Genomic DNA, 72,089 nt, shown 5'->3' on the forward strand with positions numbered 1-72,089 from the left:
ACATGAAACTAGCTTAAAAGACTAATTTAACTAAGAAAACACAATGTAAATGCACAAGAACAAGCTCACTAAGTCGCATAAATATGCTCCTATCAAATTCCCCCACACTTAGCTTTTGCTAGTCCTCGAGCAAAACAAAGAAACAAAAGAAAAACAAAACGAAACAAAACAAACAAACAAAACCTAACCCTTCCAACGTTTGCCTCAGGGATTTTCAATACACATGACATATTAAAAATCATCATTCCCACAGATTTTAGTCATTTTCACAATTAAGCACATACTTAACCATAGTCACCACCTACTAGTTCACATTTAACCAATTAAAACGATGTTTTGAATGTAGTAACATGCCTTAGAGAATTTGCTCAATTCCTTACAAGATATGCACTCAATTTTCACTCAGATTTTCTAACTACACACCCTATACTAGTTATATGTGAGATGATTGATGTAGACATGAAAACAAACGCTCACATATATGTATAACAAAGAAAGCAATTTCTGGAGTTAGTAAGCATTTAGATATGATCTCATAAATGGAATGCTACTACTTAAATGCGAGAACCAGTGACACCATATGCTCATACCAACTTCAAACTCCACAAATTGAACCATATAACACTCAAGATAGAAGTCAAGGGTTGTAACGGGGCTACAGGTAATGGCTAACAAAGAAAGGATAGGGATAACAAACGTTCTTAAAGCAATAGCAAGCAAAGTAATGAAATTGCAACTTAGAATTCACTTTAGAATGCAGAAATCAACTTTTAAACACAAAGGGAAGATTCATGCAACACTTAGGACCAAATTCAAGTGTTTTGGACCCTTTCTTCAACAATCAACACTTTAGAACTTTTTTCACATCTTTTTCAACTCTTTTCCATTCTTTTCACAACTTTTCTTTTCTTCTTTCTTCACAAATTTTTCTCTCCCTTTTTTTTTTCCTTTTCTTTTCTTTTCTACCCGTGGCCTATTGAAGACTTTGGCACACACACACAACAAATCCTTTCCCCCACACTTGTTTTCTGCACTGCATTGATCAAAAGGAATTCATCTTGAGTCATGCTTTACTATGCTTCAAGAACAAGGGTATGGATGGTCCTAATCTAGGCTAGGTGAGGATAGTGTGGGTTAACAAAGAACATAGGCTACACAAGGCTCAACGGGGTTAAACTTAAACATATAATGAATTAGGGCATACGGCAATTTGGCTTTGGTGGTGGTCACTACACAACTTCATCTTGAATATGTGTTATGCAATTCAATAGCATGCTTTGAATGAAATGGGCATGAGTTCTAGCATTTGGAACTAAATGATGAAACGCCTTCTAAGTAGTAACCAAGCAAAGAATAATGAGATCATGCAACAACTTTAGAAAACAATAATGCACAGATTATTAACTCTCCAAATAAACGTTTAGGCTCAAGTCTCACAAGGTTGTAGCGTTAGTTTGAGTTCCTTCCATCAAGCATGTTACAAAAACTAATTTTTTCCTTTATGATTGCATGTGAATTCATAAGTTATAACCACAACCAAGCATAAACCAAAGAGTAAATCAAACTTTCATCCATGTTTATAACTCTCTTTAACAGTCATGCAATTAAAAACCAAATCCTCATCATCGTGTTGGAAGGTACCCTAAGACACAAACAACTACACAAAAACAAATCAAAACAACTCTTTTTGGTTTTTTCAAAACAATTTTTTCAATTTTTTCTGGGATTTTCGGATTTTTATGTAAAACACACTAAAATGCATCAAAACAGCTTAAAAACCACTTAAAAACAGCAAGGAACAACATTGGAAGTTATGGGTGATAAAATCCTACGAATTTGCATCAAAAACACTTATTTACCCCCCCCCACACTTAAATCAAACATTGTCCTCAATGTTTCAAGCATAAACTCACACAAAAAACACATAAACAACAAACAGCAACGAAACACACTAAACATGGCAGAAACGAAATAACAACAAAGAGAAGGGTTTGAGGAACACAAATCTGGAATTGGAGTGCTTCCTTGGTCTTCCTTTGTTGAATGCATGGGTTGCCTCCCAAGAAGCGCTTGCTTTAACGTCGTGCAACCGGACGAAGAACACATTCACTCCCCATTGGAGCCCACGACATGCAGAGGAATGTCATCCACGACATGCTCCACAAAGTTGTCATAGTATGGCTTCAATCGGTGCCCATTCACCTTGAATTCTTGTCCAGTTTTCATGCTTTGGATTTGGACTGCACCATGAACAAAAACATTATTAATAACAAATGGTCCAATCCACTTAGAACGTACGATATGCCCATAGTGCGTCATCTAAGCGTAAGCTCCAATCCTTCCGTGTTGGCCCAACGGTCTTCTCTAGGATTTGCTTGATCTCTCAGTTAGACACCTCGACTTGGCCATTTGTTTGAGGATGGTAAGGTGTAGAAACCTTATGGTTGACATTGTATTTCCTCAATAACGCCTCAATGGTCCGGTTGCAAAAATGAGACCCTCCATCACTTATGATTACACGTGGCAAGCCAAACCGTGCAAATATGTTAGTTCTAATAAAATCTGCCACCACTTTAGAATCATTAGTCCGGGTGGCTTTTGCTTCCACCCACTTCGACACATAATCCACCTCAAGCAAAAAATACATGAAACCAGATGAGGAAGGGAAGGGACCCATAAAATCAATACCCCATACATAAAAAATTTCAACATTAAGGATAGAAACTTGCGGCATTTGATCCCTAGCACCTATGCTATCCATTCTTTGGCATTTATCACATGTTAAGCAAAAAGTTCTAGCATCCTTAAAAATACTAGGCCAATAGAATCCACATTGTAACACCTTAAGTGCTGTTCTTTGTGTGCCAAAGTGCCCACCATATGCATATGTATGACAAAAGCTTAAAATTGAATGAAATTCAGAATCATGCACACATCGACGTACAATTTGATCAGGGCAAAATTTCCATAAATAGGGATCATCCCATACATAAAACTGTGCATCATGCCTTAACTTATCACGTTGGTGCCTAGTGAAAGTGCTAGGAATTCGTTTTGACACCAAAAAATTTACCAAATCGGCATACCAAGGCTCACTTACCTTTATGGACAACAATTGTTCATCGGGGAATGTCTTAGCAATGGGTAAGGATTCCTCATTATGCACCATTCGGCTTAGGTGGTCAGCCACCACGTTTTCACTTCCCTTCTTGTCCTGAATCTCAATGTCGAACTCTTGAAGTAGCAACATCCAACGAATTAGCCGTGGCTTGGCGTCCTTTTTAGTGAGCAAGTACTTCAAAGCTGCATGATCAGTGAAAACAATTACTTTAGTACCAATTAGATATGATCTAAATTTATCTAAAGCAAAAACAACGGCAAGAAGTTATTTTTCCGTAGTGGAATAGTTCAATTGATCATCATTCAACGTCCGTGAGGCATAGTAGATGACATGCGGCCTCTTGTCTTTCCTTTGTCCTAAAACAGCCCCTAACGCGTAATCGGACGCATCACACATAAGCTCGAAAGGTAGGCTCCAATCAGGTGGGACAATGATTGGTGCCGTGGTCAACAACTCTTTGAGTTGGTTGAATGATGCCGTGCATTCCTCATTAAAATCAAACGCCGCATCTTTTTGTAGGAGTCGGGAAAGAGGTTGGGCAACCTTTAAGAAGTCTTTGATGAACCTACGATAGAAACCTGCATGGCCAAGAAAAGAACGAACCTCTCTAACCGAAGTAGGAGAGGGTAAGTGACGTACAAGATCTATCTTTGACTTATCAACCTCAATGCCGTTTTCAGAGATGATATGACCTAAAACTATGCCTTGTTTAACCATGAAATGACATTTTCCCAATTAAGCACAAGGTTAGTTTCAACGCATTGTTTTAATATAAATATGAGATTATGCAAACAACCATCAAATGAATCACCAAAAATGCTGAAATCATCCATAAAAACTTCAATAATTTTCTCAACATAATCAGAAAATATGCTCATCATGCATCTTTGAAATGTGGCAGGTGCATTACATAAACCAAAAGGCCTACGATGATAAGCAAATGTACCAAAAGGGCATGTGAATGTGGTTTTTTCTTGGTCCTCGGGTACTATGACAATTTGATTATAACCAGAATAACCATCAAGAAAACAATAGAAAGCATAACCTGCTAACCTCTCAAGCATTTGATCGATGAATGGCAAGGGGAAGTGATCCTTCCTTGTGGTGGCGTTTAGCTTCCTATAATTGATACACACCCTCTAACCGGTTTGAATGCGAGTAGGCACAAGTTCATTTTCGGCATTTGCTACCACTGTCACTCCAGATTTCTTTGGAATGCATTGAACTGGCGAAACCCACCTATTATCCGAGATTGGATAGATTACTCCATAATCTAAAAGCTTGATGATTTCCTTCTTCACAACTTCCATCATAGGAGGGTTGAGTTGGCGTTGAGCCTCTCGAGATGTTTTAGACCCCTCCTCCAAAAGTATGCAATGCATGCATGTAGTAGGGCTAATTCCTTTTATGTCGGCCAATGTCCATCCAATTGTCGTTTTGTACTTCTTTAGCACCCTCACCAACTTACCCTCTTCTTGCTTCGTAAGTGAGCATGAGATAATGACGAGCAACGTCTCATCTTCTCCCAAGAAAACGTACTTCAAATGACTAGGCAATGGCTTAAGTTCAAGTGTAGGTGGCTGCACAACTGAAGAAAGCATCTTATTAGCCGAAACTGAACTTAAAATTGGGTCCAACAACTTACCAGATTGTGGTGGCAATGATTCAAGGGCAGCCACCATCTCAATGACACCATCACTAGAGGGCACGACAAGGGAGATTTCATGCATGCCGTAGGTGTGCATGGTTGCTGCTTCCATGTTTTGCATGTCCATTCCTCGTGCAATGACCAATTCAAGTGCATTGTCCTTCAATTTGTCAAAATGGTCCTGTGCCAAAGAGTCAATTACATCAATAGAAAAACATGAATGATTCTCACTAAGATACTTCATAGAATCAGAAAGATTGAAATTAATAACTTCCCTATCAAATTCCATCGTCAATGTTCCATTAAACACATCAATCTTTGTCCGGGCCGTTTTCATGAATGGCCTTCCAAGGAGGATGGGCAATGACGGGGCATGGTCCGACTCATCCATCTCAAGCACGTAGAAATCCGCCGGGAAGATTAAATGATTAACCTACACTAAATCATCTTCCAAAACTCCCTTTGGATAGGCATTAGATCTATCGGCCAATTGTATAATCACACTATCATTTTTCAACTCTCTTAAGTTCATAGATGCATAAATTGAATATGGCATGACATTATAGATGCACCTAAATCTAACATGGCAGATTCAAAACGAGTATTACCAATGACATAAGGAATTGTAAAACTACCCGGATCTTTGCATTTAGGGGGCAGTTTACGTTGCAAGATGGCTGAGACGTTTTCACCTACTTTTACAACCTCCTTGGTCGAAATCCTCTTCCTAGTGGTGCAAAGTTCTTTCAAAAACTTGGCATACCTCGGGACTTGCTTAATTGCATCCAAAAGGGGGATATTGACTTGAACTTTTCTAAATGTCTCCAAAATGTCCTTTTCAGCCTCCTCTTTCTTTGATTACATAAACCTACGAGGAAAAGGTACATTTCGAGGAACAACGTTAGAATTAATCACAATTGGAACTTCCTTACCTAATTTGGACGGATTTGATGGATTATGGGATGTAGGAGGTTGCGGCATGGGTGCTTCCTTCCTTGCCGTGGCTTTGGCTTGATCCTCCTCTTCGAATTTCAACTTCTTGTCCTATTTTTGGGCTGATTTAGATAGTTGTGGATCAGTTCCAACTTCTTTTCCACTCCTTAGAATGATTGCCTTGGCAGATTCAAATCCTCATTTTGGATTCACAACGGTTGGACTAGGAAGTTTTCCTTGTTCTCGGAATTGCCCCATGAACTCCGCAATCTGCCCTACTTGTTTCTCCAACTCGTCCACCCTTTTGTCCCTAGTTTGCATACCCTGCGCCATAGAAGTTAGTAATTGAAAAATCTGATCATTATCAATAGACGAACCTGATTTGTTTTGGGCAAGTTATGCTTGAGGTTGTGTGGGTGCAAACGGTTTTTGATAGAAACCCGGGGGTTGTTGCCTAAATGCACTTTGTTGTTGGCCTTGTTGGGGTTCTCTCCATTTGAAATTTGGATAATCTCTCCATCCCGGATTGTATGTATTAGAAAAGGGATCATTCCTTAGTTGATATTGATTCCCAAAACCCACGGCATTGAGTGTCTCCCACCCTCCGTTCTCAATCAATTGTGGGCATTTGTCCGTGAGATGTCCTTGCATGGAGCATACGCCACAAGCAGCCACATTTTGTACTTTTGGTCCTTCCACAACCTGAGAAAGAAGAGTAGTAAGGTTAGCCATTTGATTTTGAAGTTCGGAAATAGCACTTACCTCATTCACTTGGTGTTGCCGTGGGGTGCTTCTTTGTCCAACACCTTCGTATTGTTGAGCATTCAACGCTTGATTAGCAATCAAAATCTTTGCAGCTGTGGGGGTCTTATCCACCAAGGCTCCTCCCGCTGAGGCATCTAGCATTTGACGTTCAATTGGTAGAAGCCCCTCATAGAAGTATTGTAGAAGAAGCTCCTCTTTCATTTGATAGTGTGGACAAGAAGCAACAAGAAATTTAAAACGTTCATAATAAGTAGGAAAATACTCACCCTCATCTTACTGAATTCCACTTATCCTTTTCCGTAGAAGAATGACTCGAGAAGTTGGGAAAAACTTCTCCAAGAAGGCCCGTTCATGCTCTCCCAAGATGTGACAGTTCCGGGAGTTAATTCATACAACTAATCTTTCGCCTTTTCCAAGAGAGAAAAGGGAAAGGCCTTCATCTTCAATATGCTCCCGTCGACGTTGATAGGAGTCATGCTTGAACACACCACCTCGAACTCTTTCAAGTGCTTGTTTGGATCCTCCATGGACAACCTATGGTACTTCGGAATATGGTGCAGCAAGCTCGACTTTAACTTGAACTCTTCGGTCTTACCTTGAGCAGCCGTGGGGTATTGGATGCATAGGGGTGCGGCATTGTCTAATCCCGAAGTGGAAAGCTCCTTAATTGTTCGGTTGTTCGCTGCCATGTCTTGCACTACTTCACCCACCCTTGCCGTGGGTTCTTCCTCCTCAAACTCAGATTTAGCCTCTGAATGGGGCTTGATTCACTAGGTTCTGGATTCTTCCTCTTTAGTCTCAACTCTCGCTCGAAATCGTCGTCAAAGTCCATGATATGTTCACGAACTGGATGAGAACTCCGAGTCATAAACTAGTACCTAAAAACAAGAAAACAAAACAAGGTCAGAATCTGGAATTAATTAAAACAAAACAAAACAAACTAACAGATCCAAAGGATTAACAACTTTGCTAATCCCTGGCAACGGCACCAAAAAATTTGATGCAAAATATATAAGCACACAAATTAAACCCTCTTTTTATCAATTGTAGCAAAGTATGTAAGTAGGGATCATTCTAAGCCGGGGATTATGAGGGATTGCTAAAACACTTAAAACTGACTCAAAAACATAAAACAAAGTTTAAAACACTAAACTATACTCAAAGAATGCAAAACTAAACTCTAAAACACTAAAACAACTCAAAAGACTCAAAACAGCACAAAAACACTCAAATCTGCCTAAAAACACAAACTGGGCAGATTTGAACTCTAACACTCCTTTGGACGAATTTTTGGCTTTTCTTGACTCAAAACACTTAAAAACACACTATAAAACATATTCTAACTAGTTAGACACTTTAAAGAGAAAGGGGATTTGGTTTTGAATGAAAATTAAGTAAAATAAAACAAGAAAAACTTAAAATAGATTTTAACGAAATTTGGTGAATTAGATGGATGATTGGCTAGCTAGGAGGTTCTTCTCCACACATGTCATACTTGCATACAAAACGATTTCCGATTGCTTTTCAATAAACTATGAATCCTCAACGCCCCAGATTAACCGTGAATTGCACTAATTAACCCTCAGATTTTCCTAAAATTATTGAATTGGATGATTGCATATAACAACCCAAAGCATTCCCCACAAGTTCCCTACATGAATTGCATAATAGAAATACAAGCAAGAATCATTAAGTTCTATGAAAATCATAAACGTTGACGAGGCACTTGTTACTATGAATTGCACGAAACTTATGCCAAGAATTTACTTAACGCGATTATGATTAGCAACCTTTACTACTTGCGAATATAAGTTCATAACAATTAGGTGAAACTCCCTTATATCCTAGCATCAGATTTATGCATGAAAATTAAGCGTGCACTCTCAACCAACACACACAAATCAGTTTTAATTCAAATAGATAAGCAAATTGAATTCACAATTTATGAAACGCAACTGAAAGTAATCAAATTATATAGCAAGCATGAACATGGTTTCGAATCCCCCCTAGCCAAGGGGGTTTAGTTCCTTATACGCACAAAGCAAAGATAAATAAGTTTAGACATTGAAATCCAAAGAAAGAGAACACCTAGACACTCCAATTTGGACAGCAGGTGCATCCACGATTTCCTCATTCCTCTTTGCTGCGGCACAAAGCTTGGGGACAAGTTTTGGGGTTATGAATGGTGTAAAATGGATAGGAGATGGTATGGTAGTGTTTAGGATGGATGGATGGTGCGGCAAGGGGTGGTTTTGGTTAGGAATTATGGAGAATTGGTGGTGATTGCTGCGGCAGAGAAGGGTGATGAATTTCTGGCGTGAATTGATGCATATGAGAGGTGGTGGTTCGGCCAAGGCATAAATAACAATATATATAGGCACATAAAACCTTAGGGAAATCAGATATGGACTTGTAAAATCCAAATGCACAAGGAAAAAGGCTTAAACAATCAGAATCCCCAAGGGAAAAGGCTTACAAAGTGCGGCTGATTAGATAGGGTTTCTAGAAAGCCTTGCAAGGCAAGGAAAATGGGTGCGGCAGATTAGATAGGGTTTCTAGAAAGCCTTGCAAGGCAAGGAAAAGGGGTTTCCTTGCTGAAATTGGTGCGGCAGGTATGGGGGAAAAAGATAGGACTTCTAGAAGCCCAAAACCAAGGGGAAATAGGATATAACTCACGGCAAGGATAGGGAAGTGTTCTAAAACCTTTCTTTGTGTCCAAAAATGCTTAGGAAACCTTCAATGTTGCTGAAACTTAAGGCCATCTAGGTTTAGGAAAGGTCGACCCAAAATAAGAAACTTTAGGCTTAACTTTCCTACTTCAAGTAGGAAACCTTGTTTGAGTAGAAATCCTCATTCTTCTCGGAGTCTATCTTTGACTAGGACTCTTCCGTTGATTAGGAATCCTTCTTCAATTATGACTCCTTCGTTGATTAGGAATACTTCTTTAATTAGGACTCCTTCAACCTCATCCATTCCTTTCGTTCCAAGCATGTGATATCCATTCCAAGCTCAATTTTGCTCCAAAAGGCCCCAAAATGCACTACTTTGCATACTTTGCCCTTAAAACCTGAAAACACATGAAACTAGCTTAAAAGACTAATTTAACTAAGAAAACACAACGTAAATGCACAAGAACAAGCTCACTAAGTCGCATAAATATGCTCCTATCACGGTTGAAGATCCGTTAGCTTTCTGGAAGGCCTTGAGAAACAAATACAATTACCAAACAACGGTGATTCTTCCAAGAGCTCGCTATGACTGGACTCACCTAAGGATCCAGAATTTCAAGTCAATGGCTGAGTACAATTCGGCTTTATTCAGAATTACCTCTCAGATGAAGCTTTGTGGGGATACTATTACTGAGGAGATGTTATTGGAAAAGACTTTCAGCACATTTCATGCCTCTAACATGCTCCTGCAACAACAGTATAGAGCGCGAGGCTTCACTGAATACAACCAGCTGATATCTGTGCTCCTGGTAGCTGAACAGAACAATGAGCTCCTGATGAAAAACCATAATTCCCGACCTACTGGATCAGCATCGTTCCCAGAAGTGAATGTTGTTTCCCTTGAAAGGAATACCATATCCTCCGGTGGCAATAATTACAAACGAGAACGTGGCCACAAGCGAGGCCGGTGGAATGGGAAAGGCAAGAACCATGGTGTCCAGTTTCACAACCAGGTTCCAAGGCATAATTTAGGCCCGAGCTTTAAAAATGCAAATCGTCAGAAAGGAAAAGCTTATACGAACACTCCTAGAAATGATGAAGGAGTTTGCCATAGGTGTGGTGGCAACGAACATTGGGCGCGTACTTGTCGCACCCCAAAACATCTAGTGGAGCTGTATCAAGCCTCTTTCAAGGAGAAGGGTGTCAAGATCAATTTCTTCGACCAGGCTCAACCAATGGAAACACCTGATCCAGTGATCAATTTATCAGGACAGTTAAACACAATCCACCTGGATACTACAGACTTTATTAATGAAATAGGGAATGAAGTTTATGGGTCCGATTGAATTATTTATGTTTAATGTACTCTTGTTATTTGTACTTGTGGTTTAATGCTCGCATTTTCAATTCAATAAAAGTTGTATTCCAATATGAATAAACTGCTTTTTCTTTACTCAGAGATCATGGATAAAAATTATGGTTATTCTCAAAACAAGATCAATGGCGGAGACTTTTGTCTTGTAGACAGTGCAACCACGCATTCAATACTTCGAGATCGAAAGTATTTCTCGAATTTGGTACTTGCAAAAGTAAAGGTAACAACAATATCAGGGCAATCAGATGTAATTGAAGGCTCAAGAAAAGCCCAAATTATGTTACCAAATGGAACAATATTATCCATACAGAATGCATTATACGCTACTCGATCCATTCGAAATTTGTTGAGTTTTAAAGCCATACGTCTAAATGGATACCACATTGAAATGAAAAGTGTAGAACATGTGGAATATTTATGCATTACCTCCAATGATACCCAGAAGCGTATATTGGAGAAGTTGCATGGTTTATCGAGTGGATTGTATTATACATACATAAAGACAGTTGAGGCACATACTGTCATGAACCAGAAGTTCATTGATTCAAAGGTTTACATGCTTTGGCATGACTATCTAGGTCATCCAGGATCTACCATGATGCGTAGAATCATTACCAACTCTAATGGACATCCATTATTGAGTAGACATATTGATGTCTCAATGATAACCCTTGTAAGGCTTGTTCCCAAGGGAAGTTGGTAATTAGACCATCACAACTAAAGGTTGATAATTAATCCCCATTATTTTTGCAAAGAATTCAAGGTGATATTTGTGGACCTATTCAACCACCTTGTGAACCATTTCGATATTTTATGGTTTTGGTTGATGCATTTACCCGATGGTCACATGTTTGCCTATTGTCTACTTGAAATGTAGCTTTTGCGAGACTTCAAGCTCAGATAATTAAGTTGCGAGCACAGTTCCTAGATCATCTCATTAAGTCCATTCGACTTGATAACGCTGGTGAATTTACGTCTCAAACCTTTGATGATTACTACATGGCATTAGGCATTAATGTTGAACATCATGTTCCTCATGTCCATACTCAAAATGGTTTAGCAGAGGCATTTATCAAGGGCTTCAATTAATAACCCGCACTTTACTCATGAAAACGAAATTGCCAGTCTCTGTATGGGGACATGCCATATTACATGCTGCATCATTGGTTAGATTGAGACCCATAGCCAACCACCAATATTTATCAATACAACTCGTGTTTGGACATCAGCCAAACATTTCACATTTACGAGTTTTTGGTTGTGTTGTTTATATGCCTATTGCACCACCACAACAAACTAAAATGGGACCTCAGCGCAGACTGGGAATTTATGTGGGTTTTGATTCACCATCTATCATTAGATATTCGGAACCTTTGACTGGTGATATGTTTATAGCTCGTTTTGCTGATTGTCCTTTTGATGAGACAATTTTCCCGTCATTAGGGGGAGAAAAGACCATTCCAGAAGAATGGCAAGAACTGACATGGGTTGTTCCCACCTTATCTCATTTTGATCCACAAAGCACTCAATGTGAAAATGAAGTGCAAAGGATCGTTCATCTTCAAGGTATCGCTAATCAAATGCCAGATGCATTTAATGATGCTTCGAAAGTGACATAGTCACATATACCAGCTACAAACGCACCTACAAGAATTGATGTCCCTGTTGGACAAAATAAAGTGGCAGCGAATGATTCATCCAGTGCATGCCTGAAGCGTGGTAGACCCCCAGGTTCAAAAGATTCAACCCCTTAAAAGAGAAAGATGAGGGCACAGTTGAACCCAAATGAAATCATTCAAGAAAAGAAAATGAATGATAAATCCACAATTCATGATTCTGTACTTCCACAAAAAGAAAATGTCATTGATGAGACACCTATCCCTGAAGAGACAGAAGTACATGAAAGCAAAGAAATATCCATAAATTATGCATGTACTAATGAATTGTGGGATCGAAATGAAATAATCATCGACGACATATTTGCATTTACAATAGCCACTGAAATTATATTAAGTGATGATATTGAGCCCCGCTCTGTTGATGAATGCAGACAGAGACCAGATTGGCCTAAGTGGAAAAATGCAATCCAGGCAGAATTAAATTCTTTGGAAAGACGAAGTGTTTTTGGACCAGTAGTCCAAACCCTGCTTGGTGTGAACCCCGTAGGTTACAAATGGGTATTTATAAGGAAACGCAACGAGAAAAACGAGATTGCAAGATATAAAGCACGACTCGTTGCACAAGGTTTTTCACAAAGACCTGGAGTTGATTATAAAGAGACATACTCTCCTGTAATTGACGCAATTACGTTCCGTTACTTAATAAGTTTGGTGATTTCAAAAAAACTTGACATGCGACTTATGGATGTCATCACCACGTATCTATATGGAGAATTAGATACTGACATATATATGAAAGTCCCAGAATGACTTAAGTTGCCTTAAGCAACTAACAAACCACAAGGTATGTTCTCAATCAAATTAAGGTGATCATTATATGGGCTGAAACAATCTGGGCGAATGTGGTATAATCGTCTCAGTGAGTATTTGATTAAAGAAGGATATGCCAACAATGTCATCTGCCCTTGTGTGTTCATTAAGAAATCAAATATTGAATTTGCTATAGTAGCAGTATATGTCGATGATATGAACCTAATTGGAACCCCTGAAGAGTTCAACAAAACTGTTGACTATCTGAAAAGTGAATTTGAAATGAAATACCTTGGAAAAACCAAATATTGTCTCGGCCTGCAGATTGAGCATTGTGTTAATGGAATTTTGGTCCATCAATCAACCTACATTGAAAAAATACTAAAGCGATTTGGCATGGACAAGGCTTATCCACTTAGCACCCCAATGGTCGTTCGTTCTTTAGACATTAAGAAAGATCCATTTCGTCCAAAAGACGATGATGAACTGGTCCTTGGTCCAGAAGTACCATATTTGAGCGCAATAGGTGCTTTATTGTATTTAGCACAATGTACTAGACCAAATATAGCTTTTTCAGTTAACTTGTTAGCCAGGTACAGCTCTGCTCCAAAAATTCGTCATTGGAAGGGAGTCAAAGATGTTCTACGATACCTTCATGGGACAACAGATATGGGTCTCTTTTACTCAGACAAGCCCACAAATGAACAGATCCTTGTTAGATACGCAGATGCTGGTTTTCTCTCCGATCTGCATAAAACCCGCTCACAAAATGGATATGTGTTCACTTATGGAGATACTGCAATTTCATGGCGATCAACGAAGCAAACACTAGTTGTTACATCTTCCAATCACTCGGAAATAATTGCTTTACATGAAGCAAGTCGTGAATGTTCTTGGTTAAGATCAATGATCCATCACATCCGGAATTCATGTGGTCTACCTTCAAAGATAGACACTCCAACTGTCATCCATGAAGATAATGCAGCCTGTGTCGCCTAGATGAAGGAAGGATTCATCAAAGGTGATAAGACTAAACATATATCTCCAAGATTTTTCAGTGCACATGAGCTTCAGAAGGGTGAAGTTATTGAAGTCAGATAAATCCATTCCAATGAAAATTTAGCATACTTGTTCACCAAATCTCTACCAAAGTGCACATTTCAGAAGTTAGTGCAAGGAATCGGATTACGTCGGCTTACAAATTTGAAGAATGCGGAATCAGGGGAGATACAATTCAGGGGGAGCATCCATGATACATGCATGTTGTACTCTTTTTCCTTCGATTAAGATTTTTCCCACTGGGTTTTTCCTATCAAGGTTTTAACGAGGCAACATAAGCATGCTCAACACCATCCGGGTAAAGTTGTACTCTTTTTCCTTCGCTATGGTTTTTTCCCACTCGGTTTTTCCAAGCAAGGTTTTAATAAGGCAACTGATGTTGATATGTGGGCATCCAAGGGGAGTGTTGTAAACAGTGGGTATGTTTGCCCATATATGTATAGTAAAGTATCACATGTGAATAGTAAATTTTGTAAGTTTTTGTTGAGGTGGCTCTATAAATATAGCACTTCGGTTGTTCAATGTGAGGAGAACATCAAGAAGAGAAAATGAAGAAATATAATACTCTCAGTATCTTTCATTTTCTAATATCTGCAATTCTTTTTGTCAGTGTGATATTTTGCCCTACTTCTTCCTCACTCTTAGCAAATGTTATTTCTATACTTTTATCTATTTATAACATTTTTCTAGTTTTGGGCTATTAATTTGTAAATCGTATCTTTGTAGCTAGTAATAAATTTTCATTGAATTTGAAAAAATAAATAAAAAATCATTGAAAAACAAAAGCGCACGCATTTTTCAGATGTTGTAAAGAATATTGCAAGTGCTAATTAGGAAGGTGCTGTATGTCGGTATCAAAATACGCGTGAAATTTTATCAGAAAAATGAAAAAGCTCTGACCCTCCTCAACTCTCTCTCATATTGCATTGTCTCTAGACTTTCAGCAGTAAACCCCGCAAAAAATCACAATTCTCTCTCTCTCTCTCTCTCTCTGGGCATCGACTTCAAAGCCCAAATCTACAGTTTTTATTTGCTCGAAATTCAGAAAGTAGGTACGAGTTTTAGTCAGTCCTCCTAATCGAATTCATATAAATTCTCATCGGTTTCCTTACAAATTCTCAGTTTCTCACATAAATCCCCAATTACCCATTAACCAGCATCCTTCCTTCTTCCCACTTTTGCTCTCTATCTATCCAATTTTCTGCTTTTTCGGCTCCAATTTGTGTGGGTTCTGATTCAATTTCAGATTTCTTTTTGGTATTTAGGATCTAAGTTTTTTGGCCTTTGACGAGCAGCGGCAGGCAAAGTATGAGGTACCCTTTTCTTCTTTCTGTATTTCTTATGTTTAATTTCTAATTTTGATTCCATGCATGGTGTTAAATTTCGGTGATGATTTGATCGGATTGGGAGATTTTACGTTGATTTCTGGCACTAAAAGTTTACGAATTGCAACTGTTACTATCGCGCTTGGCTGAAAATAAGATTTTAGACGTCAATCGAGTACCATGATTACTTTTGGTCTTTGTTAAAAGAAGCGCAAACGAAAGTTTAGAGAGTTAGAGATAGAAACTAAGGAAGGGTAAGCAAAGCCGAGCGATTCATTGTTCGTTTTCATAAGATCGATAGACATGGCTCAGTTGTAATTGATGGCTAGGTTTCATTTAACCATCTTCTATTAATATTTTTTTCTTACCAACTTAAACGAAGATTTTAGTTTTAAGTCCGGTATTACCTAACTGTTAATCATTATATTCGACTAACAAGGAAGATTCATTAAACAAGAAACAACAGCAATATAAGAATAATGAGAAATGAACAATTTGATGTACATTCAGTCAAACTCTATTAAGTAGTTCAGTGGGGATAATGTACACTTCATTCGCTTTAATTGGTACGCTTTTGGTTTAATTTGCATTTTTACAAGAGAAAGACTAATGCTGCTTGTTTTGGGTTCCACTTTGGTAAACCAGTGTGGTTTATTTTGGAAGAGGCCTTCACCCTGTGATTATTCGCCTTTGAAATTATGCTTATTAAGACACTGGGGGCCGTAGTTGTCTGTATCTAATTCTGTCTAACTCCACTCGCAACTTTTCAGTAACTAGTAGAAAAGTTATGCTCAAGTATTAAAATTCTACACACTTTGGGATGCAGGTTTTGCTTTTGTTTAATCTTGTTGTTAATAATTCTTTTGAGGACCATTCTTATTCTGTTTTCTTCTATTTGCATAAGCAGGATTCTATGAGTTTTGAACTGCGATGGCTTTCCCATATACATCAACATCAATAGTGCCTTCAGAACTGTCAGAGCAAAGAGGAGCAAATATATCAGATTCAAACACAAACATGTTTCAAGCTCCAACAAACCAGCCCAGCCGAGGCTCCTTTGATGGTCCTGTGGCTATCTTTTGGGATATTGAGAACTGCCCTGTCCCTAGTGATGTCCGTCCAGAAGATGTAGCTGGTAATATCAGAATGGCTTTACAGGTGCATCCCATAATTAAAGGAGCAGTTATGACGTTTTCTGCTTATGGGGACTTTAATGGCTTCCCTAGACGACTCCGCGAGGGATGCCAGAGAACTGGTGTTAGACTAATTGATGTTCCAAATGGAAGAAAGGATGCTGCTGACAAAGCTATCCTGGTTGATATGTTCCTGTTTGCCCTTGACAATCCTCCACCTTCTTCCATCATGCTCATCTCCGGGGATGTTGATTTTGCTCCAGCACTTCATATACTTGGGCAACGTGGATATATTGTTATCCTGGTAATCCCATCTGGAGTTGGTGTTTCATCTGCTCTCAGCAATGCTGGTAAGTTCGTGTGGGACTGGCCTAGTGTGGCTCGTGGAGACGGCTTTGTGCCTTCTACTAAAGTTTTAATGCATCCTCGTGGGGGTCACACTGATATTTCTGGGTATCTTATGGGTTGCCATATCAATGATAATGTGGATATCCAAAATGAAGAAGAAGCTATCTTGTATAAGGGAATATCACAAAGCTATTACAACTCGAGAGATTTTTCAATAGTCTCACAATCACTATCTGAATTCAACAGTAGTTCCGTAATGGTGCCTTGCTGTCCTGCTGCTTCAAGGTCACACAGTCTCCCGTCTGGTCTCAATGAAGTTTCTGCTGGGCCTACAACATCTGGTGATCAAAATGAATCTACTTGGTGGGTCCAGCCAGGGGACCTAAATGGTCTGAAGGGACAGCTTGTAAGACTGCTTGAGCTATCGGGAGGTTGCATGCCTCTTATGAAAGTTCCAACCGAGTATCAGAAAGTTTTTGGAAGGCCTCTTTATGTATCAGAGTATGGTGCATTCAAGCTCGTAAATCTGTTCAGGAAGTTGGGTGACACAATGGCTGTAGAGGGAAAAGGGAACAAGAGATTTGTCTACCTCCGGAACTGTAAAACGGGCACTAGTGCACCACCTTTGGTTTTGTTAAAGAGGGATAACAAGAAAGGGAAGGGGACTCAAGAAGAGTGCATGGATATTACTACAGGCAATGGCTCATCAGATGAGTTCTCAGAGGAGGAAAGAGTTGTTGTAGAAGAATACGATGAGACGAGCCAAGGAAAGACCAATGTGAGAACAGTAGGTGAATGTGGAATTGATGATCCTAGTCTGGAGAATTTCAAATATGAGCTGCAAGAGATTCTTGTAAGCTACTCTTGTCGGATTTTCTTGGGTTGCTTTGAGGAGGTCTACCAGCAGAGGTATAAAAAGACACTGGACTATCGGAAGTTTGGAGTTAATCAGCTAGAGCAACTGTTTGAGAAGGTGACAGATGTGGTGGTGTTGCTTGAAGAACCAGTTGGCAAGAGGAAGTTCCTGGCTGCAAGTGGTGGCTATAAAAATTAAGGTGGTTTGGTTGCTGTTTCTAGTAATTTTCCGATGCTTTTTAGGTACGCACACCACAGCCCAGCGTCTCTCCCTCTCCTTTTTGAATATTTATGTTTTTTTAGTTACAAATTTCATAAAGGGGAAAAACCAAATGACTGATGAGGCTGGGAAGCACCTTTTATTTTTTGTGTGTTAAACGTGTCCTGCATGGATGGGAAGCTAATATCGAAATTTCCATGCACGATTCATGCCCAGTCATTTGCAACTGATGATAAACTGGTAATGTGAGATGTTGATGTAAATTTACTTGTATTTTGCTTTTGTGCTTGATTGTACTGAAACTGAAATTAGCTTGACTTACATAATGTGGAAGTATTCTCAACTCATCAATAAATGTTTTATGTTAAAGAATGCCGCTTATTTTTTTCGTTCCTTGGTTGATAAGTAATCATATTATGAGAATGGTACTGATTCCTTGTAAGTTAACATGTTGGTTCGAACTACTTATGGGTCCAAATCGGTTTAGTCTGGTTTCTCGGTTCACCAGCTTTGATGCACACCCCTAGTTTCGTCGTCTACCAAACCCTTGCATACCTCTTTCCATATGGCATGGCCAAGACTATAATTAAGGTTGGTTTACTTGACTAAATATAGTTGGCTTATTAGAAGAACGGGTGAACTTAGTGATTTCTACCGTAGAGAAATTCCAGTACCTTCAATTGTTGTCGCTGGGAGAATCATTTCCAGCAAACATGCGACTTTCAAAACTTGTGCATCTTCCCAAGCTTAGTTTTGCCGGGAAGTCAAGTTAGAGAATCTACCTGATCCACTGCACTCCCAGCCAAACCTCGTCAAGCTAAGTGTCCATCATTTCAGTCTCAATCGACAAACTCAGTATGTTGCCAAACTTGAAGCTTTTGTTGGGATCCGAATCGTACGCAGACAAGAAACCTGTTTGCCTCTCCTCATTAGGGTTTCCTGAACTGGTCCTATAATTCAAATGTATAAAGTTGGAGGAATTGATTGTTGTATGGAGGGGAATCAGAGAATGACTTTCCTGGGTTGCTTATTTTGCCGGAGTTATCGATTTTGCGGAGGATATTTCCGCGTTGTTTCTGGTTTGCTGTTCCTCTACTTTTGGTTTACATTTTTATTTGCCTGGATTGAAGATTTGAAATGTGATTGTGCTTTGTTGCTTGTATTGTTGTTTGTTTAAACTTGGCCCTCTTTTCCTGATAAAAAGTTGTTCTAGTGCTTTTTCCCTAATGGTAATGAGACTCCTCTTGATACTACTAGATTGATGAAGTTTTATTGTTCCGCACATGAAAGTTTAAAATTAATATCGAACTTCATTCTAGAGATTCGAGTCTAAGACTTCACATTTACAAGTAAAAATTGACAGAGTTGAGCTACTGCGACATGATGTGCTGCATAATCGATCAGTCTTCGCATCGCCGGAAAGTTTGAACGCGAATGAACATATGAACATACTATATCTGATTACTCTATTCGCTTTGCCATCACCAATTAACTTGAATCAATGTCGAACCATATATACACAGACGTGCCTTTTATGGAAGCGATTCTCATTTTTTTTCAAAAATGGAGATTAGTTGTGGGACTTACTCCATATCAAACTTCAACAATCCGAACCGTTCATTTTGCATGTCTCGAATCATAAATCATCCTTACAAAAATTTAATTCAATCCAAAATTGTTTGCGTATTTAATTATTACAATGAAATTTCTATGTTTCTTAGAGAACAAAATGTTAGTCAATTTCTTTGAACTCAATTAGATGCCTTAAATATTTTCGATTTGTTTAATATTTTGCAAGGATAATCTATGAGGTACAACTTAATAAGTAAACTGTTCGGATCGTTAAAATTCGATATGGTGTGAGCCTAACGACTAATCCCCATTTTTATAAATAAAAAATAAATAAATAAATAAATGGGATCCCTTCCCTTAAAGGTTTCGATATACACAAGAAAAAAAAAAAAAAAAAAAAAAGGTTTCATGTACGTAGGAAAATGGTCCATACCAAATTAATGTTGTTCCAAAATTGTCCAAGTCTTTAACAACAGTACAAGCAAAAGGATATATATTCATATGCTTCCCCAAAACTTCTAACAAGCAAAAGACATAAGCTTGCAACAATACTGCCCTCACAATTTGCTTTGGCCTTTTGGTCCATACTGGTAAACACCTTGAAGCCGTTTGATGAGTTTTTCAAAACGTTGAGCTGAAGAAATACTGAACGTACCTCAATCCGTGGAACACAGTCTCGAATCAATGAAGTCTTCAAACGGAGAGAATATTCGGAGGGGATTGTGGCGAGCCATTTTCAAGCATGAAGCTTCTACTACAATAAGACCTGGATGTACTCGAAGAAGAAGCGAGATACCTCCCATCCCCGCTATGAAAAATCATGTCAGTCCTATGCATCTTCCCCTTACTAGTCCTTCCTCTTCCTTCCGCCTCTTCGTACTCTTCATCTTCCACGGCTGCTAGGAACCCACTATGCATTGGGTCTGAACTCTCGTACAAAAGCCTAAGCACCTGTTTGATTGAAGGCCTATCACGGCCTTCTTTCTGGGTGCACCATCTCATGATAGACACAATCGTTTGGAGCTGATCCAAATCAAATGAATCTCGTATACTGGGATCCACCAGATCAGGTAAGCTTAATTCAGATTCCATGTACTTTTGTGACCATTCTACCAAATTCCTGTTGTCTTGTATTGCTCGCCTTGCAGTTACTAGCTCCAACAGTAACACACCATAGCTGTATACATCACTTTTCTCCGTCAGCTCTTGGGTAACCACGTACTCCGGATCCATATAACCTGAAGCCATCCATTCAACATAGGTTTTTAGCAAAAAGAAACTGTACCTTCATATGTCAGTCTATCTATATGATTCTCTAACCTGGAGTTCCCCGGATATCCGTATTTACTGGTTCAAAGCAAATAGAACCATCTTTTGAAGCCTGAGCAAGGCCAAAATCTGCAACCTGGAAAGAAAAGTAGAGAGATTTGTTTCAAGAGTTTAAAAGAGTTATTGGCATGCATTCCCTGCCACGGAAGGAATATCATAAAACTTATAAAAGTAATCTTCCTCCTTGAATGCATTCGATTTAAAGAGGAATAAAAAGTTTAGTCACATATGAGAGGGGTTAACGTCTTTCTTCGTTAAGTTGTTTTGAGAACGAAGAGATTCCGATTGAGTATTAAAAGCTACATCTGCATCCAGCCATATATTCTACCTTGGCAACAAAATTATCATCCAGTAAGATATTGCTGGACTTAATATCTCTATGGCAAAGAGGAGGATCACAATAGAAATGGAGATACTCCTGCACGGAAGAACAAATTAGAAGCAAATCAATTTCATGAACAACACAAGCCAGTAAAAAGATGACTATAAGCCTGCTGTTTACCAGAGCGTTAGCTACGTCAATGGCAATATGGATTCTAGTCCGCCAACTTAGAGGAGTCCTATTTGGAGCTGCATAAAGATTAGAATTAACATGATCAGAATACGTGGCCTTAAAAGAATATGGCTTTCGAAACAAAATAAGAGAATGACTTTATGCTGTCCTCCACGGCTCTTGAAATCCTGAATATACAAAAGGTAAAAATCACCACACTAAAGTGGGATTCCACCAAAATTCATAAACTTGTGTTGTTAGATAGAGTCATAACTCTGCCCGAGCGCAAGTGTGTGACAGTGCAACAGAGAGGGAGAGAGACAAAAGGATGAAAGAATTGATTTCAAACGTTATGAAAAACACCATAAAGTCATCCCCTTCCATAATCCAGTTTTAGAACACTATTCTCAGCAGAAGGGAATTCAAGAGATGGAGTAACATACAGTGAAGATGGTCCTTCAAGCTACCATTTTCCATGTATTCATACATGAGAAACCTGCCATGGAACACGTAACGCATTTGGGCAGGTATATAAGGGCCACAAACATACAGAAACATACATATATTAACTACCTCTCACGCTTCTCGCTGCAAAAGCCCCTCAGAGCAACAAGATGACGATGATGCAATCTGGCTAGAAGCACTATCTCTCGGCAGAACTCATGTTCTCCCTGCTCTGACACTTTGCTCATTCGCTTAACTGCTATTGCTAAACCATCACTAAAGTGAGCTTTGTACACAGTTCCAAATCCCCCTTGTCCAATAATTGTGTTGAAGTTTTCAGTCGCCTTCTTTATCTCCTTGTAGCTGAATTTCCGAAACATAGATGGAGGACCTGCACTTAAATACCATCTCAGATGGGACCCCCAACAAAATGTTTCATTCATGAATACAAGTCATCAAGAAAACAAATTACGAGAAAAATAAGAGAGATAATTATACCTTCCTGAAATTTCCTCATAGGACGAGGCGAGTGAAAGGATTTTGATGATTTTTGATCCATACTCTCAGAATCCAGTAACTCTCTGTTTTTCTTACGAATGAGAACCATCAAGACTAAAAGCATCATTACAGCGACAGCTGTTACTGCAATGCCAATACCTGGAACCAATGTAAGGTGGTAGGAATGATGTGTTTCATTTTGGGGTGGACCCAACAAGTGTTGGCCTGGGCTAGCAGCCACAAAAGGACTTGGAGAAGCCTTCGGGGTGGAGGATGGCGATGGCTCTGAAACTAGAAACACAATTTCAACATAGAGAAAAAAAATTTACCTGTTTGGATCAAGAAAATATATGGACCAAGAACCCCATTTATAAAGATTACACAAACATGAATAGTTGAACCCAGATCTTCTGCTTTTAAAATTACTTATTCGTAAGAAAAATAGTATATTGTACATTATACAGGTCTATGTGATTGATAAAAACAATAAACGATCACTTCTCACAATATGTTTCAGGAAAAATGACATAATGTTAACTATCCTCATACCAAGCTTGCCCTCAAGGCATTTCAAAATTCATTAAAGCTGTTCCCAACAACCAACCTTTCCAACAACAAAAAAGGTAAATAAAACATCAATGACAGTGGCAATATTTGAAGTACTCATATGATTTGAAGAGGCCTTCTATTACCTCACCAAACCTGGATCCAAAAACTAGTTCACTATTCTAGTTTACCAAATATACAATATACCCTTGTTTGTTCGTACTAATAGCATAAAATTATTTATTTAACACACGAAGCATGACATTGATCGCAACAAAAAATAAAAAATAAAAATAAAAATTAGAACTTGGTATTTGAAAAAAAAGAATAGTTTTTAAGAAAACACTAAAGACTAAACAAAACGGTAACACAGAGTTTTATAATACAGTTGAAATCTAGCACATGGTATTTGTCACATTCTGTTTCAGTATAAACCAAAATCTCCTCCACAGCCAGAATTGTCCGTACCTGGTAGGATGTTGTTGAGCCCCTGGATTTGAAAGAAACAGCTTGCCATGTCAATAGCTGAAGCATCATCAAGTTGGCTTGCCAATGCAGCAAAAGTTGCATCACGGCAGGTACTCAAAGTTATATTATCTTCTGTTCCTAATAGACGATGAAGATATACGATGCCAGAATTTAAACACTTCTTGCATTTAGTTTCCTCTGAAAGTGGTACTTTGCAATTTGCCATGACATCAAAGAACTTTGGAGACTGCAGCATTTGTGTGACAGTTGTTCGACCCTTACACTCATAATTTACTGGAATTTTTGTCCCAAACCCACAGAAAGCTGTTGCATTTCTGGGAACTCCATACAGTACTAAGGTTTGTGATATGGAATGGAGGCATATGTCAGATAAATTTGAAGGAACGCCCAAGTTGCTTGTCACATTTGCATACTGAGCAATAGAAACTGCAATGAAAGCATTTATATAGCGGCAACACTTTCCTCTGTCTTCTTTATTAGAGCACAAAGAGGCTGCCTGAGTAACGTTTGATCCACTCAAATTTAAGGGGCATTCTGCAAAAGTATATACTATGGTCTTATTTCATTTAAAATTCATCACAACAAGGGACATCAGACTGTTTGACCAGAACTGATAAGTACTGATAATCTCTACACTGGATTGAAACTGTCTGTAATGGGCAAACATATAATAGCCTTGGAAAGGATATGTACGATTATAACAGAAACTCCAAGAATTAACAAACATTGCATCTGTTGGTGATGTCCAATGTATTAACAGAGTATTTTAGACCCTCCATGCAGGGTCCAGGACTTCTCAGTGTTGGATCTCAAAACGTATGTTGTTTTATGTATCTTAACCCTGTTATTATTCTTAAGACAACAAGTAGCTCCCAATTAAGATAAGAACTAAGCACATTAGTCACTGTCCGAAATGATTATCACTCAGCAGTACTCTCTCCCTGAATGAAGATGCATTTTCTTGGAGTAACCTAAAAAGTTCAATGAACTGCTAGTGTGATAAAGAACATAGGCCAAGACAGATTTCAAATCTATTATATTTGACTTCTACAAGTATCACATTTACCCGATGCTCTATTGTGCACACCATATTGGCAAAGGATGCAGCACCACTGCAAGCACATGTGACTCTTCACAACGTCAACAATTGTTTTCTATATAGCTTTTATGAAGGACAAGAGTATAAGATAAATGCAAGGCCTGCTCCAATCTATTCAAATTATACCAACAAATTTATTACATTACACCCAAAAAAGGCTATAATTTGCAACGAGAAGACAAAAAATTTACACTGAAAATGTTGGATTTCACCAGAACACACAGATTGTTAAAACTACAAAAACCCAGTAGCCAAATTGAGCTCAAAATTTTAAAACACATGCCAATAACATGTATTGATAACATATAGTAACCCCATTAAAAATCACAGCTTCTTTAAGAAGGGAAATAAAAGGTAAAAACTGAACTCGCGGGTGTCTTAAAATTAAAAATTCAACAAAAAAAAGTTAAAAACTTGAATTTTCAAAAGGACCCATCTCCAGAATTAATACATAATAACCTACAATAGGGTCGCTGAAAGTGAAAGTGCCCAAAACATGAATTACAATTACAACAAAAAAACATGAAGAAAATAATATTTAAATAAACAAACATAAATGCAGGCTCTTCGGTCACACAATACAGAACAAAACTAAGCAAAACCAGAGGTTCATAAAAAAAAAATTAAAAAAAAAACCCAGAAATTGTACTGACCTGCCATTATTTGAGGGAGAAGCTGCATTCCCAGAAATGCAAGAAAACCCAGAAGAAATCCAGGTCCGTACGCAGCCATGGTCGAAGCCAAGAGGGAAACTTCCTCTCACTCACCCACCAGAGAGAGAGGGAACTCAAAAGTGGGGTAGAAGAAGAAATAAGTGGGGTTTGTGTAGAGAACCAGCACCTATGTGCGCTGCTAAGTTCTTAACGCATTTGTCTTGAGAATGTGTGTTCGACATGTGAGAGAGAGGGTTTTGACTGTGGAGTTGACTAGAGCGGACCCACCACTCTCCCAAGAGATCAAGATTACTTATTTCAGGTAAATTTTTAGAGATTTCAGTGTGGATTAGACCATCTCCAATTGGTCAAATTAGGTCTGACAATTTCTGACACGACCAGATAATCTGACATAACACAATATGAAATTAACAGGTGTTTGAATTGACACGATAACGAATCGGGTCGTTATCGGGTAACCTGATAAACACTTGTTAAGATAACGGGTTGGTTCGGGTATACAGGTGGGTAACACGATACACGATAAGAAAAATATTAATTTTATAATTTTATAACCCTAAAAAATTACTATAATAATTATATATATTAATTTAACAATTTTATACCCCTAAAAACTATAATAATTATTGTTTGTACCCTACTTGACCAATCCCGAAACTACTAAGCATCGGTCAACATTATACCGACAAGGACTCACAAGAGTCTCTCTCCAACCAGGAGGCCAATCACAACGTGACACATGTCAACATCAGAGGCCAATCATAACGCGACACGTGTCGACATCAGAGGCTAATCACAGCACGACACGTGTCAATGTCAAAATAAAACTAGAAACTCTCCTCTATAAATAGAGATCATTCACTAGTACTCACAAAAAGAGAGCTTGAACCTATGTACTTGTGTAAACCCTTCACAATTAATGAGAACTCCTCTACTCCGTAGACGTAGCCAATCTAGGTGAACCACGTACATCTTGTGTTTCCTTCCATATCTCTATCCATTTACATACTTATCTACACTAGTGACTGAAGCAATATAGCGAAGGTCACAAACTTAACACTTTCTATTGTACCAAAGTCCTCACTGATTTTGTACATCAACAATTATATATATATATATATATATATATATATATATATATATTAAATTAAATATTAAAAATTGATGACAATTGGATCGGCTTAAATATACATATCATTCAATTTCTTAAGTATTATATGTACAAAATAAATAAATTTAAATCTACTTAATAAGCTAAACAATTTTTGGTTTTGTTTATACCATATTTAGAGCCTCGTATTTAGATCTCGTACAAATACTCGGAGGACTTAAATATAATTATGTGATAAAGGAATGGGCAAATATGTAATAAGTGAGGAGTCCTTATTCTATATAAGGATCCCTCACCCTCACAATTAGTAGTGGAGGCCAATCTCTGAGGCCATTTCTGGAGCCTTCTCACCCCTCTCACATCTCCTCTCATTACAAAGGTTCTCTCTCTCACCTTTCAGATAAATACATAATCAGTGTAGACGTAGCCTAAACCTTGGGGTGAACCACGATACATCTTGTGTCATTTACATTATTTGCATATTCACGGTCGGATTTACGTTGTTCCAAGACTTCCGGTTTTGTGTATCAACATTTGGCGCCGTCTGTGAGATAGATACGAAAAATTATGTTGGTTCGCTTTCATTTTTTCACCTCCATCGTGAATCTGCAAAATCTGCACAACCTAGGAACCCAAAACCTCCATTCTTGGGTTTTTCCAGAAAACCTTCGTGGATCCCAAAACTCTATCTGCCTCTCTCTTGCTTCTGATCTCTTTCACCTCTTCAAAAAAAAAAAAAAAAAAAAAAAACTCTCTTTTTCCCTCTCTCTTGAGAAGTTGACAGTTTGTCTGTCGAGGAATTGGAGAGTGAAAACCCAGAGAATAAGCAGCTTAAAAGCAGTGCCATGATGGTCCCTAACCCAAAACCAAACAAAGGTTTTTCTTCAAAAGTAGTGGACTTGATCGAGAAGTTGATTGTGAAGTGGATGTACGACTCTTCTCAGCCTTCACCACTACCTCGTCGGCAATTTTGCTCCTGTGGCTGATGAAACTCCTCCCACCACCAACCTCTCTGTCATCGGCCATCTTCCTGAGTGCTTAAATGGAGAGTTTGTCAGGGTGGGGCCCAACCCAAAGTTTGCACCAATTGCTGGATATCAACAGCTTGATGGAGATGGAGATAGCCAATCAATCAGCTTCTTCTCTTCGGAGTCTGACAACGGAGATAAAGGTCGGGTTAACTCAGGGTGAGGTGGTCTACTCACCCAAGACTCTTCAAGTTTGGTGAGCTCATGCTCAACTGGCTTGATTTTCTTCTTCCAGATCTTCCTCCGAATTTCGAAAAAAAAAACCATGGCTCTCGCCGTCTTCGTCCTCCTTCACCGTTCTCCACGTCATCAACCGCATCCGCCAACGGCGACGGCAACGGCTTGCGGTCTGTGTACGATGCATTCCAAGAGTTCAATTTTCCGATAGGTCTGCTCCCGAAGGGTCAGCTCCTACAGCTTCTCGCTGGAAAGCTTATACCAGAGACGACGAGGGGAACTCGAAACGAGTCAGGGATGACGAAGGGAACGATGCTAAGAAGACGAAGGTGGAAAAGTCACCGGAGGAAGAACGTTTGGAGGAGAAGTTAGGGGAAGAAAAAGAACTCGGGTCGGGTCAGCTTGGGTCTGAAGAGTTTTGGGTTGTCGGTGGAGATTTTCGACTACTTCTACAAATTCCTCCATTACTGGCCTACTGATCTTAATGAAGGAAAGAATCATGTGTCAGGAGCAAAAAGAGGATTCTCTGACGCCATGGATGGGTGTTTTGAGAAATGGGCTTTTACCTTGACTAATGGATCTGAGGTTGATATGGGTAAAGCAGCAGGCTTGAGTTCTCCATCAGCCAAGAAGAGATTCCTGCAGGTAGAGACTACCATGTTTAAGCACCTCCTCGGAGACATCAAATCCACACTGAACTCAGGGCTAACCACAGACAGCAGGGTAACACCACCGACAACGTAAATGGTGAGAACATGCTCGAGTCGGAGGACCCCATACTCAAGAAATCAGTGAGGCATTGGGAGCAGAAAGCAAAAGAAAAGAGAAAGGAATACAGAAAGCAAAAGTAAGGAGCGGGGAGATCAAGCAAAAGAGAAAAGCAGTGAGGAACAAAGCAGAAAAGAGAAAGCAAAAAACAAAAGCAGAAAACAAAAGAGAAAAACAAAAGATTTTCCTTTAATTATTATGATTCCTTCTGTTTGCTAGGTGAAGATACAAAGAGGGCAGCAGAAAAACACTGCAAAAGCAAGGAATAAACACCCCACCCGAATGATGTAATTTATTTTCCTTATCTTTCGGAAACATTTGTATAAACCCCATCAGAGGGTAAAAAAAAAAATTAAAAAAAAAACGGCAAAGCCCAAAATAAATGGGCTGGAATGTTGTGTGGAGGGCGAAGGCCCATAAGCTCAAAATATCACCAACCAGGTGACCAAAAGTATGCCCAGTACTCCAAAATTATTCGGCAACCTACCGCTATTACCACCAACCAGGTGATGAAATGTACAACTCGTACTCTCCTTCATGCCACCAACCAGGTGATTAAAAGTACACCTAGTACTTCAAAATTGTACATGAGCATTACTCATGTCAATCATACATAAACATTCATGAACATCACTCATATCAATCATACATAAACATTCATAAGCATCACTCATGTCAACATTCATGAGCATCACTCATGTTAACATCCATGAGCATCATTCATGTCAATCAGCTTCAAAAGCTTCATTTACAAAAGCTCTAGCTTCAAAAGCTTCATTTATAGAGCTACAGCTTCAAAAGCTTCATTTACAAAAAAGCTTTAGCTTCAAAAGCTTCATTTACAGAGCTTCAGCTTCAAAGCTTCACTTACAAAGCTTCAGTGCAAGGTATACAAATACCGCATCTGAACAACCGTCACTTCGGCCCATACATGGATTCAATTTGAAGTCTCCAGCCAACAGACCGAAGACTTGGAGGACTACATTATGTACGATATACTGTGCCTCAACTGGGCCTCATGAAAAATACTTTGAGGACTTAGCCCATTATATATATACTGAGGAGCGAGCCCTTATTCTATAAAAGGGACTCCCTCACTTTCATTAGAGAGCACTCATGAAAAATACTTGGGGGACTTAACCCATCACTTATGTATTGAGGAGCGAGCCTTAATGTTATAAAAATGACTCCCTCACTTTCGTTAGAGAGCACCGCCGCCAGTTGAGCAACCGCATCGCCACAAGCATCACTCCTAACCCATTATTCATGTACCGATGAGCGATCCCTTATTTTATAAAAGAGACTCCCTCACCTTCGTTAGAGAGCATCGCCGCCAGCTGAGCAACCGCCTCGCCGCGAGCATCACTCCTAACCCATCATTTATGTATTGAGGAGCGAGCCCTTATCTATAAAAGAGACTCACTCACCATCATTAAAGAGCATCAACTCTAGCCCATCATCTATGTATTGAGGAGTGAGCCTTTATTCTATAAAAGGGACTCTCTCACCTTCAAACGCCACAAGCCGAGCCAATCAAGGCAATATAAGCCACGAGCCGAGCAGCCTCGCAATGTGTGCTACTTCTAGTTGAGCATCATTTCAGATTGAGCACCGCCTCATATCGAGCATCAGTTCAAGACAACATCTAGTTACTTCGGCCCACACATGGACTGAATTTCAAGTCTCCAGCCAAAAGACTCTCTTGACTAAAGACTTGGGGGACTACTGTTTATACCATATTTAGGGCATCGTATTTAGACCTCGTATAAATACTCGGGGGACTTAAATGTAATTACATAATAAAGGAAGGGGCAAATATGTAAAAAGGGGAGGAGCCCTTATTCTATAAAAAGGCCTCCTCACCCTCATAAACCCTAAGTCTCTCATATCTAGAGCAACGCTCTCACACTCTCTCCCTCACAAATACTCTCAGAGAAATACAATCAATGTGGACGTAGCCCAAACATTGGGGTGAACCACGATACATCTTATGTTATTTACATTTCATGCAGATTCACGGTCGGATTTACATTATTTTAAGACCTCTGGTTTTGTGCATTAACAAGTTTAATTGATTTCTACATCCTGTGAAGGGTAAGAAACAGATGCTTCTCAAGTTAAGTCTTCAACTTAAAACATTTATCAATGACTTCGCTATTTGTGACTCTGCTTATATTTATTGAAAAGATTTCGTTTAAGAATAGCAGTACTAAATCTGCAATCTGGTTTATCAGCAACTTGTTTGCCAGGCTTAGTTAGAGGGCTCGTTTTAGCCCTCTGGCCTTCCAAGAAATTAATATTTTAATGAACAGTGCATGGCCATATTTCTTACCATCTCCAACCGAGGGTCAAAGGATCATAGGGCTCGTTTTAGCCATGTCATAAAAAAACGTCTCCAACCGAGGGTAAAAGGGCTATAGTATGAAATATGAAGAATTAAAATAAAATGAGATGAGATAGTATAGAATAGTGAAAAATATGTGAGAAATGGCGTAGAAAAAAATTAGAATTTAAAAAAAAAGGTCCAAAAAAAAAAGCTGCTGGGCATAAAAACAAAGAGTGGGATAGGACTATAAAAAAAAAAAAACTAAGCCTTAAACCCTAAAGTGGGCTGGGCAATGGAAAAGAACAAAAAAAAAATCGAAATTGGGCTAGCCAACCGGTTGGCCCTTTTAGATTCCGTGGGGCCCACAAGCCCTCTGGCTTAGCCCTCGGTTGGAGACGGTTGTCGGGCTATTTTCGGCCATCTGGACCTTTGGGTTGGAGATGGCCTTAGGTTGTAACATCCTACATCGCCTAAGGGAGTGGATCCTCTAAGCCTTATATGTACATGCCCACCTCTTCCTAGCACGAGGCTTTTTGGGAGCTCACTGGTTTCGGGTTATACCGGAACTCCAAAGTTAAGGGAGTTCGCGCGAGAGCAATCCCAGGATAGGTGACCCATTAGGAAGTTCTCGTGTGAGTTCCCAGAAACAAAACCGTAAATGCGTGGTCGAGGCCCAAAGTGGACAATATCGTGCTATGGTGAAGTCAAGCCAGGGATGTGGTAAGGGCCCGGGACAGGATGTGACATAGGTTGGCCAGATGGCTCGTTTTAGCCATTTAGCCCTTCAAGATATTAATATTTTAATGAACAGTACATAACCATATTTGCCTCCATCTCCAACCGAAGGCTAAAGGGCCATATGGCTCGTTTTAGCCCTATCACAAAAAAAATCGCCTCTAAACGAGGGTCAAACATAATTTATTATTTAAAATGTTGTTTAATGTTACTTAATTTAATTTAATGTTGTATAATGGCTTAGGAAGTTATAGGAAAAAAATAGAATTTAAAAAATATATGAAACAAATTTTGTAAAATAGAAGTTATAGGAAAAAATAGAATTTAAAAAAAAATATGAAACAATTGTAAAATAGAAATTATAGGAAAAAATATATAATTTAGAAAAAATATAAAAAAATTTTTGTAAAATAGAAGTTATAGGAAGTTATAGAAAAAAAAAAGGAGTTATAGGAAAAAAATTGTGTAAAATAAATAAATAAAACTGTAAAAAAAAATTCAAAAATAACGGCAAGTTGACGTTAGCTAGCCGTTGCATTTGCAATTTGGCCTAGAATTCTTGTCGGATATAACCAACAGGAATATATTTATATTAAATATATGCCCAGGGCTGGCTGTCTAGCTAGATTGGGCAAGCCGGTTGGCCCTTTGGTGTGACAGCACGTCCCTAAAAATTATAGTTTTTATAATTTTTAAAGTGTGAAATTACAAAAATACCCTAGAAGTGAAGGTGTTGACTTTCATTGACCAACATGTAGTGAAACGTACTAAATATTCTTTTAGTGTATCCTGAAGTATTTGACGATACGAACGCGTAAACGCAAGCAGAAGTGAATTTGGAGTTACAATTAAAGTTTTATGGAGCTATGAACCGAATGTATTTTGAAGAAATAATTTATTCTAAGAATATTATATTATTTTGTACAAAATGATTAGGCCACATGAGTGTGGCTGAGAAGGGGGAATCGGGAAGAAAAGGAATCAGAGGAGAAGGAGAGGGCTACTGCCCAATCAGAAAGAAGAGAGAGATGAGACTAACCAACCAAAGAGGAGAGAAAGGAGGGAAATGAGGGAAGGTGAGCAGGAGGGGAAGTCGGGTATTCTCCTTGACCCACGCGACCCAACCAAGCTTCAAGGCCAAATTCGTTCATTTTCTGGCCAATTTCTGTGAATTGTCTTGAACCACTACCTGGAAACACCACCCTAGCCCTCCCTCTTCCATTTCCACCCAAAATTTGAAGGAATTTGGTTGAAGTTTGGTGGAAAAACCACCATGGGTGCCGTGGGAAAGCTTGCTCGAGATCCACCAAACCTAAAACAATTTCATTCAATTACCACTACCAAAACACTCCCCTAGAACCTAGGAACAAAGCCCAAGCAGTGGTGGAGGCGTTGGAGCAAGTTTGGAGGTCGAATTGAATCACACCCAATTCTAGGGTTTTGTATGATTTTAGCAAAATTAGAGCTTTTCCCGGCCAAATTGGCCTTGGCTGCAGGCGACGATTGTTCATGATGTCTTGATATGCATGCTAGGGAGTCGTAGTGTGGACCTCAGGTGAATGGGTCTTTTCCTTTCTACTGATATCATATATATATATATATATATGATTAACAATTCCATAAATGTTTATAAATTGATTATTGCTTATGATTATTGTGAATGCTTTGAAATACTATTGCGAACTACGAATGTCTTGATCCTGGTTTAGGGTACGTAGGCAGTCTAACGAGACGTTAGATGCAACCATATAATAAATGAGAATGAATAATCGAGACAATAGCCTAGTTTGGGAATGAGGCATTACAATTTATGCATTCTAGACCATTTGTTTATATGTTTATATATCTGGAAATATTATGATATGTTGAATTTTAGACTTACATCCTGGTATTTCCATCTATATATTCCTTGCACATAATTATTGTGAACGCTCCGAAGTACAGGTGAACGCAGGACACACAAGTAAGTTCAGGTAAGTATACGGTAATAGTTGAAGTGATGGGGTTATGGTATGACTACATTTATGTTTTAAGCAACTCCGACACTGTCGTACATGTTGCAATAGTAGGCAACTCCGGCATTGTCGTACAAGTTGCTTATGAATCGTACATGTTGAATTAGATGCATTTAAAACTCATAAACCTGCACCCCGATGTTAGTGCTTCCGCCCGTGGTCAGGGCACAGTCCTTCACGTAATGTTCACCTCCCGCACCATACGCTCACCTTGAATTCAAGGTAGGTGCACATGTCTGTCGTACAGACCACTATAGGTGGTTCCGACTCATACGTGACTCTTCACGTGATCGTGGCACTTGAGCGTATTCATTTACAACCAGTTCTGTTGTACAGACCACTACAGTGCTTCCGACTCGTGTGCAGGCGTAATGCCGTATAGGTCACTATAGGTGACTCCGGCTAGATTGATTGATGAGATATGAATATGTCGTACAGGTCACTATAGGTGACTCTGGCTAGATTGATTGATGAGATATGAATATGTCGTACAGGTTACTACAAGTGACTCCGACTTATATGCTAGCAATGATTAATGAGATATTGATGAGATATGGATAAGTCGTACAAGTCACTAGAGGTGACTCCCGACTTATGAGCTAGCTTATGTGATGAGATATGGATAAGTCGTACAGGTCATTAGAGGTGACTCTCGACTTATGAGCTAGCATATGTGATGAGATATGGATAAGTCATACAGATCACTAGAGGTGACTCCCGATTTATGAGCTAGCATATGTGATGAGATATGTGATGAGCTAGCACATGTGATGAAATATGTGATGAGCTAGCATATGTGATGAAATATGTGATGAGCCAGCATATGTGACGAAATATGTGATGAACTAGCATGTGTGATGAAATAGGTGATGAACTAGTATATGTGATAAGATATGGGTAAGTCGTACAGGTCACCCTAGGTGACTCCGACTTGCGTACTAGTATGAGTTATTAATCGCATGATTATTTGATATTACTGATGAGATGCTGTGTTGTGGTATATTATGATTTTTCTGAAAATTATACAGGTGTTGCAGTGAGGGGTTATAATGTTTTATATGGTTTCTATTAAAATTTTACTTACAGGGCCACTCACCCTTGTCTTGTCTTCCCCTTCCAGGTTTTATTAGCTGAGCTTTCTTATTGTCAAAGATTCGTGGCGATTCTTAGTATTAGAGATAAATTTTGAGGGTACGATTCTTAATTCACTCTTCTGTACTTACTTCTGCTCTAACGTCACGTGTGAAGTGGGTTTATTCCCGCTCACCAGTGTATTCTGGTATTTAGACACTCTTAGGTTTAAATTTATTCACAATCTTTCCATATCATCACACTTTGTGGCTTCGTCACTTTCCAGGTGTCGGCTAGCACAGCTCGATTCGGAGTCCTAGTGGACATTCTGGGTCGGGGTGTGTCATTTGGCCCTTTTAGATTTCATGGGGCCCACGAGCCCTCTACCCTAGCCCTCGATTGAAGACTGTTTTAGGGCTATTTTCGGCCCTCTAGCCCTCGGAACCCTTTGATTGGAGATGGCTTTAGGATTCTCTCCCCTCTTCCTCTCATCCCCTTCCATATTTTCTTCTCACATTCTCTATTTTGTCCTTCTTTTTCTATAAAAAAAATTAATATAAGATGTTGACATGGCTTAACCGTGACCGTTCAAATAGGAGGGGAGGGAAGATGAGGGAAAAAAAGAGGGGAGATAATCCTACTCCTTTCAATGTGGCTTCAGTGATACATTACTACTTATGTTTTAGCCATTAAATTTGAGTTCATAGCTGTTTAATCTTGTATTTACAATCTCAGTTGTTCTCGTTTCACAAGTACTGTTGATGCACAAAATCAGTGAGGACTTTGGTACAACAGAAATTGTTAAGTTTGTGACCTTCGCTAGATTGCTTCGGTCACTAGTGTGGATAAGTATGTAAATGGATAGGGACAGGGAAGCAAATACAAGATGTACGTGGTTCACCTAGATTGGCTACGTTCACGGAGTAGAGGAGTTCTCATTAATTGTGAAGGGTTTACACAAGTACATAGGTTCAAGCTCTTTTCTAGTGAGTACTAGTGAATGATTTAGTACAAATGACATTAGGAAATATTGTGAGAGAATGATCTCTATTTATAGAAGAGAGTTTATAGTTTCATTCTGACATTGACACGTGTCGTGTTGTGATTGACTTCTGATGTTGACACGTGTGGCGCTATGATTGGCTTCTGATGTCAACACATGTCGCACTGTGATTGGCCTCCTGGTTTGAAGGAAACTCTTATGGGTCCTTGACGGTATAACGTTGATCGGTGCTCAGTAGTTTCGGGATTGGTCAAGTATGGTACAAACAGTGCTCCCCTAAGTTCCTGAGTGAGGGAAGCTCATCGGTTAGGGACTTGCAAGATCCAAGCCATTGAGTAATCACGAAACTTTTAAGTACCGAAGTGTGGTATCATTTTCACTTGCCTTATCTGTCTCATACGTAGATGTGGAATCTTCTTTGGAAGTACTTTTCCTCCATCTAAGGGTGGTATCTTTAACCGATGAAGATGCACAAGGTAATGTATCAATTTCACTTGAAGCTTACTTGTAGTTTCAAGCTTGGTCAAGTGCAATACAAAACCCTATAGAGCTAGGAGATTTTCCGAAAGAGGTAACAAACAAGGTAAGCAATCAGACTTCTAAGCAAGCAACCTGGACCGGAGGTTCGACTTCGGCTTCCGGTTGATTGTTCTCCTTCTCCTTGTGTCGTAAACAGCAACAAGGATAATGAGAAGCAAATGGAGAAAAGATGATATGAGATACTTTTGCTTTTAAAGAAGTAACTTTCCACAAGCTTATTCTTGAACTGGGCTGGAGGGTTTTCTGGTTTCCTCCAGAGTATAAGGCCGACTCAAGAATTTGAGGGTCAAAACAAGTCCATCAAATCAAGAGTGCGTTTGACCTTGATGATATGGGATACTTTTGTTGTTGACGAAGTAATAGATGAATCGGCACGTGTTCTGTTGCGCTTGTCTCCACATGCTTCCTTGTATCCTTCTCACTTGCCCTATCTGTTCCTCAGGCAGATGTGGTATCTTAATAGGAAGCATAAAATGTTGAAGATGAGTACTCGAGAGCAATGCCAAGTAAGTAATCAGGCAAGGGGTTGACTGGAAGCTCGATTCCAAGTGCTGACTGATTGCTCTCTTTCTCCTTGTCTTGCAGGTAAGAACAAGGGCAAATGAAAAGACAGGGAAAAAGCATGATATGGGATACTCTTGCATTTAACCCTGATGATATGAGATACTCTTGCTCTAGTGTGGCTGGTTTGCATAGGTATTATTGAGGGGGAAGAAAGCTGAGTATTTCGAGAGGCTTCGTTGGGAGTGCCCTCTCAGATATAAGGAAGGGTTGAGCATTTTTGTAGGTTTTCCTATTTGTGGAGGATGGAGGTCGACATATATAGGAGTCTCCCTAACAACAAGTAGTAATGCTATTCCTTTACCCTTCTTGGTCGTAGCAATGTAGTGGGAGCTGCAAGCTTCACGTGTTTTAACTTTGTTAGAAAACTTTGAAAAAGTGGTATGTGGTATCTGGAAAGCTGATGTTACGTGTGAAGATTGCAGACAAGCTTTATCCAAGGAAATCTGGCTCTCGAAGTTTGGAAAACGATGCCTTTTTGATTTTCGAACAAGCAATCCTGTCAGGGATCTGGCTCTCGAGATTCAGAAAACGGTGCCTATTCGATTTTTGAGAAAGCAATCTTATTGGGAGTTTGGCATTTGAGATTCAGAGAGCGGTGCCTCTTCGATTTTTGAGAAAGTTATCCTGTTAAGAGATTGGCTCTCGAGATTTGGAGGGCGGTACCTCTTCAATTTTTGAGCAAGTAATAATACTATTCCTTTAACCTTCTTGGTCATAGCAATGTAGTGGGAGCTGCAAGCTTCACATGTTTTAACTTTGTCAGAACGCTTTGAAAAAGTGGTCCGTGGTATCTGGAAAGCTGATGTTGCGTGTGAAGATTGCAGACAAGCTTTATCCAAGGAAATCTGGCTCTCGAAGTTCGGAAAGTGGTGCCTATTCGATTTTCGAACAAGCAATCCTGTTGGGGATCTGGCTCTCGAGATTCAGAGAACGGTGCCTCTTCAATTTTTGAGAAAGCAATCCTGTTGGGAGTTTGACTCTTGAGATTCGGAGAGCAGTGTCTCTTCGATTTTTTAGAAAGTAATCCTGTTGGGAGTCTGGCTCTCGAGATTCGGAGAGTGGTACCTCTTCGATTTTTTAGCGCAATCTTGTTAGGAGTGTTTTCTCGAACGTGAGTAAAATTTGGGCATTTTTGTCAGTTTGCCTTGCCACGGAGCACGGAGGTTGACACACATTGGGACTTTCTAGTTATCAAGCAGTCGTGATGTTCCTTTACCCTTGTGGGTAATAGTAGGGTAGCTGGACCTTCAAAATTTATGTGTCTAAACTTTGTCAGAGATCTTTGGCAAAGTTATCTGTGGTACTTGAGGAGTTGATGTTGCATGTGGAAAGTGGTGCCTCTTCGAAATCTGAAGAGTGGTGCCTCTTCGATTTTTGAACCAACGGCCCTGTTGCCCTTTCTTTTATAAGGGCACCAATTGTGTGCAAGAAGTACATTCAGAGAGTTATTGCTTGTAGGAATTTTCCCCTTACTTCAGAGATTTATTGCACCTTATTTCTCCTTCATCATTTCTGAAAATGTATGGCCCATCCGACCGTCGTTTTGACTTGAACTTTAGTGAAAAGGCAGCTATGCCTTCTCAAGACAACATATGGCGCCCATCCTTCTTATCCCATACTGGTCCTCTTACCGTTTGGAACTCTATGATGAATAATGATATGACCACTGAGGTGGTGGTCAGGAACCTTCTCACTCCCAAAGATAACAGACTACTTTCCAAACGGTCTGATGAGTTGGCTATTAAGGATTCTCTGGCTCTAAGTGTTTAGTGTGCAGGTTCTGTGTCTAATATGGTCCAACGCCTATTTGCTTAAACCCGCCAAGTTGAATCATTGGCGGCTGAAGTTATAAGTCTCAAACAAAAGATCAGAGGGCTCAAGCATGAAAATAAACAGTTGCACAGGCTCGCACATGACTATGCTACAAACATGAAGAGGAAGCTCGACCAACTGCAGGAATCTGATGGTCAGATTTTACTTGATCATCAGAGGTTTGTGGGTTTGTTCCAAAGGAATTTATTGCCTTCGTCTTCTGAGGTTGTATCGCGTAATGAAGCTCCAAATGATTAACCTTCAGTGCCTCCTCATTCTGGGGTTCAGCCTAGTACTGAGGCTCCGAATAATCACCCTCTCGTGCCTCCTCTTTTTGGGGTTTTGCCGACTGCTGAGACTTCTTCTAAGCAACCTTTGTGAAGGCTCCCTCTTGTTTGTTTATTTTGATTCATGTATATGTACATATTTGTAACTTATTGGAGATATCAATAAACAAGCTTTGCTTCATTTCAATGTATTGTGTTAAATACACCAAGGCCTTCTTCACTAAGTTCTTTAAATTTTTCCTTTTGTTGAAGCTTGTATGTTGAAGCTTTGTGAGTGAAGCATGTAGGTTGAGGTAGTGCTCCCTTAATTTCCAGAGTGAGGAAAACTTCTCGTTTGGAGACTTGAAAAATCCAAGTCACTGAGTAGTCGTGAGACTTCCGAGTATTAAGGTGCAGTAGCATATGGTAGGAGTCCCCCAAGTCTCCAGTCGAGGAAGTTGATGAATGAGGCATTTCCTTTTTAAGTGGTAGCCCAAAACTCCTTCTTCATATATATTTGTTATGAAAGTTATTAGGCCCAAAGAAGATGAGGCCTAGGCAATTTTTTTTTTTTCGAAATTTTTTTTTTCGATTTTTTTTTTCGAATTTTTGAATTTTTGAATTTTCAAATTTCCAAAATATATATATATATATTAAAGCTTTGTAGGTGAAGCTTTGAGGTTGAAGCTTTGTTGGGCACCATGAATTGATTTTGCTTCACACTATCTTGATCAAGATAGTGTGAAGCTTTTGTAGGTGAAGCTTTTGTGTTGAAGCTTTAGGTGAAGCTTTTGTGGGTCAAGCTTTTGTGGGTCAAGCTTTTGTAGGTGAAGCTTTTGTGGGTGAAGCTTTTGTAGGTGAAGCTTTTGTAGATATCAATTCGTTTAACCCCAAGGTGTTTGGCCAAACGTAAGCCTGCTAGGAGGGCTTCATATTCGGCCTCATTGTTCGACGCCTTGAATTTGAAACGAAGAGCATACTTCATTGCCACTTTGTCAGGGGTCGTAAGGACTAGTCCTGCTCCACAACCCTGTTGGTTGGACGAGCCATCAACATGTAGACTTCATGCTGAGGCTGTTAGTTCCATTTTCTGAGCTTCCGAGGGTAATGAAACCACTTCTTTAGGCGTAGAAATAATGTCAACAGGATATGTGAAGTCGGCGATGAAGTCTACCACTGCTTGACCCTTCTCAGCTGGCTTTGGTTGGTAGGAGATGTCAAACTCACCCAATGCTATCGTCGATTTGATCATTCGCCCATAAGTGTCAGGACTTTGGAGTATCTGTCGAAGAGGATGATTGGTAAGCACGATGATGAAGGGATTATTTTGAAAAACATGTTCATTTGAGCAACATCATATAGCATGCAATTAACAATTAAAGGCGGAATCATGCTTGCATGCACTCAAAAACAAAACATTACCATGAAATTCAAAGCCTAGTAGATTGGTGAACCAATAATCAACTCAAAACAAAGTGAGTTGAAATTATTACCTTTGTAGATTCCTCTTTGCATAAGCAAAGGCTAATCACCCAAAGAGATAGGGCCTTCATTCCTTGCTTCTTAGATCCATGGATTTGGATGGAAAAATAGGTTTCTCCAAGTTCCCAAAATAGGGAACCTCTAAGTCTCTTCACCAAGGTTTGATTGTAGAAGAAATGAGTGACCTTGGAGTAGTAGGATTGCTAGATGTACCCTCCAAGGTGTTGGCCTCTTTAGAGAGAAAATGGAGAGACAATTCTCACCAATTTTCCCCCAAAATAAACCCTTAATTTTTCCTTAATGAATTTTGGCTATAAAGTCATTTATATAGTCACTTCTTTAAGTAACCTAAACAACCAAAACCCTAATTCATCTAATATGGCCGGCCATTTAGGGATGTTTGGGCTTTTGGGCTTTAATGAATCTTTATTCATTAAATTGTCATACAATTTAAGTTAATGGGCTTGACGTTCGAAGCCCATTGGGCCTTAAGGTCCAAAACTATCCCGAAGTCTTTAACGAACTTATTCGTTTGATTAATTAACATATTAATTAATCCTTGCCATAAATAAATGATTAAACCATTTAATCATTCTTACTCATTTCCGTTTAATCTCCAATCTCTACCTTTTACGGTGTGCGATCCATTAGGTTCCTTTTAGCGAGGTAGTGGGCGATTAAAACCATTTTACATCGATTGTGAATTGAAACTATTTTCAATTCTCCCTTTAGTGATTACACACGTTTAGGGCTTCCACAAACCATGAGTGACACCTAGCAGCATATCATGGTTACCCAAGCTAATCAGAAGAGGTGGAGAACCTATTCAGTTCGGGATTACAAATGCAATACGGTCCTTCTCTAATCTAATACTCTTGACCACATTGTTTGGTATGATAGTTTATTTACTCATGTCTACTATCCAATGTGAATCGTTTGCTTATATGATTTCCTTGAATGTGATTTGGAACGCATTCCCCAATCTCATTCATACTCTGGCCAGAGATTCCAAATCATATCATAGAGTATTCTCCCTCAACTGTTTGAAGGTTAGAGATCCCTTGTTGCGCATTCACTTGTCTCCATAGCTAAGTGGCTTAACCCCAACGATGCCGTGACACCCCGAGGGGGTGAATTAGACATAATCAAAGATTAAGGACTTAACCACAAGACAACTGTGATGCCTCAGGTAAAAGGACTACTTTGCATTATCCCAACCATGAGTTCTCATGTGACATGGAATATAAGAACTCTTCGTTGATCACGTTCAGTGAACTCATTCTCTTATTGAGCACCTACGTACTTGTCTTGATGTCACACACACCAATGACTCGAGACTAGTCACTCTCCCTGAGAGAAGACCCAGTACGTACTGATCTTAACGGACTGTCAATGCCCAATTGGTAATCCTATGATCAGGAACATTTAGGAAGTGTCTACGAAAGAATGGTCTCATTAATCTAACTTCATTAGATTGCATTCTCCCAATCACATATTCCTTGGACTTTATCGTTTAAGCATATAACATTTATATGAGACGGCTCAAACAATAATCTTTGCCCTTTATATGTTAAACTAGATTAGTTTAACATTTGAAATGTCCGTAAAGTATCATCATATGATTGGTTTTAGGGCACATTTCCAACAGATGATGGAGTGTGCTTGGAAGTAAGGGCGAAGTTTTCGAGCAGACATGACCAATGCCAGAGCCAATTTCTCAATGTTGAAGTATCGTGTCTCCGCATCTTGGAAAGCCTTGCTAGAGTAGTAGACAGGCTGTTCGACATTACTACTGAAGCCGATACCGACAGATAGATAATGAGAGTGTCACCAACCTCAGGTTTGAAGAGCAAATGGGCTTTACTTATGTAGTCTTTGAGGTTCTTGAATGTCTCAGCACATTCATCAGTCCATGTAATGTACTTCTTACTTCTCTTAAGTGTTTTGAAGAAAGAAGCACATCTGTCTGTGGCTTTAGAGATGAACCTAGTTAAGGCCGCCACCTTGCCAGTAAGGCTTTGGATGTATTTTGAAGCTACCGGTTCCTTCATGTCGAGGATTGCTTTGATCTTCTCGGGATTAGCCTCAATGCCTCGTTGGCTTATCATGAAGCCTAAGAATTTGCCAGAACCTACGCCAAAGGCACATTTGTTGGGGTTCAACCTCATTCGATACCTCTACAGAATGGTGAAAGTTTCAGATAGGTTGGTGATATGTTGGTCAGCATGTTTGCTCTTGACTAGCATATCATCAACGTAAACTTCCATGCTCTTCCCAATTTGTTTGACGAACATTGAATTGACCAGTCTCTGATAAGTTGCTCCTGCATTCTTTAGGCCGAAAGGCATGACTTTATAGCAATATAGTCCTCTGTCAGTAGTGAAGGCTGTGTGTTATTGGTCCGGAAGGTTCATGAGGATTTAGTTGTATCCTGAGCAAGCATCCATGAAGTTCAGGAGTTCACACCCTGCCGTAGAGTTTATAAGTCTGTCTATGAGAGGAAGATGAAAACTATCATTCGGGCATCCTTTGTTTAGGTCGGTGTAATCGACACACATTCTCCACAAGACCTTTTGGAGCATAAGACTTTCCTTGGTCAGATTCTTCTTAACAAGGACAACATTTGCTACCAACGTTGGATAATTGACTTCGCAGACGAAGCCTATGCCTTTGAGTTTTTCAACTTCTGCCTTCATTGCCTCATACCGTTCAGCGTCATAAGATCTTCATTTCTATCTCACTGGCTTGGTCTTGGGGTCAATACTTAAGCGATGACAGATGATATCGGGAGAGATGTCTGGCATGTCCTCGTATGACCAGGTGAAGACCTCAATGTTCTCTTGCAAAAAAGAGATCAATGCCAATCGAATGGGTGGTGACAAGGTGGTGCCAATCTTCACCATGCGATCCGGATAATCTTTTGAGATAGAGACCTTCTCCAACTCTTCAGCGGGTTATGCTTGCTGGGTGAAAGAGTCATCTCGAGGATTATCGGGTTGACTGTTGCCACCGTGAAGATCCAAGTTGGCTTCGTCTGGCCTGTTCTTTATGACTTGGTCATGTATAGAAAGGGTTTCCTTGGGCACAGGCAGGTGTTGTTGCTTGATCGAAGTGTTGTAACATGATCGTGCACTAAGTTGATCCCCTCTGATGTAACCATTGCCATAGGGGGTTGGAAATTTCATCAACAACATATATGTGGATACCATGGCCTTGAGATCATTGATGCATGTGCGTCCGAAGATGACATTGTATACCGTTGGGCAATCAACCACCAGGAAGTTAGTGGTAATGGTAGCTGTGTAAGGGCATGTACCAATGCTGAGAGGTAAGTGTATGCTTCCCAAAGGTTGCACGATATCACCGGAGAAGCTTATCAAAGGGGAAATCGAGCGATCGAGCAAGTGTTCAGCTACATTAAGTGCCTTGAAAGCTTCAGCAAACATGATATTGATCGAAGCCCCCGTGTCTACCAGGATTCGTCGTACTTCAAAGTTGGCAATGTGAGCTTCCACAATCAGTGGGTCGTTGTGAGGGTAGATGATACCTCTTTCTTCCTCAAGGTAGAAACATATTGGATCCCAGTTAGGCTTTTGATGTTTACCTCCCCTGATGTCTTCCACGTGAAACATTTGGTGGCCATACCTTAAAGCTCGTTCACCATTTTTCATGGCCCTGTTGGAAGATTTAAATATGGGTGTGCCACCATTTATGGAATATATCACATTCACCTGGCATTGGTTACAGTTACCCTTTGGAGGGTGAATGAGGAATTGATCAATTTTTCCTTCACGTGCCAAAGCTTCAATATGATCACAAAGGGTGATACACTTTTCACCGTCATGGCCGTTATGCTCGTGGTAGCAGCAAAACGTGCCCGTGTTCTTCGTGAGCTTGTAATCCGGGTGCCTCGGCTTTGGCTTCGGTATCAGGTGTGCTATGCTGGGGTAAATGGCCACGCATGTGCTGTTCAAAGGTGTGTATGCCTCATACCTCGGGGTATGAGCTGTCCTGACACGTGCTTGATCCACTGTGTTGACTGCCTAGGGTCGGGGATTATCATGGCGATACCCTTGGTTATCAATGTAGTGTCCCTTACTCCTTTTACTAAAATGAGACTGGTGATGATGGAAATCTTTCCTTTTGCCCTGAGATTGATATGTCTGTTGACTTGGCAAAGTATTAAGTAAGGCAAGGGAAGGCACCGCTGCCGTTTGGAAGGTCGAGGTCTTCTCATTTGGTTGAATCTGGTTTCCACTTCTTACTTGCTGATAAGGGGTGGTTGTGGGGGGTTTCCCTTGATATGTCCTTGCCTCGGCGGAGACTTGGTTGTAAGCCTGTGCCATCACCTCAGAGTAAGTCTTCCAAGTGTTGGCATTTATCATGTACTCGAAAAAACAATCATGTAGGCCTGCCGTGAAGGCCTTGAGGGCGGTCTTGTCATCTGCCTCAGCGTAGCGAGAATACTCATGGCTGAAACGACCGGTATACTCTCGTAGTGACTCATCCGGCTTCTGGCGAATAGTGTACAAGTCATTTGCAGAATGCAAGCGATCGGTCTGAAAGATGTGTTGAGAGACAAATAGTTTCCTCAATTCCTCAAATGAGTCTACTGTCTCAGGTGGAAGACGGCAATACCAGTTTAGAGCTCTACCAGAGAGGGTGGAGGGGAAGAGAAGACATCGCTCTTCGTCGGTGTGCATCCGATATGCCATAGTTGACTTAAAGAGGTTAAGGTGTTCAATTGGGTCTTCCCTTCCAGTATAGAGTTGTAAACCAAGCTTTTGTTTTGTTTTTTCTTGAATGGGGGTGTCGAGGATCCTCCTTGTGAGAGGGCCAAGCCTGGGTTAGTTCCAGTCAGGTATCTCGGCTTGACGTTTGGCCTTCAACTTGTTTACTTCCTCAAAGAGTTGTAGGACAAGGGGGTTCTGAGTGGAGTCATGTACCACTGGGATTTTCTTTCGTAAGTCTCCATCGCTTCTTGGAAGTAGGAAAATTTGAGCAAAGGCGTGTGATTTTTCCTTGGACTCGCCGTACTGACTTCTAGGGTGAGTCTGTCGGAATACCTCACAGTCCCCTGTACCTTCATGTTCCTCTGGGACCTGTCGTTCATTCCCCAGATTGGCAGCTGGCCTGGGTCGTGGAAAGGGACCGAGTCTTTCAGAAACCCTTGGGTCATTGATCTTTGAGCATATGTGGAGGGGATTCTCTCAACGTTGCTTTAGAAAGTCTCGGCAATCACGATAAACGGCTTTCGATCCTTCTAACCCTTCTGTAAGGAGGTGTCTTCCTCCACTTCCCTTGCTTCCGGTTGAAGTAGCTGGGTTGAGAGATGTCTCATGTTGATCAATGTTTTTATGATTAGCTCGCTCTTCATCAGGGATACCCATGTCGAATAAAAGTGACCCTCTGTGTTGGAGGGCACCCAGATGATGGTTGATGTCCATAGGGGCAACGAGCTCGCGTGTTTGAGTATGCCTAGTTTCGTGGAGCGTCTCAAATAGCTTTTTATATTGCTCTTGGAGGACCTCATTCTTCATTCTATCTTGTTGTTCTAAGCTTCTAGCTCATCGACTTTAGCTTAAAGAGCAACCATCTTTCCTTCATTCTTTCGTTGCTTCGCACTAGGTGCAAGAGGGGTGTCATTCTGTGTGATGTGGCTTCCTTCGCTTCCCATGTTGGAGAGGGATGCCTGGTCAAAAGAGAGTGTACGAATGGTGGAAATCAGCTTGACAAAGCTGAAGAGAGTGGGAATAAGTGTCGTTCCCACATACGGCGTCAAATGTCGATGCACAAAATCAATGAGGACTTTGGTACAACAGAAAGTGTTAAGTTTGTGACCTTCGCTAGATTACTTCGGTCACTAGTGTGGATAAGTATGTAAATGGATAGGGACAGGGAAGCAAACACAAGATGTACGTGGTTCACCCAGATTGGCTACGTCCATGAGTAGAGGAGTTCTCATTAATTGTGAAGGGTTTACACAAGTACATAGGTTCAAGCTCTCCTTTAGTGAGTACTAGTGAATGATTTAGTACAAATGACATTAGGAAATATTGTGAGAGAATGATCTCTATTTATAGAAGAGAGTTTCTAGTTTCATTCTAATATTGACATGTGTCGTATTGTGATTGGCTTCTGATGTTGACACGTGTTATGCTATGATTGGCTTCTAATGTCGACACGTATCGCGCTGTGATTGGCCTCCTGGTTGGAGGGAAACTCTTTTGGGTCCTTGACGGTATAATGTTCATCGGTGCTTCAAGTATGGTACAAACAAGTACTATTCAAGAAAATTGAAAGGTTTCATTTATATTTTAATTTGGAAATTGATCATTTCCGGATCCCTTCCTCCTAATCCACAAAGTCTGGTAATATAGGCTATTAAAATTTGATCAAACAGCTAAAGTTATTATAACTTTTAAAGTGGACCCCTATTTGTATCCGTTTGATCAAATTTCAACAGTCCAAATCCCTGAACTTTGTTGATTAGGAGGAAAGGATCCCTTTCCTTTTAATTTATCACGCATTATTAAAATGGAGTTGTGGGTGGAGCCCTAATTTTTCCACTATAATATGAGGGGTCGAAATTTTTTATAATGTGACAAGAATACAGCTTAATACACCAATTGCATAATATGATTGGTCAAAATTTTGTTTTAAAGTTTTCAACCAATTGTATTATTATACTTGATGTACTGGATCGTGTTTCCGACACACTGAAAAATCTCTTGTGGAGTCTTAGAGTTCATTGTCTTCTAGGACCTCCACAATCCTAGTTGCGTTTTTTTTTTTTTTTTGTGTTTTTTTTTTTTGTATTTCGTAATTGTTACGGCGCGTCCCAAATTTTTGGCGTAAATTTTTTTTGAGTTTGCAAAATAACAAAAATGCACATTGCTCTTAAAATAAGTTGGACAAATTTATCAAATACTTTTTATTTCTCAACTTTAAATGGAAGTAGTTGTTTATGAAGAAAAAAGTAAACTCAAAGGGGTAAATATCTTCTTTCTTCTAATATTTTTCATTACTCGCACAGTAATGAAAAAAATTATAAAATAAAACTGATGGAAAGTGGTTCATATTGCTGCTTTTTCTTTTTCTTTTGGTGCAAATTCAAGCAAGTATGAATGCTACATTATAAAAATAAAAACAAAACAAAACATTGTGGCTGGTAGAATTAAATAATTCGGGCTTGCAAAAGATTCAAACATGCGAGATTTTTTTATCTTTTATTTTTTTTAAGAAAGGAAATGATTGGTACATTAAATTACGTGTGAGATTTAAACTGAAATGCATAAGATTAAACACATTATTTTAGCTAATTTGACTAAACACATGTTTGCCTAACATATAAAAAATTGTATAAAAGAAATTGTATCGCAAAAGTCAAAACTATCCACCACATCCTAGTGAAAGATCAGTAACTTTGACAACCACTGACTATTTTTGGGTTGCGCATATTGTTTTAGGAATCTTTTATTATGCTTAGAAGGTTTTCCATCTATGGAGTTTCGCTAATTAGATTCTAGAGAAAACATAGATCAAAATTCTCGGTTGTGTATATTGTATTGCAAAACTATCAGGGTCTAAGCCTGGAATTAGTTTCGATCTATGGCAATTTCTTTGTAGTGGCCAGTTAAAGCTATCAGATATAGGAAAGACTACCTACTTTAAGTTCAAGGCAGGCTAGCTCAATACATGATTCCCTTCCTTTAATGTGCAATTCCCGTCCTTTAAATAGAGCGACTTCTTGCTCTTCTGCATGTCATTTGTCAACTGGTAACGGTTGCATCTGTCCAGTAACTGTCCTATAGGCGGTCCAATCGCTCATCCGTCCATGAATACCACCCTACGAATACTGTCCTCTAGCTTCTGTTATGAGTGAACTTATATGGCCTATTTTATCTAAAAAGAAGCCCTATGAAAGAGTTTGTAATGAGGAGCGGTCCGTTAACATTGCTTAATTGGCCTTAGCGTTTCGCACTAAGTAAGCAAGCCACCTTATTTATGTGCTCTAGTCGAACAAGCTAGTACAAAGTTAGTTGATGTTTATTTCTCAACTTATGAATTCTCTATATTATACAACGGGTTCTTCCTTGCAGAATCTATCAATGAGGAGAAAGGGCTTTTTTTATTTATTTAATGTTAAATAAAAAATTATTAATTAATTAATTTTTTATTCCAATTGGTGAAGGAGTGAGCCTCGCTCTTGCCATATCATCATTTAACAACCAAATTGATAGAAAATTTAATGGAGGTCTGACATTGCAACGAATTCATAAGTTGATGTATGACATTGCAATGTTTAAAACATGAGATATGAGATTGTGGTTCGACCCATAGTTGAGGTAGTTTTGTGTAATTTACCCAAATTTTAAGTATAAAAGAACATGCCTTTTAAAGGAAGTGATCACCGTTTTAATAAAAAAAAAAAAGGAATAGTTGTGGGACAAACTCTACAACAAACTTCAACAATCCAAACTGTCTATTTTGTAAGTCTGGATTCATAGATCATACTTTGAAAAAAATCAATTCAATCCGAAATCATTTGCCTATTTAATTGTCACGGTAAAATTTCAATGTTTTCTTAAAACAAAGTTTTCGTCAATTTCTTTGAACTCAATTAGGTGCCTCAATTATTTTCAATTTGGCTAATATTTTGCAAGGATAATCTATGAAGTGCAACTTAAAAAATAGACGGTTGCTCCACAACTAATGACCATTTTTATATAAAAATGGGAATCCCTTTCCTTAAAGGCCTCCATAAAAGAAATTGTATCGCAAACCCATCCACCACTTGAGTTTCAAATCTTTACTACAAGATTCCTCATAGTGAAAGATGAATAACTTTGACAACTAGTGACTTTTTTTCGATTGCGCATATTGCTTTAGGAATCTTTTAGTGTTTAAAAGGTTTTCTATCTTTGGAGTTTTCGCTAATTAGATTTTTGAGAAAACATAGATCAAAATTCAATGAATTCTTTATATTAACGTGACTGCTAGTACCGAATTAGTCGATGTTTATTCCTCAAATTATTGCTTCTTTATGTTTTTTTCAAAGTATAAAATCATCAAAAGGATACTAAAAACTTTTGAATCCTCCATCCCTTCACATTTCATGGAAATTATCCCAGGGTCGACGTGTTCGTTCAATCCTCTCATCCTAGTGACCTGACGGCATGCGAGGGAGATTTCTAATCCCTTCCGTTAGGGGAAGGTTCACGTGAGACCCACAAAAACATTGCTGGGGCATGGTGATGAATTATGATGATGCTGTCTGCGTTGTCATGCCACAAAAACATGTCAAATAATCATGTAAATAAATTGTATAATGTTTAGCAGAAACAAAAGGAAATAAATAATGATGTAATCTAATCGTGTATGAAAAACTTTGGAGAATATCAATTAATACGTGCTCGAATTATAATTCAGATTTTTTTTTTTAAATATGGGCAGGATCTTGCATACTAGTCCTTCTCTCCATGCATTCTCAATGTTACATGAAGTGACAACATATTTTTTACTCATGGGTCAAACACAACCCTAAAGTAGAGTTGGTGACCTCTAAAAATGTGTGCGCAGAAGTTCAAAATTGAGTTGAAAGTTATAAATCTTTGCTTGCTTTTCACGAGTTGAGTTAAGCTAGTTCAAAAATAAAAGTGCAATATAGTGTTGGAGTACCGAGAGGACCTTGATTAGGCCCAACTTCATTTATGTGGTTTTGAAGATCAACTTAAAAGCAATGCCCAGCCTAGTATTTAACACAATATTATTGGCCCATGAAATGACCAAAGAGATGGAGTGACTAAACTCATATTTAGGGCAAAAACCCTTTATCCAATCCAATGCATGTACAACCACGGGTGATTCAGTGGTTGATGATGAATTTTAAGCCTGTATTTCACATGGCATGTCTTGAGTTTGATTCCTGTCATTAGTGAATCACACGACGGTGGTTAGGGGGAGGCTGAAATACCTCTGTGAGTATTTCCGGTCACGGAAAGAATAGACTACTATAGTAAAGTCACCAGTTAGTCACCTTTTTGAGAAAAAGAAAAAATCCAATGCATGAAATTTTACATATTTTGTTAAGAGTTGCCAAACTAGAATTACGAAAGTGAAGGCGTGATATTATTCAATGTTCAGTGTTCAAATCTCCCTTCCACAACGTCGCCGGTTTAAAAGTAAAAAACAATCGCATCCCTGGGGTCTTGTTTCACCTGCTCCTTCTCTGGCCCTTTTCCCTAATCTTAATTCTAAGGTTCTAACCCTAACCCTGGAACTACGAAAGGAGAAGAAAGCTGCTGTGGAAGTGCTGCCATTATGCGCAAGAAGAACGTCCTATGATTAGTATTAACCATAACAAAGTGTATGTAGCTACTTAGTACTACGATCTAATGATATTTATCTTCACTTGTAAGTGAGAGGTTTTATGCTCAATCCTCGCTAAAGGCGAATTTGAACCATATTTTATTGCTAGTCCATTGTAAGGCTAAACTCATCCCCTCTCATCCCAAGTGTATGTAAAAGCATATTTAAGGTGAGGACATAAGCTGTTGTAGCCAACTTTTAATTTTTATGGGTGGTCTAGTTGCAAAAAATACTAGCCTTATGGTAAAGTAAGAAATCATCATATTTGCAAGGGGTGAATTGCCTTGGTGTTTAAATTCTATACCTCTTCAACCATGAACCTTGAAGTCAAATTGCTTCCCCTCTCTTTTTTAGGGATGGGCACGGTCTATTTCGGTCGGGTTCTATACCCAAATTGAAACCGAAATACAAACTTGTCACCAGTTTAGTTCAATTTTACTTAAAAATGTCAATAAAATTGAGCGGTTTGGTTTACACCAATTCCAGTTCAGTTTGACAGGTTACAAACCGTACGTACACACTTGCATGTGGAGAAGTAACATCGCTTGTGAGAGTAGAAGTCCTCTTAGTTTCCCTAAGTCTGTCAAAGTTTGTGACTTACAAGTCTTGTACTTGTACCTAGTCTTGTCGATAAAGCACTTTCAGTGCGTGATGGGTCACATCCATTTCACGATAGAAGGAAGCTGCTTCAAGCAAAAACAAAACTGAAGACAGATCGTATCATTTTCTTTTCCTTGCTGAGAACTTGGTTTTTCTCGAACTGTAGTCTCAGAAAAAACAGGAAAGACGTATTGCATTACATATTTTCTTAGCTCCCCCAGTTGGTCTGCATAAACCTATATACTAAGGTACCCATTGCTTTGGTCTAAGTCCTTAGCATGAGGATTAATAAGTTCATATGGATATGGAATAAACTCTTAATCCCAACAGTCATACACTCATGCTTACGCAAAGCCATAAGCTCTTGCTCAATTGTGTAGGGTTAGAGCAAGATCCATTGAAATCAAACGATTAGGGGAATGGTAGAAGCTTGGTCCAATAATCCCATGGGAAAAAGAAAACAAGGTTTCACCATGCATGGTCTACAATTTACTTGGTCTAAGAGAGTTATCCAATTAACCCTTCTTAAAATGTTGGTTGCACTCTGAAACTGTCATTTAGTCTCAATATACTTCGTGAAATTAGTTTTGTCTCACTTTGTCTTCTGAAACTAACATTTTCACATCCCATTCCGGTAAAGAACTGTTAAGTTTTAAATTTTTTACTTTTTACACATCTATTTACCTATAGCCACACACTAAACCAATCTCAATTCATTTTTGACAACTCTAATTCAAACCCCATGAGTTAGGGCATTTTTAAAAATAACTTATTCAATCAATAAAAAAATTTCGAGACAAGCAATGATGTCAGACTTTTAGTTGTAAACTATGCACATTTGTGTTAGATGTTTTTTTTTGGTTTGGGAAGGATTTTGGACATGATAGCTTAATGGTTTTTTTTGAGATTATATTTTGTGCAACTGATCTGAGATCATTATTTGATGGGTGAAACTTGTGGTTAGGCCAATTTCAATTAGAAAGATATCTTGAAATAGGTTGATCATGTTTCCTTTATGTTGTAGTTAATATTTTTCAAGTGCAAAGTATACGTGGATGCTTTGCATGTGAAATGACCCTAAAAACAAAAAAGTAAACCCTTATTTTGGCCGATATAATGATTTTGTTGCTCGAAAATTTTCTTTTGATTGAATAATTTATTTTTAAAAGGCCCAAAACTCATGGATGTGAATTAGAATTGTCAAAAATAGAATTGAGGTTGGTTTAATGTGTAGGCTAGAGGTAAATAGATGTGTAAAAATAAAATGTCTAAAATACCTTTGTATTTAACAGTTTTTTAACGGAATGAAGTGAAGTAAGATCAAAAGAGTTGAAAATGTTAGTTTCAGGGTAGAGTGTAACAAAACCAATTTCAAAGGGTAAACTCAGACTAAATGACAGTTTCAATAAACATTTCAACTAATAAGCCTAAATTGTTTATTAAGTACGAAATGCAACCACCCATTTCAATAGGCCTTTATACGCGCATAAAAAAATTGTCAATTTGAGTGAATAAGAATCCTACTTACTAATAAATTAGCGATCTCCTGGTGGCTCTCAAGACCAAATATATAAACATAAAAACAACACACATTTCATGTTGATCTAAAAGAGGAAGAGGGCAAGAAATTTGTAACATTAAGAACATTCTAATTTGCATTTGACTTCTTAAGTTCGATTTTTTTAATATTTAAAAAAAAAAAGAAAAAAAGAGAGAGGTTCTAGGGTGGGACCGCACTTGATCAAGTCATATAATTACTTGTTTTTATTGTGAAACATCCCCCAACTTTGTTTCCCACAACACTTGTTACATAATATAACTCAAACATTGGGTGATTTATAGAGGGTAAGAGGAGTCCTCAACAAATTGTATTTCTTTTCTTCATTTGTTCTTGTAACAGAGGACTCCTTTCTTTCTTTTTACTTCATAATTTCCCTGAATCTATAGCGTCTGTGGAATTAAAGCTCACCACCTAACACTTCAATGGAGCACGTAATTAACAACTTCTTCTCCATCACCTCCTTCTAGCTCCATCACCTTCTCGCACACTTGTTTATTTTATATTTTTTTACTTGCAGAGACTTATTTTTGTTGCAACTCTGTTATCTACTATTTCACTCCTCGATCTTTCTTCAGCTCGCGAGGTATTAACCTCTTGATTTATTTCTCTCATCTCTCTGATCTAAAACTGAAAACCCTTTTCATATCTTATTAATTCTGTACATTTTCCACAGCCTTAAAACCCATTTTTCCTCAGTTTTTTTTTTTTTTTTGTCTTCTGCAATTTCCAGGAGGGACAGAGATGTATCAAGAACAGCGACTGCGACTCGGGATTGCACTGCGAGACGTGCGTTGCAGACGGCAACGTGGTGCCCAAATGCACCAGAATCAAACCCATCAGCCCCATTTCTCAGGTTCCCATAAATCCAACTTCTTTGATTTTCCATTTTTTTTTAGAGTTTTGGTCTTTATTTTTGTTTCTGTCTGTCTGATGGGGTAGTTGTGCATTTATACAAGAGCAGGTTCAAACGCTACCGTTTAACAAGTATTCATGGTTGACAACCCACAATTCGTTTGCAAGGTTAGGTGACAGGTCGGCGACTGGCTCATTGATTATCGCTCCTACTAACCAGCAGGACTCCATTACTGAGCAGCTTAACGTATGTCTTTGTTTCTCCCTTTCTGTTTCTTTTGTTTATGTTATTTTTCTTTTCTTGTTTAATTTCTGGGAAATAATAAGGAACTTGATGTTTGAGGAACAAAACTCTGTTTAGAATTCTAGGCGGTTGACAGAGCGGTGTTTCCTTGTCGGTTATGGCATTTGATGGCATTCATCAATGGCCCTTTATTAGAAAAAAGACCAGACACACATTCATTCTGTCAATCACACTGATCGAATGAATAAAAAAATATTAGAGAAAAATCAATAAGGGTATGTAGGAGGAAATGTGGGTGTGTGACTATCCTTAATAAATGAGGTAGATGGAAATGTGATTTTCTTTTTCTTTAAAAAACGTTAAAAGGAATCGCTTAGTGCTACGATTTATTGAGATTTTTGATACTTATTTTATAAAAGAAAGATTTTAGATTCGAATATCGTGAATGGAGAGTTCGATAATAATTTATCTCCCCTAAACCTGCACTTGTAAATAAAGTTCTAAATGGTGCTTAGGTGCTAGTCGGCAGCTTTAGGAGCCCAAGCGGGGGCCTAGACGATTTTTCCTTATTTTTATAAATATGAGTATACTTATTTATATGTTATATAATAAATTTAATTAAAATATATAATTATATTGGAAAATATAAGTATTAAAATAGAATAGTATATAAATTATAAAGTACTAGAATATATTGAAAATATGAGAACAAGCATATAAATATGTATTTATCTAAATATCCAACAAGTCTCTTACAATTTATTTAAAATATAAAATGCAAAATGAAAATTATCTATTTTTTGTTTAAGTGAGAGTCGCGACTCTAAGTCATTTTCTTAGAAAAAAAAAAAGCAAAAAAAGTCACAAAACTACCAAGCCCGCCCAGGCTACTTATGTCCACCTTGGCGAGTGTAGGTGCCCTTTCTTATTTTTTAAATGCATAGAGAATCTCTTCCAAAAAAAAAAAAAAAACTCATAGAGATTAATCGCAACGGTAGCCACTCGCCTACTACCTAGGCAGATTTTTAGAACACTTGCTCAGAAGTTTAGTGTTCTATATGAAATTAAACTCTTACTAAGTATGAAATAACTCTACAAATGGAATTATAAATTCTCACCAATGCTTGAATTCAATGTTTAGTTAGACACATGTATATTTTGTCACTTAGTATCGTTACGCAAAGATACATAGTTACAAACACTTGTGCTATGGACGTAACGTTCTTGTTCTCCTATGGGATAATGTGCGTGTGCGTAATAAATTTGATTTGGATCACCACTTGAATTAAAAATTGAGGTAGGGCAATAGTTGAACTATTATTAATAGGAAATGATAGTTCAAGGTTCATATGGGGCCTAATAAGTAATGATAAAGACTCATGCATGTTGGTTGTCACGCTACTTAAGGTTTTGGTGTGAAAAGGAAAATGGACAATGTCCTACATTCAATTAAGGAGGACCAATCCTAAAGTGAAATAACCGTATGACTATGTCTTTGGATTTCTTTGTTTTTTTAATTTGTTTTGAAAATGGACTGATGGCTTCACCACGACAGTCGACCATTTCGTGGAATGGAAAGACTTACATATGCATTTAAGCCCCCTCTTAGTCACCATCGTATGATTCACTAGCACCAGAAATTGAACCCAGGACGTGCCGTATAGAATACTGGGGTGGAATTTGTCCTCAACCACTGGATTACCCGGTGGTGGTTATGATTAGTCTTTGGTTGGCTGTGGTGACCCTTATGTTGCCATGAAAGTTAAGTAATCTAAGATTACAAAAGCACTTGAAACCCAGATAAAGCTTAAAAAAACTCAAAAACAAAAGCACTTTTTTTTTTTAAGAAAGGAAAATATTTGTTGAGTCTTGGCTTTGGCGGCAAGAATAGCCATCAGATTTGTGCTTTTGTAGAACCGTGGAAGGATGTTCAAGGGTTAGACTTTCTACCTACTGCATAATATGTTTGGATATTAAAGTTGTTATGGATTAGGTATTGTTTTGACTTTAATAATTCCCTCTTGGTCGATTGTCTACAAAAGGTCGTACCCAGTGCACAAGGCTCCCGCTTTACGCAGGGTATGGGAGAGGTGAATGTCGGCTAACCTTACCCCTATTTTATGGAGAGGCTGCTCCCAAGTCTTGGTCGATTGTCTAATATTCAAAAAAGAAGAAAATAATCATAGACTTTGATGATTAGAAGCTCCAGAAGAACCTATGTACCGTACGTATACTACGATGATGACGACAATTACTTGCAAGATGCACCTATCATACTTGCATTATAGTACATAAGCAAGACTGCCAAATAACGATAATAGACCGATAAAACAAAGGGAATTTTTAAAATAATTATGGCTATATGATAAATTTTCAATTCTTAAATTTGTGAATTAATTGCTATATCATCTTGCAGAATGGTGTTAGAGGGTTAATGCTGGATATGTATGACTTCCAAAATGGTATTTGGTTATGTCACTCGTTCGGCGGCAACTGCTACAATTACACATCTTTTGTAAGTATTATATGGCTTCCAAATGATATTTTTGTATATACGCAAAAGGATGACTTTGTGTTGTGATGTAAATGCATGGGTTGCTTATATTATGCGACTACCCATTGAAGATTTAACTCTTGAAGGATTATTCTTGCAAAACTTTACCAAACTGAAAAATCTTTTAGTTATTTAACCGTGATCAAATAAACAGACAAACACAATTCTACTGAAATTATCATGATGACAGTTAATTAGCTAAACGATTTTTGGTTTAATTGATTTCTACATCCTGTGAAGGGTAAGAAACAGATGCTTCTCAAGTTAAGTCTTCAACTTAAAACGTTTATCAATGACTTCGCTATTTGTGACTCTGCTTAGATTTATTGAAAAGATTTCGTTTAAGAATAGCAGTACTAAATCTGCAATCTGGTTTATCAGCAACCCGCCATTAATGTGCTCAAAGAAATTCAAGCCTTTCTTCAAGCAAACCCATCAGAGATTGTGACCATCATCATTGAAGACTATGTTACATCACCAAAGGGCTTGACCAAAGTGTTTGATGCAGCTGGCTTGAGAAAATTCTGGTTCCCAGTGTCAAGAATGCCAAAAAAAGGCGGGGATTGGCCGACGGTTGCTGATATGATCCAGAAAAATCAGCGTTTGGTGGTTTTCACTTCAAAACGAGCAAAGGAGGCAAGTGAAGGGATAGCCTATGAGTGGAACTATGTGGTCGAAAACCAATGTGAGTCCTATCTTTGACTTTGAACGCTCTATTTGTATTTTTTTTGTACTTATGTCCAAAATTACGTCGTTTTAGGGTTTTATTTAATCCTATAAACATAAATCTTTGACCCCAACATGCTTAATTCTAAACTCTAAAACGATTAACATGAACTTGACACAAAAAACACAAACAGAAGACCCTATTTCTTAATATAATTCTGTTTTGAGTGAAACTGTAGATGGAAAGGGTGGAATGGTTGCTGGATCATGTCCAAATCGCGCCGAATCATCTTCCATGAACACAACATCAAAATCGTTGGTCTTGGTCAACTATTTTCGAGATGCTCCCGATATAACCCAAGCTTGCAAGGATAATTCAGATGCATTGCTTCGCATGGTGAATACGTGTTATGATGCGTCTTCTAAAAGATGGCCCAACTTTATTGCGGTTGATTTTTACAAGGTATGAATTACTTTTAGAAATAAACTTACTAGCAAAAATTATGTTGATGCTCATTGTTTATATGTGTGTAGAATTATATATGTATTCATTTATTCATTTCTGTAACCTACCTTCTAGAGGAGTGATGGTGGGGGAGCTCCTAAAGCTACGGATGTCGCAAACGGTCATTTAGTTTGCGGGTGTGGAACCATTGCTAGCTGCAAGGTGAGTAATATATGATATTCGGTATATAAATATCCGGTAATGTGATGCATATGTGGTTTTATATGACAGTTTGATATGTTATGTTATCACGCTATCAATCTGGACAAGACATTCAAGCGATAATGAACCTAATTTCTGGTCATTTACGTGCATGGTAATCATAAATTCATAATTACGTGTTCTTGTGTACGCAGACCAATGTGAGCTTTGGAGTATGTCCACAGCCTGAGGCTGAAGTTGTCCCAAGAACTGCACCATCAACAACAAACTTTGGTTATTCGAATACGGGACCAGTTCAGCTGCTGTGGTTGTTTGGGACTCTTCTTGTGACACTTCTAATGTTGTTTTCGCTGTAGACTTTATAACCTGAAAGTATTCTCTTCTAAATTCATAACTCAGTGAAAAGAAAAAGGGAATTCTAGTTTCTAACCAAAATCAAGTTTGACTGTCAATGGTATTTGAATTAGAGTTTAATGGGATTCATGTGTTCCTTAAAAAGAAATATAAAGAAAAACACCTTACACAAATGCAGTTATGGATTTTATATTTCCGAGAATGGTGGTGCTATCCAAACACACATATTTACCTTTCACACACATCGCTCAATTTTTTGCCATTAAATCAAATAAATTGAAAAGGTTCACGGGAAAAAAATTAACAGGTGGTGCGTGAAAGGTATAAGAAGGTGTAGGGATAGCACCACTCTTCCTAAAGTTGTGATGGGTACTCTTTCTTAGTTACTAAATTGTTCTAGTTGGGACATTTGGTTGGTGATCACCATGTGACTGTAGAACTAACGAATCATATTTATTTTATACGTACTTTGGCTGCAGACTCAGAGGAATGTATGTCGACTTTGGCTGCGAGTTGGAATTAATGGTTTATCATATACAAATATAATGGTTACCCCTAGGTTAGAGGTCATGGGAACATTAATATATTAAAGGAAAAGTTTTATAGTGCAAAATGCTTTCTGACCTTTGAAAAACTAGTTTCTTATGTGTGGGTTGCACATGTTTTATTTTAAAGGTTGGTAAACCGATGAATCGTATAAAGTTCATAAAAGCTTGAACTTAGACTCGGAGACTATTATACAATGCATGATTTTGTTTTTTCTTTCTTGTGATTTTGTTTTTTTTCTTAAGAAAATGATATTTTAAAGGGTAAATTACATAATACCCCATCAGGTTTGAGGTCTATTACAACCTCATACAACATTTTTAAAACATTTCACTTTTATACATTACCTACTATGTTATTTCAATATAGTACTTCCTTTACATTTTCCATCAATTGATCTGTTAAGAGTTGATGTGGCTGCCATGTGGCAAAAAAAAAATTATACATTAAAAAAAAATATAATATTAACCCTATTTAAAAAAAAAAAAAACCCAAACCAAATCCAGAAATCGTCTTCCCATCCCCATCCCCTGCCGCATTCACTTCTTCTCCGTCCCTTCATCTAAAAGCCTACAAAACCTTAATTTTCCCCCCAAATCTCACGCAAAAGTCACAATATCCTTATTCCCCTATCCGACAAAATAAAACAGAAATTAACAAAACCCTAATCCCCCCCCCCAAGATCTCACACACAAAACACAAAACTCCAATTAGGGCTTACTCACAGCAAATCAGCTTTAGAGAGTTAGGCTTACAACATCGACAACCACAAGGAGTAGAGCTTCGAGCTTCGAGTTTCATTTGCTTTTCTCTACGATTAGATCTTGTTCCTTCTTTGTTATTCTTTACTTTCTCTCTCTAAAACGTTTCACAATCCCTATTTTCTCTGTTGTTTTTCTTCTGGCGCTTCACGGGTCTTCGGATTTTAGGCTCCAGGGGCGGGTTTCTTGGCCTCAAGCCTTTAATAGATCAGGAACTGATCTGGGAAGAGCAGTCGCATGGATATGGGTCGTGGTCCCGGTGTGGGTATGGTAGGTAGGAACGATGCGACCATTTTTCGTTGATGTTCCTCTTGAATTGTTTGATAATTAGAGCCAATTTATTTTGGATTTTGATGATGGGGATGATGGGGATGATGAGATTAAAGAGGAGAGGAATTTGGCAATGGAGAAAGGCGGCGAAGTACGATGGAGAAAGGAAAGGAATTTAGCAATGGAGGAATTTGGGTGAATGCGGCTGGGGATGGGGAAGGGGAAGACATGGGATTTTGGGTGGGGAAGACGATTTTTGGGTTTGGTTTTTTTTTATTTTTTATTTTTATTAAATATGGTTAATATTATAATATTTTTAATGTATAAAAAATTATTTTTTTGCCACATGGTAGCCACATTAGCACAAATGTGGCAGCCACGTCAGCTTTTAACGAATCAATGGATGAAAAATGTAACGGAGGTGCTATATTGAAATAAAATAGTAGGTGAGGTATGAAAGTGAAATGTTTTAAAGATGTTGTATGGAGTTGTAATAGAACTCAAACCTGATGGGGTATTATGTAATTTACCCTATTTTAAACTACTCTAATTTATAAAAAGAGAACTTTGAACTCAGGTGTAAAAGAGCGACACACTGCCTAGCAACTAGATTAATTGGTTACCCCTATTCCCAACCCTTAAGAATATATTTAAATTACGAATGTGCCGCTATCAGTTGAGATATGAAATTTAATAACTTGTGAATTGGCTGGGGAACTAGCCCATATTGATTTTTTATGAGAAATACCTAGAAATAAGACAATTTCTTAATCTTGGGACAAAATACGACATTTCGAATATGCACACGGCATGCACAATAATCAGACAGAAATAGGATTTTTCCTACACCTTGAAATGACTTAATTGCCCTTGTATATAAATGGGTTATTTCCTCCCATTTTTTTATTTCCTCACATTCATTATGGCTAGCTTCCCCCTCTCTATCCCACACGCATTGGGTGATTACTTTCTCTTTGAAAATGGCTTGTTTTTTCTCCTTTTAGATTCCACCATCTAGTCCTTGGGCACTTCCAGGTCTTGTTCTTTTTTCTCTCTCTTTTGATATGTACATCCCTTTCTCCCTTCCTCTCTCTCTTTTCTCACTTTCTCCCTCATGCACTTTCTCTCATTTTCTCACTATGTAGACACGGTGCACAGTCATCTCGACCAACTTCATCCAAATCGAAATCACCATCAATTTCATCTCATCCTTATGAGTCCAAAACACCTAGCCTTGTGATGAATCTCATCTCCGATCGTTGGATCGAAACTTAAGCAGACCGCGAGTTTTCCGACCATTTTCCGACAACACGGTAAACGACCGACGCTCGAGACCACCACTATTGGACTCACATCGAGGGTGGGAACAAAGCCCCATCATTAAATGCTGGTGTTTTGTTGGATGAATTTTTCAGGATTTGCTCACTGTATATATACGACATGCACATGATATGCTCACAGATCTGAGCCAACCCAAAAACCCAGAACTTACAGCTCTATTTTTGAAATAAAAAAAATGACGTCATCACCTATGACGTCACCACCATATACACTATATGCACACCACATGCACATTATAAGTGCAGTACATGCACATAATATGCATAGAACTGGAGATTGAGCAATGAGCTCATTTTCACATTAATAAGAAACTTTAACGGCAACCTATTGGTATAGTGGATACAATTAAAACATAATTGTTATGTATATACAGTTACATTGGCAGTTTGAAAAATCTTGTTACGTATATCAATCTCCGCTTAATCGTGCACATGGAAAACATGATATTCATTGTTGTTATTTCATGGACACGCATGATCCTTAACGTCCTCTAAGCTTTTTCTTAATTTTATTTTTCGCTAAGGCCAACTAGGTTGTGGTCATACTCGCTAAATTCCGAGGCACAACGTATGTGCATCATAACTAGTGAACATTCCCATTTCTCATATTAAGATGTGGCTATGCACACCATATGCACATTACGGAAAAAATTTCACAAATTTATTGGACACTTAAGCCAGAAATTGTTCCATCTCAGTTTTGTAGCATGTCAAAACTTGAAATTTATTCCACAACCCATAGGCCCCAATATAAAACACAAACCCAAATTTAACTTCTAAGTATTAATTCATTTGATTTCGAAGAGAGTAAAGTCCAAAGAGAGGTGAGAAGAGTGAAACTGAGTTTTGGGTTGACCTCATGCCTCTGATTTCGAACAAAGGGATGCAAGAGAGAAGTGATAAGAGAGCTGGATTTTGTACCATATTTTCTGTTTTAGTCGGAAAGTTCCATTTTTTCCAGCGACTAAAGCTTCGGCATGCATACTAAAGTAGGGTGTTTAGTTCCAAGTTCATTCATCAATGATTTATGAAATAAATGGGTTGTTTAAAGATTAATTAATATTTAGAAGTTAAATTAGGGTTTGTGTTTCATGTTGAGACCTATGGGTTGTGGAATAAATTTCAAGTTTTGACGTGCGACAAAACTGGGATGGAACAATTTCTGGTTCAAGTGTCCAATTGCATAAATTTGTGAATTTTTTTTTTCGTAATATGAGAAGCAAGAATATTCACTAGTTATGATGCACGTATGTTATGCCCCGGAATTTAGCGAGTATGACCACAACCTAGTTGGCCTTGGCGAAAAAAAAGAAAATAAGAAAAAGCTTTGAGGACGTTAAAGATCATGCGTGAAATAATGACAACGAGTGTCATGTTTTCCACATGCATGATTAAGCGGTGATTGATATACGTAACAAGACTTTTCAAACTACCACATTAACCTTATATACGTAACCACACTGTTATGTTCATTCCGAGTGCAATATATGGTTAGTATAATGGCACAAGTAAGGGTGTCGAACCACAGGGACTGATTAGACCTTTATAAATTACTAGCCTTGAAAGAACCCTAACTAAGCAATAAAAATAACAAATTGAATGTAGGTTTTGTGCTATTAATGAGAATAACTAAAATGCAAGAAAAATGTAACAACAAATGAAATGTTGATTGAGAAACGATGAGGATGGATCCAGGGATTTCGAGTTCACCATTACAAAACCAATTCCATGTTTATAAAGTTAAACCATATTCAATTACCAACCTATTTCCAGAGTTCGTTTTACATATATGATCAGCCATATGATGTGTGGTTTTGATCAAATTCTCCTAATCTACAACCTAATTGGGATGTTCAACTTTGGTTCCAAATTAAGAGTCTTTAGCATGTAAGAAAACATTAAAGAACTAAAGAAAATACATGGAAGGATGTTTGCATAGCATTCTCTTCATTCATTCACATGTCTACCAAGATTAAGTATGATGTTTACTATAATCTTGATCAAATGATCTGTAAGAAACCTTAATGGTGATCAATCATTAAAATTAACAACAAATTTAACATAAGATTCAGTGAATGAAACAAGAGACAGATTGATGAATTGAATATTTTAACATAAAAACATGGGTCAATTGTGCAAGGTTACATCGAAATCCCTAATGAATTTAGTTACCATCATGTTCACAGAGATGAAATTGGAAATAAACAAAATGAGTGAAAATAAATCAAAGAGAGAGGAAACCCTTGAAGCAATTCTGATGTTGAACTTCTCCAAGAACAGCCTGTCGAGATTAGTCTTCGGTGATGTTGGAGTGTATAGAATGGGTGGAGTTTTGAGTGTGGATGAAAAGAGAGAAAAATAGTGACTGGAGTTGTGTAATTCGCTCAGAATGAAAGGTGTGTGTAAAAGTGGCTGAAAGGTTAAAGACAGATTGCCAATACACCCCAGTAATTGGGCATTTAATTCCCACATTTTTTTTTGTTGTTATTGGTTTTATAAAGAGCCATATTCATCACCATATTCAGGTTCCACTTTTAATTCTTTGTCTACATCAGCATCCTCATTCAATTCTCCAATTTTAGCACCATTTTGCCTTATTTGTCCTTAACTGAGCTCCAAAATACGATTAGCTGCACACTAACACAAAATAGGGTAAATTGCAACTAGTTTAACTCAAAAATATCACAAAGGGACTAGGAAGGGATGGTATAAATGTATGAAATATATGAGTTATCACCCATTATACCAATAGGTTGCCGCTAAAGTTTTTTATTAATGCGAAAAACAGCTCATTACTCGATCTCCAGTTCTGTGCATATCATGTGCATGTACTGTACATATGATGTACATATAGTGTATATGGTGGTGATGTCATTTTTCTGATTTTGAAAAGAGAGCTATGAGCTTTGGGTTTTTGGGCTAACTTAGATCTGTGAGCATATCATGTGCATGTCATGTACATACAGTGAGCAAATCCTGAAAAATTCATCAAAAAAAATACTAGCATTTAATGACTGGGCTTGTTCCCACCATGCATGCAAGTCCACTGATGGTGGTCTCGAGCCTCGCTTGTTTGCTGTGTTGCCTGACAATGGCCGAAAAACTTGCGACCTGCTTAAGTTTCGATCCCAACAATCGGGGATGAGATTTGTGACAATGCTAGGTGTTGTGGACTTGTGAGGACAAGATGAAATTAGTGGTCGCTTCGATTTGGACGATGTTGGTTGGGATGACAATGCACCATATGTGCATAGTGAGAAGGGGAGAGAGAGTGCGTAATGGAGAAAGTGAGAGAAAAGAGAAAGGAAGAGGGAGAGAGTACAACAAAGTATTTTCCCACTAAGTGGGGTCAGCTATATGAATCCTAGAACACTATTGCGCTCGGTTCTGTGTCATGTCTTCCGTTAGATCCAAGTACTCTAAGTCTTTTCTTAGAGTCTCTTCCAAAGTTTTCCTAGGTCTTCTTCTATCCCTTCGGCCCTGAACCTCTATCTCGTAGTTGCATCTTCTAACCGGAGCGTCAGTAAGCCTTCTTTGCACATGTCCAAACCACCGTAATCGATTTTCTCTCATATTTCCTTCAATTTCGGCTACTCTTACTTTACCTTGGATATCCTCATTCCTAATCTTATCCTTTATTGTGTGCCCACACATCCAACGAAGCATCCTCATCTCCGCTACACCCATTTTATGTATGTGTTGATGCTTCACTGCCCAACATTCTGTGCCATACAACATTACCGGCCTTATTACCATCCTGTAAAATTTTCCCTTGAGCTTCAGTGGCATACGGCGGTCACACAACACACCGGATGCACTCTTCAACTTTATCCGTCCAGATTGTATTCTATGGTTGAGGTCTCCATCTAATTCTCTGTTTTTTTGCAAGATAGATCCTAGGTAGCGAAAGTGGTCGCTCTTTGGTACTTCCTGATCTCCGATCCTCACTCCTAACTTATTTTGGCCTCCATTTTCACTGAACTTGCACTCCATATATTTTGTCTTTGATTAGCTTAGGCGAAGACCTTTAGATTCCAACACTTCTCTCCAAAGGTTAAGCTTCGCATTTACCCTTTACTGAGTTTCATCTATCAACATTATATCGTCTGCGAAAAGCATACACCAAGGAATATCATCTTGAATATGTCCCGTTAACTCATCCATTACCAATGCAAAAAGGTAAGGACTTAAGGATGAGCCTTGATGTAACCCAACAGTTATGGGGAAACTTTCAGTTTGCCTTTCATGAGTTCTTACGGTAGTTTTTACTCCATCATACATATCATTTATAGCTTGGATATATGCTACTCGTACTCATTTCTTCTTTAAAATCCTCCAAAGAATGTCTCTTGGGGTCCCTATCATATGCTTTTTCCAAATCTATAAAGACCATGTGTAAATCCTTTTTCCTATCTTTATATGTTTCCATCAATCTTCGTAAGAGATAGATTGCCTCCATGGTTGAGCACCATGACATGAACCTGAATTGGTTGTCCGAAACCCGTGTCTCTTACCTCAATCTACGCTCAATGACTCTCTCCCAGAGCTTTATTGTATGACTCATTAGCTTAATACCGTTATAGTTCATGCAATTTTGTACGTCGCCCTTATTCTTGTAGATAGGCACCAAAGTGCTCTTTCGCCACTCATTTGGCATTTTCTTCGTTTTCAAAATCCTATTGAAAATGTCTGTGAGCCATGCTATACCCGTCTGATGCGAAATATATAAGCACACAAATTAAACCCTCTTTTATCAATTGTAGTAAAGAATGTAAGTAGGGATCGTTCTAGGCTGGGGATTAGGAGGGATTGCTAAATCACTTGAAAACTGACTCAAAATGTAAAAACAAAGTTTAAAACACTAAACTAGACTCAAAGAATGCAAAACTAAACTCTAAAACACTAAAACAAACCAAAAGACTCAAAACAGCACATAAACACTCAAAACTGCCTTAAAAATACAATTTGAGCAGTTTTGAACACCAACACAAATTTGGACGAAAATAGGTTATAACTTGACTCAAGACACCTAAAAACACAAACTAAATTGATTTCTAACTAACCTAACACTTCAAAATAAAGGGGGATTTGATTTTGACGAAATTAAAAACAGAACAAAAACTTTGCAACTAAAACAGATTTTAAAACGAATTTGATAAAAGTGAATGGATGGAAAGCTAGCTAAGGGGTTCTTCTCCACACACGTCACACTTGCATACAAAATGATTTCCAATTGCTTTTCAATAAACTATGAATCCTCAACGCCCCAGATTAACTATGAATTGCAGTAATTAACCCTCAGATTTTCCTAAAGTTATTGAATTGGATGATTGCATACAACAACCCAAAGCATTCCCCATAAGTTCCCTACATGAATTGCATAATAGAAATACAAGCAAGAATCATTAAGTTCTATGAAAATCATAAGCATTGACGAGGCACTTGTTACTATGAATTGCATGAAACTTATGCCAAGAATTTACTTGACACGATTGTGATCAACAACCTTTACTACTTGCGAATATAAGTTCATAACGATTAGGTGAAACTCCCTTATATCCTAGCATTAGATTTATGCATGAAAATTAAGCATGCACTCTCAACCAACACACACACATCAGTTTAATTCAAATAGATAAGCAAATTGAATCCACAACTTATGAAACACAATTAGAAGTAATCAAATCATATAGCAAGCATAAACATGGTTTCGAAACCCCCCTAGCCAAGGGGGGTTTAGTTCCTCATACACACAAAGCAAAAATAAATAAATTTAGACATTGAAATCCAAAGAAAGAGAACACCTAGACACTCCAACTTGGACAGCAGGTGCATCCACAAACTTCCCTTTCCTCCTTACTGCGGCAGAGAGTATGTGGATAGGTTTTGGGGTTATGAATGGTGTAGAATGGATAGAGGATAGTATGGTGGTGTTTATGATGGATGGGTGGTGCGGCAAGGGGTGGTTTCTGGAAGGAATTATGGAAGAATGGTGATGAAAGCTGCGGTAGAGAGCAAAGATGAATTTCTGGCGTGATTTATGTATATGGGAGGTGGTAGTTCGGCCAAGGGGTGAATAAAAGTATATATAGGCACATAAAACCCTAGGGAAATCAGATATGGACTTGCAAAATCCAAATCCACAAAGAAAAAGGGCTTAAACAATCAGAATCCTCAAGGGAAAAGGCCAAGAGGTGCGGCTGGATAGGGAATGAAGGATAAGGCTTCTAGAAAGCCTTGCAAGGCAAGGAAAATAGGTCTCCTTGCTGAAATTGGTGCGACACCTATGGAAAAATATTCTAGAACCTTTCTTTGTGTCAAAAAATGCTTAGGAAACCTTCAAAATCTCTGGAACTTAAGGCCATCTAGGTTTAGGAAAGATCAACCCAAAATAGGAAACTTTAGGCTTAACTTTCCTACTTCAAGTAGGAAACCTTGTTTGAGTAGGAATCCTCATTCTTCTAGGAATCCATCTTTGACTAGGACTCCTCGGTTGATTAGGAATCATTCTTCAATTAGGACTCCTTCGTTCTCGTCCATTCCTTTCGTTCCAAGCACATGATATCCATTCCAAGTTCAATCTTGCTCCAAAAGGCTCCAAATTGCATCGTTTTGCATACTTTGCCCTTAAAATCTGAAAACACATGAAACTAGCTTAAAAGACTAATTTAACTAAGAAAACACAACGTAAATGCACAAGAACAAGCTCACTAAGTCGCATAAATATGCTCCTATCACTGTCTCTCCCAAGACTTTCCACATTTCGATTGGTATATCATCTGGGCCCACTGCGTTTCTATGCTTCATCTTTTTCAAAGCTACAACCACTTATTCCTTCTTGATTCGGCGGTAAAAGAAGTAGTTTCCACACTATTCTGAGTTACTCAACTCTCCCAAAGAAGTACTCATTTCATGTCCTTCATTGAAAATATGATGAAAATAACCTCTCCATCTGTCTTTGACCGCGTTCTTTGTAGCAAGAACTTTTCCATCCTCATCCTTGATGCACCTCACTTGGTTTAGGTCATTTTTCTTCTTTTCCTTTGCTTTAGCTAGTTTATAGATATCCAACTCTCATTCTTTGGTATCTTGTCGCTTATACATATCGTCATAAGCCGTTAGCTTAGCTTTTCTCACAGCTTTCTTTGCCTCTTGCTTCGCTATTCTATACCTTTCACCATTTTCATCAGTCATATCCTTGTATAGGGCTTTACAACATTCCTTCTTAGCCTTCACCTTTATTTGTACCTCTTCATTCCACCACTAAGTTCCTTTTATTGTGGAGGAAAGCCCTTGGACTCTCCTAATACCTCTTTTGCTACTTTTCGAATACAACTAGCCATGGAATCCCACCTTTGGCTAACTTCCCCCTCTCTATCCCACACACATTGGGTGATTACTTTCTCTTTGAAAATAGCTTGTTTTTCTCCTTTTAGATTCCACCATCTAGTCCTTGGGCACTTCCAGGTCTTGTTCTTTTTTCTCTCTCTTTTGATATGTACATCCATCACCAACAAGTGATGTTGATTAGCCAAGCTCTCTCCTGATATAACTTTGCAATCCTTACAAGTTATACGATCCCCTTTCCTCATTAGAAAAAAATCTATTTGTGTTTTTGCTGACCCACTCTTGTAGGTGATCACATGTTCTTCTCTCTTCTTAAAGAAGGTGTTGGCTAAGAAGAGATCATATGCCATTGCAAAATCCAAGATGGCTTCCCCATCCTCGTTTCTCTCCCCAAAACCATGGCCACCATGAAAACCTTCATAGTTGCCTGTCTCCTTGCCCACGTGTCCATTTAAATCTCCTCATAGAAATACCTTTTCTGTCTGAGCAATTCTTTGCACCAAGTCTCCAAGATCTTTCCAAAATTTCTCCTTCAAACTCGTATCCAACCCTACTTGAGGTGTGGTGTGTACACAGTAATCACATTGATGAGTTCTTGTCCTATTACAATCTTGATTGCCATAATTCTATTTCCTACCCTTTTGACATCTACAACATCTTGTGTCAACGTCTTGTCCACGATGATGCCAACACCGTTTCTCGTTATATTTGTGCCCGAATAACAAAGTTTAAAACCTGAGTTTTCTAGATCCTTTGCTTTAAGACCAATTGTTGACCCTAGAAACTACCAAGCCTACGTGGCGCGCAGGCCGAGTAATCTATAAGCTAACTACGTCCTTCGGTGAATGCGGGGCGTGCCAACTCGTCGGCCGAGCTCGACCGAGGAGTAAATTTTGTTGATGTTGCGTTGGGTGCGCGGCTGACTTCTGCGTCTTGCGATTGCGGCCGAGAAAGGAACACGTCTCGGCCTCTTGGGCTCTCGAACTTGAAGACAAGGTTACTATTCTTACGAAGTTCAATATCAAATTCGGCTCTCAATGTGCCGAATGTAATAACTGTAACACCTCACTTTGCCGAAAAGGCTGATGAGATGACCTCGACCAATAAGGATTTAGAAACCCTTCTCGACCGAGACTTGGATAGGTAATCAACCGTTCTCGCCGCAGTGCTGTTGATGCCAACGGAAGATGCTGCGAGACCGACTAATTCTACGGTGACAGAGCTATCTATGTCGACTTAAGATATCACCGGTTGCTTCCACAGTACTGTTGATGCCAACGGAAGATGTGTCAGCGAAAAGAGAAAATAAAAAATCTCAAAGTTGTTGAGAGAGTTTGCGCAGGGCAGTTTTGTGTGTTGAATTGGAGGTCTTTTGAACGTTGCATGCGACTCTGTATTTATAGTGACGAATACGCACTGGTTGATAAGCTGAAAAAGACTCCCAAACAATTAAAACTCATCTTATTGAATCCAAGATAATCTGCAAGCTTGGGTAACGTCCATCTAATCAACCACCCAATATATATATATATATATATATATATATATATATATATATATATATATATATATATATATGGCTGACAGCTTTTGACACGGCATACATGCCATGTCCATCATCAATTTACTTCATCCGACAACACCCCTTAGGTCTCCTACCTCATCCTCACCTCATCCTCACCTCATCCACAATAGCCATCATCATTCTGATCAAACGAATTTTAAATTCATCTTACTTCCCAGTGCTGACAGACATCCCAAATCAATTCGAATTGTACTGCTTATTCGGGATATGAATCGCATTCTATTTATCTGGTTTAAGAAGATACCGAGATAATTCATATTAAAAGATAATTATAATATTATCCTTTAATAATCAAATTATCTCTACTTTCTCATCTAGCGGTCGAGAATCATGCCCACTTAACGGCCTCGATCGCTTGGGCCGATGATGTAAAATCGGGTCCAAACACCAACCCACTTAGTTTCTTGTAGGCACATAATACTTATCATTCTCCTCACTATAACTTCCACTACTTCCATAGATTTTCCCGTTAAGGTTCCTATATTCCACGTTCCTAAATGCATTCTACTCTCTTGAACTCTACCTTTCTGTCATAGCTTCTTCACCCTCCCCCGTCTAATAAGATCAAAGTACCTTTTTTGTGTGTCATGTGTAAAGTTGATAGGAGCATATGTTTCCAAACAACTTTGAGTGGAGTCGTTCAAAAAGAAGTTTCTATGACCCCCTTGCTCATTTAACACTGCATCCAGATGCTGATGGAGATACAGCGACCCTTGCTCATTTATCACTGTGCTCGGACCACACAGCGCGCCACTTACAGGTGACGCCCTAGCTTTAGCCTGATTTGGTTCTGGATTCATTTTCATAAAGATTCGATGTAACATAGGAATGCCGGCTGTTAACTATATGTAGAGAGAGAAATAAAAAAAATGGGAGGAAATAACACATTTATATCTGGGTATTTTAGTAATTTCGATTTTGTGCACCTTTGCTCGAGTCTGTGGTGAAGCAAGCTATATTGTGACAGTAAGCTGGATGCGACTGACATAGCTCATAATCGACATCAACATGACCGTAGCAAACCTATTAAGGTGAACATACATAGTATTAAGGAGAAGCTGGAAGATCATATTGTTCGCTTCCCGTTTGCAAAATCAGAAGATTAATGGGCAAATATCCTAACAAAGACAGTTTCAGGTAAAACATATTACTACAGCTCACTCGACAAGTTGAACATGAGCAGCATCAATGCACCAACTTAAGGAACATTGTTGCCGTGAGTTGATTAGTTTTATCTATATTTTATTATGTGTTATAGTTCCCACTGTAATTAAGTTTCGTATTGTATTTCTAATTGTAAATTCCTATATATCTCTGCTAGGAAAGGAATAAAATATCAACAACAAAAAACATCAGAACCTTAATTTTAGCACATGGAATCTGGTGATTCAGGCTTCTGTAGTGTACATGTCTAAATACACATTCTATTTGCATATTTTTATCCCAGCCTTTAGATGAATCTCAACAGCTGGTATTGGAAATTTTATCTTATGGTAGAACCCAGTAGATCGCCACAACGGGTGAGCAAACAAGCCTTGGACCCACGGGTCGGGGCGGGTTCAAGGGGTTTGGGGCAGGTACGGCGAGGGTTCTAATATGTTGAAGACACAACGGGTCGGGGCAAGACAGGTTAAAAAACATGAACAAACGAGCCCCTGGCCGGACCGTTTATTTCAATTTAGAGGTTCCTTCCGTCTTCAAATGTGCATAGTAGGGTTGAGAGAAATGCATTAGGTGAAGTATCTGCACCAAGGGTAGGCCAAAGCTCCTTGTTCTGTGCTTTCTCCCTTCTCTCAATGTGCACAGAGTCTTTATGCCAGTTCAACTTTGATGCGATTGTAGACACTGTATCCATCAACCTTCTCGATTTCCACACCAAATGCCATGGTCATTGAGCTACGAACTGTGTCTCCCCTTTACACACCCATACCAATTATTGTCTGGTCCACAGATCCAAACTTTCTCATAATCAAAGTATCCTTGACATCATTAAGTTTCATAGGTGTGACCCTATTGTAAGATTGTGAATGATAATGAATGTTGTATTGGATCGTTTTGTTGTAAGCCACTTGTCTATCAAGTTGTTAGCAACCAAAGTGATCCGATAGTCCTAACATAATAAGGATTATGGAGTCTAAACCTTTGCAATTGACTTAAAGAAATCTGATGGATTTCACTACAAAGATATAGTATCATGGTGGGACTTAAACACTTAAGTGATAGGATTTGATTTTCACAACCAATAATAGGCCGGCTGTGATTAAACCCTAATGATATAAATACTATGGTTAAGTCCCTGCTTCCATACTTTCAATCTCTAAAAAAAAAAATACGCTAAACCCTATTCACAGCAGAGAGATATTTTGAAGTACTGGAAGTAGAAGACGACCTAGAACTCTGCAATGTCTTCCGTATTCTACAGATAAGTTTAATATAATTAGTCGATCTC

The 72,089-nt window shown here is 38.6% G+C and overlaps 3 protein-coding genes across 6 annotated transcripts; 2 read left to right on the forward strand and 1 right to left on the reverse strand.

The window, feature by feature from the left end:
* Positions 1-14,867: 14,867 nt before the first annotated feature.
* On the forward strand, positions 14,868-18,252 carry LOC126622022 (uncharacterized). Its single transcript, XM_050290668.1, has 2 exons — positions 14,868-15,312; positions 16,232-18,252. The coding sequence occupies exon 2, from the start codon at positions 16,255-16,257 to the stop codon at positions 17,857-17,859; it is 1,605 nt and encodes a 534-aa protein (XP_050146625.1). The 5' UTR covers positions 14,868-15,312; positions 16,232-16,254; the 3' UTR covers positions 17,860-18,252.
* A 1,604-nt stretch (positions 18,253-19,856) lies between these two features.
* LOC126622020 (probable receptor-like protein kinase At1g49730) lies at positions 19,857-25,223 on the reverse strand. Of its 4 annotated transcripts, none has more exons than XM_050290667.1 (9): positions 25,004-25,223; positions 23,231-23,785; positions 22,217-22,501; positions 21,848-22,109; positions 21,718-21,770; positions 21,284-21,351; positions 21,110-21,199; positions 20,773-20,857; positions 19,857-20,690 (listed from the first exon to the last, which is right to left on the reverse strand). In XM_050290667.1, exons 1-9 carry the CDS (start codon positions 25,080-25,082, stop codon positions 20,146-20,148), a joined length of 2,022 nt encoding a protein of 673 aa, XP_050146624.1. In that variant the 5' UTR covers positions 25,083-25,223; the 3' UTR covers positions 19,857-20,145. The 4 variants fall into 4 exon arrangements, with proteins under 4 accessions (XP_050146624.1, XP_050146622.1, XP_050146623.1 ...); XM_050290665.1 differs by having other exon boundaries at positions 23,231-23,800; XM_050290666.1 differs by having other exon boundaries at positions 22,217-22,507; positions 25,004-25,222.
* Positions 25,224-52,675: 27,452 nt separating this feature from the next.
* On the forward strand, positions 52,676-57,872 carry LOC126622023 (PI-PLC X domain-containing protein At5g67130-like). Its single transcript, XM_050290669.1, has 9 exons — positions 52,676-52,885; positions 52,972-53,037; positions 53,185-53,307; positions 53,416-53,553; positions 55,967-56,065; positions 56,486-56,789; positions 57,010-57,233; positions 57,351-57,437; positions 57,632-57,872. The coding sequence occupies exons 1-9, from the start codon at positions 52,877-52,879 to the stop codon at positions 57,791-57,793; spliced, it is 1,212 nt and encodes a 403-aa protein (XP_050146626.1). The 5' UTR covers positions 52,676-52,876; the 3' UTR covers positions 57,794-57,872.
* The last annotated feature ends 14,217 nt before the right edge of the window (positions 57,873-72,089 follow it).

This window comes from Malus sylvestris, chromosome 5 (genome assembly GCF_916048215.2).
Source record: "Malus sylvestris chromosome 5, drMalSylv7.2, whole genome shotgun sequence".
NCBI classification, from domain to species: Eukaryota; Viridiplantae; Streptophyta; class Magnoliopsida; order Rosales; family Rosaceae; genus Malus; species Malus sylvestris.

Bases quoted from the DNA above. Each gene is read 5' to 3' on its own strand.
- LOC126622022 (XM_050290668.1), top strand. From the start codon at position 16,255: ATGGCTTTCCCATATACATCAACATCAATAGTGCCTTCAGAACTGTCA.
- LOC126622020 (XM_050290664.1), bottom strand. From the start codon at position 25,082: ATGGCTGCGTACGGACCTGGATTTCTTCTGGGTTTTCTTGCATTTCTG. The intron at 22,508-23,230 runs GTACGGACAATT...TTGTGTTTCTAG, and splicing joins GCTCAACAACATCCTACCAG to TTTCAGAGCCATCGCCATCC. The intron at 21,771-21,847 runs GTAGTTAATATA...GTTCCATGGCAG, and splicing joins TGCAGCGAGAAGCGTGAGAG to GTTTCTCATGTATGAATACA.
- LOC126622023 (XM_050290669.1), top strand. The intron at 53,554-55,966 runs GTATGTCTTTGT...ATCATCTTGCAG, and splicing joins CCATTACTGAGCAGCTTAAC to AATGGTGTTAGAGGGTTAAT. The intron at 57,234-57,350 runs GTATGAATTACT...CCTACCTTCTAG, and splicing joins TTGCGGTTGATTTTTACAAG to AGGAGTGATGGTGGGGGAGC.